This window comes from Dasypus novemcinctus, chromosome 12 (genome assembly GCF_030445035.2).
Source record: "Dasypus novemcinctus isolate mDasNov1 chromosome 12, mDasNov1.1.hap2, whole genome shotgun sequence".
Lineage (NCBI taxonomy): Eukaryota > Metazoa > Chordata > Mammalia > Cingulata > Dasypodidae > Dasypus > Dasypus novemcinctus.
The window spans coordinates 102,492,431-102,564,519 of NC_080684.1; positions in this window are offsets into that span (position 1 = coordinate 102,492,431).

The window sequence follows — 72,089 nt, forward strand, 5'->3', positions numbered from 1 at the left end:
GGCTCCTGCTGGCCTCAGCACAGGGCCAGCGCCGGGGCACAGCAGTGGGCAGGTCCGGGGAGGGTCCTGGGAGAGCCGAAGTCCAGTCGAGACAGCGCAACTGCCCCGGGTGCACTGAGAGGCCTGTTCCCTGAGCCCGGAGCTGAGAAGGCGTCCCACAAGCAGCAGGCAGCACGTTGTGGGCAGAGGGCGGGCTGGTGCCGGCTCCGAGCCTGTCGTCACCAGCACGGGGGCGAGGGCCGGGGGGCTGCTGCAGGAGGCACCCAGGAGGCTCTTCAAGCACCACTGACTCCAGGTTCCTGCAAAGCAGGAGAAGGGGCCTGCGGGAAAGGGGAGTCAAGGCACGGGGAGCAGGTGATTCGAGGAGGAGGGAGGGGCTGGGGTGAAGCGAGCTGAGGCCTGGAAGGGGCCGGCTGGGCTTGGTGACCAGGAGGTACTTGGTGACCTTGGTGGGAAGAGGTTAGAGGGGGGAGGGGCAGGAGTGGGTGGTAGTGGGTGGAGGAGTGAGAGAGGCAAGAGGGTGTAGGGACATCAGCTTTAGTCATCTCAAGGAGACTGGTTGTGGTCGGGAGAGGGTGGGGGAGAACAAGGGCAGGGCTGGAGATGGGACAGGGGCTCAGGGAGAAGGAATGGGGCTCAGGGAGAAGGGATGGGGCTCAGGACGAAGGGATGGGGCTCAGGGAGAAGGGACAAGGGCTCAGGGAGAAAGGATGGGGGCTCAGGGAGAAGGGATGGGGTCTCAGAGGGTCTGAAGATGGGATGGGCTCAGGAAAAAGGGATGGGGGCTCAAGGAGAAGGGACAGGGGTTCAGAGAGATGGGACGGGGTCTCAGGGAGGAGGAATGGGGCTCAGGGAGAAGGAATGGGGTCTCAGAGAGGGGCTGGAGATGGGACAAGCTCAGGGAGAAGGGATGGGGGCTCAGGGAGAAGGGACAAGGGCTCAGGAAGGAGACGTTTGTTTAATGGAAGACTGAGTGATGGTACTGACCAGAAGGGGTCAGAGGAGAGGGAAGGCCGAGTCTGCAAGAGAGGGCCCTGGAGGCCAGAGGCCGGGGTGGGAGAACAGGGTGGGAGGAGCAGGGGGCGGGGTTCACCTCAGGGGGGCCTGCGGGGGGAGGTGAACGTGGACTTGGTGGCAGGAAGTCGAGGTCGCTCCCAGGTGCTGGTACCTGTGTTTTCAGCTGAAAGCCAGGAAGGGGGGGGCGAGGTTCCAGGAGAACCTGGAATGGGCCTGCGCAGGCTGGCGCTGCCGATTCAGGCAGGGGAGCCTGGCCGGGGCGTCAGGCGGGAGGCCTGGGCCTAAGTGGCGCCAGGCTGGTGGAACTGTGGCCCTGACGGTGGGTTTCAGAGACGTATTTTGAGGAGGCTTAGGGAATCCCACCCTGTGGAGAAGTAGGAGCCTGTGACCACCCCCACCCGAGAGGAAAATTCCACAGCCCCCTAAGCGCATATATCTCGCTTCTGTAACAAGCTTGCTCAACTGTAAAACCTTATCTCAAGGCCTCCTCCCATAGGCAGTATCGTCAGCCCCTAGACCAACCTGACTCAGACCCTTGTAAATAACAAGAACTCCCCAAGCGCTTGATTACCTGCAAACACCTGCTTCTGCACGTGCTTGCTTGCTGAGCTATTGCCCCCCGCCCTGAACCTAAAAGCCTACGTAAGCAAACTCCCCCCGCGACTCGGGGCTGCTCTCCCCTCTGCGTAGGAGGAGGCAGTCGCCGCGTGGCTAATAAAGCTCTCAATTGGAACTTCATTCAGAGTCTGAGTCTGGTCGATATGGCTGGTCTATAACATTTGGAGGCCCCAGCGAGATAGATCGACAAGATCCCCCACTCCAGCGGGGTTGATCTCCTCAGACTCAGGGAGACAGGTACGTTCTGGGCAGGGACCGGTGGTCTAGGGGAAGGCCTCGGAGAGACGTTCCTCTGCCCCAGACGCCGCCCAGCCCTGGAAATTGTCTCCACCTAAATTCTAAATTTTCCATCTGGAGAGCGTCAGGAGTTCCTGGGCCCAGGATCAGCAAACGGGACGTCCCTCAGTAAGTCTGTTTTCTGGAAAACCTCTGCAGAGTCTGTGGAATGTGGGTAAGGGGATCTGCTGGACGCAGCAAATAGATCCCTCTGACCGGTGGGTCAGAGCGAGACGTCGCTCTTGACTTCGTTTCAGGCTTCCTGGTTTGTCTCTTCGTCCGTCTTAATTGTTTGTCTTTTTGTATTTCTGTTCTGTGTAATTTGTGAAGAATTATGAGTCAATTGTAAACTGTGTTTCTGCTAGTGTGTTGTAATTGTTTTGTATTTATCTGTTTGTTCATATTTTGATACCTCTGGATGGTGATATAAATTATTGAATAAAGATTTTTTAGGAGAGCTCTATTCAAATGGCCAAATATTAAATAAGCGCTTATATTAATACATAAGTTTGAATGTTAATGCAATTTCTACAATGACATTATAAGTCTTAAAATTCCTGTGTCTTTTCATTAAAAAATGGTTCTTGCCTAAATTAAAATGAATAGTTTATTTTTCCTCACAGAATAAAATAAGGATGTAAAAAAATGAATATTAAAGAAAGTTAAAAATTTGTGGGAATGCTAACTGAAATTTAATAAGTTTTTTAAAAAGGTGTGTTTTGCCCTAAAATAGGATGGCTAATTTTCATAAACTCATGAAACTTAAATGCATGTGGTGAATTGTGGAAGATAATGTGATTTTAAGTAAGAAAATGTGTTCTGTGAAAATAAAATTTGTCTTAAAGTGATGTGGGCTACGGGTGGGAGGCTCTTTGTCTCTTCAGAGGTAACCTTAACCTAGACTGTCTGTCCTGACTTGTGGGTGTGGGATGTGAAGAGGCTGCAGTCCTGCTCTTGGTGACCATGGCAACGACTCCAGTCCCAGGAGGCAATTTAGCAATGCAAACTCTATACATACCAGTCAGTCCAGGGAAACTCTGATGGTGGTAATGCCAAAACTTAAGAGAACTTGGACTTAGCCTCGAATAAAAAATATAATATAGCCTGTGCATAAATTCAAAATCATCTAATTCTATATCCAAGTGTGCCTAGTCTCTAGAAATCCAGTTAAGTAATATAGGCTTTAAATGTTCAGAAAAGATAAAAGACTTAATGTGTATTCAAAGTTGCATCCAGACAGAATGTGGGCAAGATGCTAATTCAAGCTCACCTAAAGTATGAGCGATATGTTAATTCAAAACCTACCTGGTACTCAGGCAAAGACTTAACTAACAAAGAAAGTAGTTTTCTTTGATTTGATTAAAAGCACCATTAACTCCCCACCCTGTATAAAAAGAACTTAAAAATCTTATTCAGGGCTCAGGTTTGGAACAGAAAGCACCCAAGTCTGGCCAGCTGTCAATAAACCATTTTTCCTTCTCAAAATCATTCCTGAGTCCTGACCTTTCTATATGCAAATAATTAAACCTCTCTCAAATTCTACAACAAAAGTAGTATAATTATGGCCTACATAGTTATAAATAATTATAAGAAGTTTAACGAAGCATTGTTTAAATTAAAGTGTTTAAATGACTAAATCCAGAAAGTCACTAATAAACAAAAACTGAATTGATAATAATAATAAAAAGTAATTTTATAACAGGAGGGTTTGTCGGCAGCCAGCCTCCCCTTGCCAACTTGTTTCTGGGAGACTGTTTCTGGTATTGCATGTTACTAAGTTTAAAGTGAAGAAAAGTTTAATGTTAATAGTAATTATATGTTATAAAAAGTTTGCCTGGTAACTTATGTATGTGAGATGTATGGAATGTGTTTTTATTGTTAAGGAAACAGGAGAAGATTTTGTCCTGAGATAAAATGATTGATTATGGGGAACAGTAGAGCATGGGATGAAGCCTGGGTGAATGCTGAAAGTACAGAAGGTTTATGAAGGGGAAATTTTTGTGATTAAGGTTGAGTGAGATTTAGTGGGTCTGTCCGTAAAGTTTTGAAAGGTTTGGTATCTGGTAGTATACTGATGCAAGGTTGGAAATTTTGTTCTTTCTCAAAATCTCTCAAGTCATTAGTCTGTTTTGGTAAATGTTTTCTGAATAATCAGTATACAAAGAAAATTTGTTTTACCAAAATAGCTTCTTGTGCTTTAACCTCATCATTTCCTCAGTGTTTGAAGAAAAACAGGTCTTATCTCTTTTAAAGGAACATAATGTTCACACCTGCTTTCTCAAAATCAAATCCTGAAAAGTAACTTTTTATTTCAAACTAATTGCAAGAGATGTGTTCTTTTACCTTAAAAGAAAAATTAAAGTAATTGTTGAGTTCATTTAATATGTTATGAGTTGAATGGAAGGTGTTTATAAAATATAAGTGTTATAAAATTAACAGGTTTTTTTCTTTAACCCTCTGTTAAAGTTGTATGAATAAAAGGTTCAAATGAATACTTAAGAGTGTATAAACTTACCAATATTTCAGCATAATATTAAACAGAAGTTCAATGTGGTTAATTATGGTTTTAATTGTTATAAAAATGTATCACAGAAACAACCTCTTATCATAAATTAAAATAACAACACTGTAGTATACAGCAGTTCAAATATTGTTAGTTTGTTGCAAAAAAGTTAATGTCCGGCTGTGTCGCTATCACTTTGTTTTAAAACTTGCTAAAACTTTCTTTAGTGTCTTCTTGGACAGGTCAAGCCAGCCTGCATTCCTCTATCTGTGAAAAACCCAACAATGGACTTTTGCAGTGCTTTTCGGGGCTATGTGCATAGCCCAACCATCTCTCCTGGCATGGTAATAATAATCTGGCTGTGTAGAAAAAATCTGTGACTAAAACCCTACTGATAATGTTACTAACCAGTAATCCTTTTTTCAAAATTAAAAGAAACATCAGAGACAGTAATATCTTATCTTAAAAGCCTGAACTACGCAAACAGTTAAAACAAGCTGCAAAGTACCTGCTGCTCTATCAAATTCTTAAGTGTTGTTTGGTTGAGTAAAATAAAACTATACTTTCTGCTGTAATTGATAAAGTACAATGTAAAAAAGCAATTATGTGCAGCATAAGAGGTCCTGCTAAAAATGAAAGATTTAACCCAATAGTGTCTTGTCACTCTGAAAACTGCCATCCCTATCCACAGGTGGATTGCAGGTACTGAAAGCAAGACAGAAATAGTAAACTGTTGTAAATCACCCTAAAATCTGTGAAGGAACATCCAGGATGCCTGCTAGTAGTAACAAGTGACTGTCTATCATGTCCCTGCCCACCCCACTAATATTCCTTTTAAAACTGTTAACGCAGATGCCTTTATAAAGATCCAGGGCCCTACCGCTAAAACCTGGAAAAAGGCAGGGTGGCTCCACTGAAAAAAACAGGTATCGTGAGTATGGAACCTTGTGGTACCTAGCCCGGCAGTTCTAGCTGCCTGCTACTCGCCAACGCCAATAACTAACGTCGAGTCCCTCCTGCTCTAGAGAAGAATGAGCCCTCAGATTACCTGTAGCAATTGCTGCCATGCATCACATTGGCTTTGCAGATTCTGGAACTGTGAGCTTGCAGCTTGTGTCTGCCTGTGGGCTTTGGGCCTGTGTGCTCTCTCCTTACGCTATTGTAGCAAGAACTCTTAACATTGCAAAAAAGGTAAATACTGGCCCCTTTAACTAATAGCACTCATAATCATGACCTGCAAAAGAGGTTGTGAAAAATATTTCTTGGAATTGCCCCTCCGTATGAATGGCTGAGAAATATAAACAAAACAGGACAGTATTTAACCCTTAAACATGTAATTTTAAAGCCTGTATTAAAAATCCATGTGTTTTCATGACTCGTAAAGTAACTATTAAAAATAACTCATTGTTTTATGAAAATGGTGCCTTGTATACATGTCTACCAAAAAGTGTGTTGCAGGATGGAGAAACAATAGTGATGGCCAGAAGAAGAAAAGGCATCTGGATACCTGTGAGAATAATGTGGATTTGGCGGTCGTCTCCTGAAAGTCAGTTATTGCCACATATAGTACAAGAATTCCTGAAATGGACTAAATGCTTTATTGGACTGCTTATTATAAGCATTTTGAGACTAATTGGAATCATTACAGCTGCTGCTACTGCTATGGTAACTTTACGTAAAAGTACAGACTCAACAATACATGGCATGATTAGCATAAAATGTTAGTAATTTATGGCATAGCCAAGATCACATTGATAAACAGTTAAATAATTGAGTTAATGAGTTAGAATCGGCTGTTTTGCATATTGAGGATCAATTGTATAGTTTAAACTTGTTGAAAGGATTGAAGTGTGATTAGAATGAAATTTTCTGTATAACTCTGCATGTAATTCATCAGATATAGTATAAGGGTTGGGAATCATTTGTTAGGCCATGAAAGTAATATCTCTCTGGAAATAGTGGAATTACAAAAAAAAAAATATTTAAAAAGTCTCAAAATCAAATTCATGTAACCAATGATAAGAATATTTTCTCAAATATGATTTCACATATTGCAGGGTTTAACCCATTCAATTAGTAGAGGTCACGGCATTTCCTGTCAGCTTTGAAAATAAGGCTGATCGTGTTTGTTCTGTTGCTCATAATTTTCACCTGTGCCCAACGGTGTTTTTGGAGAAAATTGCAAAGGGTAACAGCCATAAAAATGTAAGTAATCTGGTGCTGGCAAAAGCACTTCAGTAACTTTCCCAAGTTGAAGCGCTTGGCCGGTAGCCAATGACGGGTAAGACTCTCAAAGGAGGGCAACCTAAGACAGGCACGGTCACCTCGATTAAAACAAAAACGGGGAAATGTTAAAAACTGAGGCATAGTGGCCCGTACATTACCTCTCTGAAAAAACTGAAAGAGAATATCTTGAAACATCAAGTCTTGAGCACCACTGGTGCCAGCTGCTCCACTGGCCCCTGGGGAGGGTGGGTCACAGGGTCCTGCCAGTGTGGTTTGGGATAGACCAGCCCAGATGTGGGAGGGCCTGGGGGGGGCTGCGAGGAGAGGCACTGAGCCCGCGCCAATGAGCCTGTGCCAATGAGCCACTGCCAATGTCCCCCCAAGGCCAGGGAGGCTGGAGAGGCAAGATGGACCCAGTGAGCAGGAAGTGTGGGTGCTCCAGGCTCCCCACCTGGCTGTCGAAGGCGCTGGCCCACTGAGCCCCTAGGCTGAGCCCTTGGCAGTGTGACCCACACATGTGGATGGAACCCCCTGGTGGAGGAGCCTCTGGGGCTGGGGTGGGGAGGAAGCCAGTGGGCCCGGGTAGGGGGAGCTCCCCCCCCCACTCTCAGCTCTGCTTTGTCCCCAGGCTCTGCAAGCCCCTGTATACCCTGCAGATCTTGGTTCTCGCAGGTGAGACCATGGACCACGGGCGTGGGGGCCCACGGGAGAAGCAGGAGATGGGGGCCCACTTCACAGGTCCCCCAGTCTCCACCTGCCCAACAAGGCTCTCAGGGGTGCCCTCCAAGGCTCGCCAGGGGCTGGCCACTGCTCAGAGTCCCCTTCTTGCCTCTGCAGCCCCAGTGTTAGAGTTCAACTCTAAAACACCCGCTTTTCCAAACAAAACAAATGCACGCACCGCCTCCTGCTTTTGTGTTTTGCCTTCCTCTCTTTTGCAAAGCTCCGGACGCATGCACACTTTTGAAGGGACTGTCTGATAGTCTCTGTTGCAAGTTCAGGGAGTTGAAGGGACTGCCTCCTGGTGTACTGCACATGCTGCCATTGACAGGGCAAGATCCTGTCCCCTGGGGTGACTGAGGGGCCTCCCCGTCCCCCACAGGCGTGCTGTACGACTATCTCCAGGGAGCCGAGCTGAAAGCAGGGCCTGACCGCGAGCCTGCCAGGGAGCCCTCCCAGGTAGGGCCTCTGCAGGGGGAGGCAGCAGGGCTGCTCATGGGGCCCTTGACCCAGATGCTCAACCAGCCATGTGCACCCAGGTGCCTGTGCTGGGTGCGCTGTAGAAATCCCTGTGTCTTGGCAAAGCATCAACTGAGAGGCCCCCACTCCCCACCCCAGGTCTCCGTGGTGTTGCCCAGAGAAGCCCAAGGAACAGATGGCCCCCGAGATGTGAGGGGCTCTGGAAAGCGGTGCAGCGCTCACGCTGGAATGGGCGGCTTGACCAGGGTTCCCGCCAGGTGTCAATCAGCCTATGGCAGAAGCCCCTACCCCAGCCCTGGGTCCCAAGCACACAGATGGGTGTTGGCTGCCTCCCGAGGGCCGCAACCTTCTGTCCTGTCATTTGACCTTCACCACAACCCAGCAGCTCCCCCTCTAGCTGGAGGACACTTAGGTGGAGAGGGCAGGGACGGCACCTAGTCTGGCCAAGGCGAGCGGACAGAACTGCACACTGGTCCCCGGAGGCCTCCCCACCCTGTGCTGTGCTACAGGACGATGGGGTCCCAGGGAGGCAAGGGCACCTGTCACCCAGGGCCTCAAGAGCTGGGGGAGCCCCTAGGAACATCCACGTTGGCAGGTGCCTTGGAGCCCAAACTTTGCATCCTTTCTCTGTTGCTTGTAAATTAATCAATGGATGTCCATTCTGTCAAGTTGTATTGTTATCAAAGATGGTGTGTATAGACAGTTTGAAGAGCCGAAGTTCTAACAAGACAAAACAAAAAAGAGCCACACTTTATCCCCACCTTCCTGCTCTGTTTTCCCACCTGTCTGGGTGGGAGTCTTTCCAGCTTCCAACCTTTTTCCATATGCAGCTGTTTTTGCCTTCACATATCTAAATAGAAAGCTTCACCTGGGTTTTCTTGATTTTTTCATATATAAATCTTAACTAATGATTTTCTATAATGGAAGGTGAAGGTTTAGATCTCATAGCAACTGCTCTCTCGCTACCCCCTCTAACACACATTTCAGAGTCACAGACACAGTCACTGAGTCAGACACTGAGTCAGGACACAGTCTTTCCAATACAGTTGTGTTATATATTCTTTGGCAGTATAAACTTTTAACCCCAGCAATGGCATCCTTAATCGTGAAAAATTCTTAAGTTTCATTTTTATTTTTTGGCTGATTTTGTATCATTTTGGTGTTTAAGATCTTTTTCTTTTGCGGACTCTTGTTATTCATTTAAAAAACAAAGGTATCATCATAGAGAGTAAAACTCATCCTTTTTCCTGCACTGTTTTGTGACTTGTGACAAACATACACAGTTGTGTAACTATCACAACCAGGTTAAGATGCAGAATGGTCCCATCTCATCAGAAGATTCCCCCAAACTTGGTTGTGGCCGACCCTTTCCCCCACCCCTGGCCCCTGGCAACCGATGAGCAGGTTTCTTTTCCTATATTTGCCTTTGGGACAGTGTCATATAAATGGAAACACATGGCATGTCACACTCTGTGTCTGGTTTCTTTTAGTTCGTATCATGCATCTGAGTCCTTCATGTTGTTTCAGTAGTTTGTTCCCTTTTATTGCTGAGTAGTGTTGGGTGGATACAGCACACTTTGTTTTTCTGTTCACCACTTAGACGTTTGCATTGCTGCTAGTTTCAGTGATTACAATAATACAACCGCTGGAAATATTCACGTAGAAGTTTTTGTGTAAACAGTGGCTTTCCCTTCTCTTGGGTAAATACCTAAGAGTGACATCATTGGGTCATAAGTAAATTATATGACCAACATTGTCAGAGACTGTCAAACTGTTTTCCAAAGTGACTGTACCATTTTGCCTTCCCCCCAGCAACAAATGAGAGGTGTCTGTTGCCCCCACCCTCTGCACCGGCACTTGGCATGCCAGGTTGTTTTTAGCCCTTCTAGTAAATGCATATCCTGATTTTTATTAGATTAATATTTAGTGCTTAAATAATGAAGACTATGTAAATAGTATTCCCAACTGAGTCACGTAGTATACTATGATTACTCTTCCTTGTAAATACTTTGGTTTTGTCTCTTTTTTCTTTTAATTTCTTTAGTTTTCCATGTATTCATTGATTAATTCTCTGCATCATCTTGAAACTCCTTGCAATGCATTTAGACACTTCAGGTAATTTATCAACATCTTTTTCATGGCACAGAGCTCCTGAAGCCTCCATCTTCCTGCTTCATCTGGACGGGCTGTCCTCCTGGCTCTGCCGTGAGGCGCTCTCTTCACTTCTCCCTGTGTCAGATCCCCTGGTACCTTCTAGGTTCGTCCTTTATTTTGGAGGAGCATAATTTCCAGTTGCTTCCTGACGCATAATCTTGAGAATTTACATGTCTGAAAGGACTTTATTCATAGTCAACTAAGAGTGTGATTAGCTATAGCATTTCTGGACTGGAAATAATTTTCCCTTAGAAATTGGGAACTATTTCTCCTTGTCTTCTAGCTTTGAAGGTTGGTGTAGAGCAGTCCATTGAAAGCTGAATTCCTAAAACTGAGATTTTTTTTTCCTTGTATCTTTAGATGGTTCTTCTCTTTGTCCTCAGTGTGATGAAATTTATTGATGAGAAAACCTGGTGTCGGTTTACCTTCATTCATTGTCCTGAACTGCGGTCACCCCTTGGGCTGAAGTGTGGTTTGCTGGCCTGGCAGGGGAGCGGCCGCGGTAGGCCTAATTCCGCTGCCCCCATAATAGGGTGGTTGGTTGGGCCCACCGCCACCCCTGAAGGAAGCTCGGCATGGGCGCAGAGTGCCCTCGGGTCTCCCCTTCTCGGCAGCCATGCTTCCGCGGCCGCCCCTCCTCCCAGATGGCGCCACCCGATGCCTTGTGGGGCGGCACCCTTCTTCTTCCTTCTCCCTGCGCAGGCGCAGGGCAGAAAATTCCAGTCTGCCCTTTTCCCCTCCCCCGACAGCAGCAACAGCCAGGCGTGGGCGGAGAAATCCAGTCTGCCCTTTTCCCCTCCCCCAACAGCAGCAACAGCCAGGTGTGGGCGGAAAAATCCAGCCCGCCCTTTTCCCTTCCCCCGACAGCAGCAACAGCCAGGCATGGGCGGGAAACTCAAGTCTGCCCTCCACCCCAGCAACAGCAGCCACCAATCCCTAAACCCTGCCCCTTCCCCCAGCAACAGCGACAGCCAATCCCTAACCACCACCCCTCCCCCGTCCAGTACCGCCCACTGACCTTTCGCCGGCAACCAATCAGAACAGGGCGTGGCTTCGACCAATCAGCCTTCCCCAGCCCCTATAAAACTGTTGCCTCTCCCTCAGTAAAGTGGACTTGCGTGTTTACCTTGTCTCCGCGGTAGTTCTTCTGCCGTGCGCCCTCCAGTCCTGAGAGCCCCCGACAAGGGCCTGGCCTCCCTTGTCCCCAGTTCGTCGCCTGCTTCTCCGGGCGACCCCTTCGTCACCTGCTTCTCCGGGCGACCCCTTCATCGCCGGCTTCGCCGGGCGACCCCGTCAGCCGAACCGCGCAACCCCTTGTGAGACCGATCCCTCGTCTGCTGCCGGACCGACCCCTTGTCCCAAGCGGGACCGACCCCTCGTCCAGAGCTGGACCGACCCCTCGTCCGCAGCCAGACCCCACCTCTACCGACCGAGCAAACCGTTGCACTGAACATTTGTCAAGTCCTTCTCTTCTGGAAACTCATGTTCTTCAGTTCAGGGAAATTGTCTTGAATAAAAAAGGAATTACTTATTTGCTATCTCTAAGCCAATTCCAGCCCATTCCAGACCGTTTCTGTGCCCTCTTTCTGAAACTTGTATTTAGCGCTTTTTTTCCCAAATTCTACTCAATTTATTCATTTTTTTAAAAGATATTACATTAAAAAAATATGAAGTCCTCATTCACCCCCACCACCCCCACCCCACCACTCCCCCCACAGTAACACTCTCCCCCATCATCATGTCACATCCATTGCGTCTGGTGAGTATATCTCCAGGCATCGCTGCACCCCATGTCCCGTGTTCCACACCATAGCCCACACTTTCCCACGTTCCATCCAGTGGGCCATGGGAGGACATACAACATCCGGCAATTGTCCCTTGAGCACCATCCAGGACAACTCCAAGTCCCGAGAATGCCTCCACATCTCTTCTCTTCCTCCCATTCCCCACACCCAGCAGCCACCATGGCCACTTTTTCCACACCAATGCCACGTTTTCTCAATTATTAACCACAATAGTTCATGAATAGAATATCAGTAAGTCCACTCTGATCCTTACTGTATTCCTCTTTCCTGTGGACCTTGGCTTGGTTGTGTCCATTCCACGTCTATGTCAAGAGGTGTTTAGATTCCACATGGATATTGGATGCAATCCTCCTGCTTTGAGTTGTAGGCACTCTAGGCTCCATGGTGTGGTGGTTGACATTCTTCAACTCCATATTAGCTGAGTGGAGTAAGTCCAATAAATCAGAGTGTAGGAGCTGAAGTCTGTTGAGGCTCAGGGCCTGGCTATCTTATTGTCAGTCCAGAGATTCAAATCCCCTAGATATATCTTAAGCCCCAGCACCAACTACAATTCCAGTAAAGTAGCATGAAAGGCTTGTGAAAAGAGGTCCCATCTGAGTCCAGCTCCATCACGCAGAAACACCAGCTCCAAAGAAGGGCCATCTGACATGGCAGTGAACTCCATCTGCCATGACCTTAGAACCTGTGGGTCTCTTTAGCCCTCAAAAGGACCAATATTTGGGGCTGTATCTATTTTATCTGTCTCTGAGACTCTGCTCAGGTGTGCATAAGGGCAATCCTTCTAACAACCTCCAGACTCTTTTTTAGAAACTCATAGCCATATGAACTCATTTGTCTTTTCCATTTCCCACTTACTTTAGGTCAAACAGCATTTTTAACTCCTGTTATTATATGTAGACAGGGATATTCTGCTGGTCCACGTTGAACCTTTAATTTAAGGTCATTTTCTAGTTACGTCATCAGCTGGTACTTGGTAGTAATCCCTCGGTGCCAGGGAGGCTCATCCCCGGGTGTCATGTCCCATGCTGGGAGGAAGGCATTGCATTTACATGCTGAGTTTGGCTTCGAGACTGGCCACATTTGAGTAACACGAAGGCTGTCAGGAGGGAACTCTTAGGCACAGTGCTGCTCTAGGCCTTGTCCTTATTTCAGGTGTATAGGCTCACAAGCATAGTCATTAGTAACAGGGGCTCACTGTTGGACCATCATTCCTTCCTGGTCCTTACCATTGCACCTGGGGGACTGCTGCTGCTCCCCTAGGGAGCACGACAGAGCCCCCTTCCCTGGCCAGTAACCCAGTACCCCCCCAGCTGTTGTTTATAACTGTTTCCACTATGAGTATATCCAAACATTTCCATGCACCCTGGACACATGCCCTGTATAATTCCCTATCAACCATATATTGCCTGTCAATAACATCCCATACCAGTATTCCTCCGCTGCCATTGTTGAACCACTCTGTGATCCAAAACTTCCTGAAAAGTGAAGCCCAATATAATGTCAGGTTCCCTTACTAGTAAAATGGAATATAGCGATGAGTTTAAAGGTTAGATATAGAATACATATTGATTTGGAAAAATTCTACATCCTATCTTTTTCTTTTCTTTTTCCCTAATTACTGAGCTTCTCTTCACAAGAGCCTTAGATCACAGTAATTCATATATACAATATACAGTACTCCCACACATCCACCATAAAACCTTTTCCCTTCCACAGCAATAATCTTTTAACTTATTCATATCATATTTACTGAAACCGATGTACAGACTCCGAGACAATAGCTTTCAAACAAGGTGACATCTGTGCTTACATTGTGGCCCATACTTTAGGCTATACAGTTTTCTAAATTTTTAAGTTATCCTATGTTTTACATTATGGTTTACATTATTAGTCTGTCATCCCCTATATGCTTTTGATGTAATATTACATGTTTTATATCCATCCTTGTGTACTCTTATGAAACTCCTCTCTTGCCCCCACATTTACTTTGGTTCCAACCACTCAACATCCATTTTCCCCTCCCCTTGGGGCCCACAGCAACAGCCAATCTCCATTTCCCAAGGAGCCACATCCAGAGATACTTGCAACAGTGTTGAGGGCCTGACTTGCTCAACTGCCCTAATGCCCTGGGAGCCACCCTTTCTCTCGAGAGATACAGTTGCCTCTATTTGATGGCATTAGTCCTCCCCAGGATGTGGGTCTACCCCACTCTCACTATTTGGGTCTCTACCCAATGGTACAACCCACCCTGACAAAACGAGCATTCAGACATTCCCCAGGAGTCCGTCCCGCGTCAGACCATCCCCTCCAAGCATCCTAAACAGGTAACCCTCCTAATTATATTTTGATACGGTTTTCTCAGCATTTTACTCTCAACCAACACCTGACAATCTCCTATGTTCGTATGTTGCCCCTCCCTCCCCCCAATTTTTTGGGCAATATTACCCATCTGCACAGCCCCAGCCCCCCTCAAACCCACAAAGTCCCACCCAAAGGCAACCCCTTGCCCCCATTTTATCTCTTCTTTCTGCTCATACTTACCACCAGCTCATCATAGATTCCACCCCTGCAGACGTCAGCTCACATCCTTCCTCCACCCCCCGATTTCCTGTTAACCTACCTTCCAGTCTCTAGCTCTCTGAAGCAGCTTGCTTATTTCAATTCATTGAGGTCATGTAGTATTTGTCCTTCAGTGCCTGGGTTTCTTCACTCAACATTAGGTTCTCAAGATTCATCCATGTTATCACGTGTGCTTGTAGTGCATTTGTTGTTAAAGCCGAGTAGTATTCCATTGTATGTATATACCACATTTTATTGATCCACTCATCTGTTGATGGGCATTTGGGTTGAGTCCAACTTTTGGCGATAGTGAACAATGCTGCTATGAACATTGGTGTCCATATATCAGTTTGTGTCCTTGTTTTCAGTTCTGCTGGGTATATACCCAGCAGTGGTATTGCTGGGTCATATGGCAAATCTATGGTTAGTTTTTTGAGAAACCGCCAAACTGTCCTCCAGAATGGTTGGATCCTTCTGCATTCCCACCAGCAGTGGATGAGTGTTCCCCTTTCTTCACATCCTCTCCAGCATTTGTATTCTTCTGTTTTTTTCATAGCTGCCAATCTTATGGGAGTAAGATGGTATCTCATTGTAGTTTTGATTTGCATTTCCCTGATAGCTAGAGATTTGGAGCATTTTTTCATGTGCTTTTTAGCCATTTGTATTTCTTCTTTGGAGAAGTGTCTGTTTAAATCTTTTTCCCATTTTTAAAATGGGTTGTTTATCTTTTTATTTTCAAGATATAGGAGTTCTTTATATATGCAAGTTATAAGTTTCTTATCAGATATATGGTTGCCAAATATTTTCTCCCATTGTGTGGGTTCCCTTTTTACTTTCTTGACAAACTCCTTTGAGCTGCAGAAGGCTTTAATTTTGAGGAAGTCCCATTTATCTATTTGTTCTTTTGCTGCTTGTGCTTTTGGTGTGATATTCATGAAGCCATTTCCTATTACAAGGACTTGTAGATGTTTCCCTACACTGCTTTCCAAGGTCTTTATGGTCTTGGCTCTTATATTTAGGTCTTTGATCCATCTTGAGTTGATCTTTGTATAAGGTGTGAGATGGTAATCCTCTTTCATTCTTCTACATATGGATATCCAGTTCTCCAGGCACCATTTGTTGAATAGGCCATTCTCTCCCAGTTGAGAGGGTTTGGTGGCTTTATTGAATATTATATGGCTATATATATGAGGTTCAATATCAGAACTTACAATTCAATTCCATTGGTCTGTGTGTCTCTCCTTATGCCAATACCATGCTGTTTTCACTACTGTAGCTTTGTAGTATGTTTTGAAGTCAGGTAGTGTGATTCCTCCAATTTCATTTTTCTTTTTCAATATGTCTTTGGCTATTCGGGGCCTCTTTCCTTTCCAAACAAATTTCATAGTTAGTTTTTCTAGTTCCTTAAAGAAGGCTGTGTTGATTTTTATTGGGATTGCATTGAATGTGTAGATCAGTTTTGGTAGGATAGACATCTTAATATTATTTAGTCTTCCTATCCATGAACAGGGAATATTCTTCCATTTATTTAGGTCTTCTTTGATTTCCTTGAACAGTCTTGTATAGTTCTCGGTGTATACGTTTTTTACATCTTTAGTTAAATTTATTCCTAAATACTTGATTTTTTTATTTACTATTGTGAATGGTATTTGTTTCTTGATTTCCTCCTGATCTTGCTCATTATTGATGTACAGAAATGCTACTGATTTTTGTGCATTGATCTTATAACCTGCGACTTTACTAAACTCATTTATGAGTTTTAGAAGCTTTGTTGTAGACTTCTCAGGGTTTTCTATGTATAGGATCATGTCATCTGCAAATAATGAAATTTTGACTTCTTCCTTTCCAATTTGAATGCCTTTTATATCTGGTTCTTGCCTCAGTGCTCGAGCAAGTACTTCTAAGACAATGTTAAATAGAAGGGGAGACAGTGGGCATCCTTGTCTTGTTCCTGACTTTAGAGGAAAGGATTTTAGGATTTCTCCATTGTAAACGATGTTGGCTGTAGGTTCTTCATATATACTCTTTATCATGTTCAAAAAATTTCCTTGTATTCCGATCTTTTGGAGTGTTTTTATCAAGAAAGGGTGCTGTATTTTCTCAAATGCTTTTTCTGCATCTATAGATACAATCATGTGATTTTTTTTCCTTCAATCTGTTTATATGGTGTATTACATTGATTTATTTTCTTATGTTGAACCATCCTTGCATAGCTGGAATGAATCCCACGTAGTCTCAGTGTATAATTCATTTAATGAGTTGTTGAATATGATTAGCAAGTATTTTGTTAGGTATTTTTGCATCTAGGTTCATTAGAGAAATTGGTCTGTAATTTTCCTTTCTTGTGGTGTCTTTGTTTGGCTTTGGTACTAGGGTAATGTTGGCATCATAGAAGGAGTTAGGCAATGTTCCTTCTGTTTTGATTTTTTGGAAGAGTTTCAGCAGGATTGGTGTTAGTTCTTTCCAGAATGTTTTGTAGAATTCACCTGTGAAGCCGTCTGGCCCTGGGCTCTTCTTAGTTGGGAGGTTTTTAATGACAGATTCTATCTCTTTACTTGTGATTGGTTTGTTGAGATCATCAATTTCTTCTTTCATCAATATGGGCTGCTTATGTGTTTCTAGGAATTTGTCCATTTCCTCTGAATTGTCATTTTTGTTGGAATATAGTTTTTCAAAGTATCCTCTTATGATAGTATTTAGTTCTTTGGGGTCAGTGGTGATATCTACTTTCTCATTTCTTATTTTGTGTATTTGCATCTTCTCTCTTTTTTTCCTTTGTTAGTCTCGCTAAAGGTTTGTCAATTTTATTGATCTTCTCAAAAAACCAGCTCTTGGTCTTGTTTATCTTTTCAAGTGCTTTCTTATTTTCTATTTCATTTAGTTCTGCTCTTATCTTTGTTATTTCCTTCTTTCTTCTTCCTGTTGGATTACTTTATTGTTTTTTTTTCTAATTCCTCCAAATGTGCAGTTAGTTCTTCAATTTTTGCTCTTTCTTCTTTTTTGATGTATCAATTTATAGCTATAAATTTCCCTCTCAGTACTGCTTTTGCTGCATCCCATAAATTTTGGTATGTTGTGTTATCATTATCATTTGTTTCAAGGTAGTCATTGATTTCTTTTGAGATTTCCTCTTTGACCCACTGTTTTTCTAAGAGTGTGCTGTTTAATTTCCAAATCTTGGTGTGAAATCTGGGCCTCTGGCACTTGCAAATTTCCAGCTTTACTCCACTGTTGTCAGAGATATTATTTTGTATGATTTTGATCTTTCTGAATTCATTAAGCCTTTCTTTGTGGCCTAGTATATGGTCTATCTTGGAGAATGACCCATGTGCACATGAGAAAAATGTATATTCTGCTGTGTTTGGGTGTAATGATTTGTATATGTCTATTAGATCCAGCTCCTCTAATATACTGTTCAAATAGTTTGTTTCTTTAGTGATTCTCTTTTGAGATGTTCTGTCCAGAGTTGATAGTGGTGTATTAAAATCCCCCACTATAATTGTAGATGCATCTATTCTTTCATTTAGTTTTTCCAGCATTTGCCTCATGTATTTAGAGGTGGCCTTGTTAGGAGCATAAATATTTATGATTGTTCGATCTTCTTGACAGATTGTCCCTTTCACTAATATGTACTATCTTTCTTTGTCTCTCACAATTGTTTTGCATTTAAAGTCTATTTTGTCTGATATTAATATAGCTACCCCTGCCTTTTTTTTTTTTTTTTTTTTTTTTTTTTGGTTATTGTTTGCTTGTAAGATTGTTTTCCAACCATTCACTTTCAGCCTCCATGAGACTCTGGGTCTAAGATGTGTCTCTTGTAGACAGCATATAGATGGGTCATATTTCCTTATCCAATGTCCCAGTCTGAATCTTTTGATCCTTTGACATTCAGTGTTATTACTTCCAAGGAATATTTATGTTAGCCATATTTTGATTGGACTTGTGTTTGTCATATTTTGTTTTTTGTTTTTTTTTTCCCTTCTCTTTTTGTTTTTTTGTTGCTCTTACACTCTCCTCCAACTCTGCCTGTCCTGGTTTTTTCCTTTCTTCCTGCAGAACTCCCTTAAGAATTTCTTGAAGGGGAGGTTTCTTGTTGGCATACTCTTTCAATTTCTGTTTATCTGTGAATATTTTGAACTCTCCATCATTTTTGAATGCTAGTTTAGCTGGATAGAGTATTCTTGGTTGGAAATTTTTTTCTTTTAGTACCTTGATTATATCATACCACTGCCTTCTTGCCTCCATGGTTTCAGATGTGAAATCATCACTTAATCTTATGGAGTTTCCCTTGTATGTGATGGTTTTCTTTTCTCTTGCTGCTTTTAGAATTTTCTCTTTGTCTTGAGCATTGGATAATTTGACAAGTATATGTCTTGGGGTGGGTCTGTTGGGGTTTGTGATGCTTGGGGTGCGCTGTGCTTCTTGGATATGTACATCTGTCTCTTTCAGTAGATTTGGGAAGTTTTCAGCCATTATTTCCTGCAACACTCCTTCTCACCCCTTTCCCTTCTCTTCTCCTTCTGGGATGCCTATAATACCTATGTTTGAGCGTTTTGCATTGTCATTCAGGTCCCTAAGTCCTAGCTGGATTTTTTCTATCTTTTTATCGATCAATTCTACTATCTGTTTGATTTCCGATGTACTGTCTTCCACATCACTATTTCTCTGCTCTGTCTCTTCTAGTCTGCTGATATTTGCTGCAAGTGTATTTTTGATTTTTTGAACTGTGGTGATTTCTTGAACTGTGGTGTTCATTCCCATCATATCTGTTATCTTTTTGCATATGTCTGCAATTTCCCCTCCAAGTGTTGTCTTCATGTTGTTAACGTCTTCCTTTACTTCATTAAATTTGTCGGTGATATATGTTCTGAGATCTTTAATTACTTGTGTGAAGTTCTGCTCCCCTTCCTGGTTTTTAGTTTGTTCATTGGATTCAGCCATGTTTTCCTGATTACTGGTTTGGTTTGTAGATTTTTGTTGCTATCAGGTCATCATTTTATCTTGACGGGTATAATCAGTTCCTTAGCTTCTTTGTCTAGTCTTGGGGATTAATTAGCTGTTGTTTTTGTGTAAGTGTTATATCTTCTCTTTGTCACTTTGTTCTTCTTATTCTAATTTCTTATTGCTGGTTGAGTTCACCCTAAAGGAAAGTATTAGGTCCAGGGAAAGGCAATTGTGTAAGCAAGGAAAAAGTGTAAAGTAGTATTGGTGATAAATGTTAACAGAGCAACAATATGAGATCTGGGAGGATGGATATTAGATTCATGTATGTTGTGTAGAGTTAAAGCAGTAGGTAGAGTACCTATAATGAGGTAGTTGACTGAATATGGGAGGAATATGGTATGAATTAAAAAGCTAGTGTTTTCATGAGAGAGGGAAAGAGAAAAGAAAGGCAATGGTTTCAAGAGTGGATAAAAGACAAAAAACAGAAAAAGGGTATTAGAAATTAACAGTTAGACACTTTGGGGATCAAAGAAAGGGAGGTGGAAGAGACAGTAGATGATGGAGGATATCAAGATGTAGGGGAAAGGGGATAGTGTAGGTAGCCAAAATCAATTCACACAGAAAGGAGGCAGCGGAGGATGAGGAAACCCAGCAAATGTGAGGTGTTCCCTGCAGCACCTATTGTATAATTAAGATAAAATAAAATAAGAAGAAAATGAGGGACAAGAGAGAGAAGAAGAAAAAAGAGAAGAAAGGAAGAAAGAAAAAGGGGGTGAGTAAAGGGAGGGGAACAAGTAGGGAAAAGAAAAAAAGATATAGAACAACCACAACAGCAACAACAACAACAAAAAAAAAACCTAAATAACTGAAAAAAAAAAGACTTTCGGGGATATGCTGGGAGAAAAGACTAGGAGATAATGCAACGTTAGCAATCAGGACATTAAAAAATAAATAAAATAAAATAAAAATAAAAACAAAACAAAACAAAAAAGAAAAAATGCAAACGTCGAGGGCTAGGACATTCAAGGACCTCAGATGGACCTCAGGGTGTGATGGATTCAGGGATGGAAAGTCTGTGATATTGAAGACTCAGGAGGTGTGAGTCTCTGGGGTGTGGGCCACCAGGGTTTAGGGGACTCAGAGCTGGCAACCTCAAATCTGGTTAACAGGGAGCCTGGGAGCACCGCAGTACAACACAGCCTTGAGGGATCCCCACAGCTGGGTGCCAGCCCTATGGGAGAGGTCACATCCGCAAACTCTAACCTATGTGTCTGAACCCCGCAATTCACTTACTCACTTGGGTCTCTTCTGTGGCTGTATCACCAATTCGACTTCAGGACACCTCCCACCCTGTAAGCCCCCGGAACGGCCACCTGGGGGCACCTCTACACTGCAGTCAATTTAATGACGCAGATCAATAGCCAGACCTGGGGGTGGGGCTCCAGCCGGAGACACCGATAACAGAGTCCAAAACTGAAATTCCCACGCTTCGCAAAATATTCCTCTAATCGGCTTCCAGACGTCTCCCACCCTGCAGGCCCTGAAACAGTCTCCTGGTGATGTCTCTTTATTGTGAACAATTTAAGGCTGCTTCAGATCGGCAGCCGGCCTTGGGGGGGCAGGGCTCTAGGTGGAAGCACTATTATTTGTATCCGCAATCAAAAATTCCCCGCCTTGCAATAAAACTCCCGTTTTTCTCCCCAAATCGGTCTGCGAAGGCCTCCTGCCCTGTTAGCCCCCCAATAGCCTGCTCAGGGCTTATGAATTCCCCAGTACCGCAGAGCCTCCAGAAATCGCTGCTGCAGCGCTGGTGCCATGGCTCCGCCCACCCTAGGAGGGAGCATCCCACGCGCAGCTCCCACCTCCGTGTAATTGAGCCTCAATTTTATCTTATACACAAGTTTTCTCTGTTACCTTCCCACCAAATCGATGTCCAGACACCGCCTGCTCTGCAAAATCCTGAAACAGCCTGGTCCTGAAGAATTTCCAACGCTGCCCAGCCACCTCTTCGCAGGAGAGAATCTCAGGTGCGCTCACTCAGCCACCATCTTGCCCCGCCCTCCTGTATTTAGCTTTTAGAGCACCTGTCCTCTTCCTCTTCCTCTTCCTCTTCCTCTTCTTTCTCACTCTGTTCTACTTTCTGGAAAATAATTTTTTCAAGTTTATCTTCTAAATTTTCATTGGATTTTCATCCCTGCTGCCACATTCTTATTTTTCAAGAGTTTGTGGTCCTTGTTCGAAAATTTCTTTTTTAGAGCCTCCTATTTTTGTTTCATGAATGCAAAGTTTTATCTTCCTAAAGAGTTCAGTGTTCCTGAAGTTAGCCTTGGAGCTTTTCCTCAGTCTGGCTGTCCTCAGGTGCCTGCTCAGGCCTGGCGGAGCCTAGAGCTCCCTCCCCGTCCCTGCTCTCTCCTTGTCATGCAGCCCGAAGGGGAGACTTTGAGGCCAGTGTGGGGGCTGATGGACAAGTGCTACCCCGTGACCACTCAGGTGGGTGAGGCCTGGGTACCCCTAGCTCCCAGCAGACAGGTGGCCGGGACACCCCTGGGGAGGCAGGGAGGGTGGACTGCATCAAGAGAGCAGGGACTGGTCAGGGAAGGACACTGGTCACTCACAGCGGTGTCACCTCTCCCGCTTTAGTCTGTAGCAAAGCAAAATCAAGAGTGAGAAGCAGCAGGCCCCTGAGGTGAGGAAGGGGCAGGGCTGGGGCCGGGGCTCTCCTAACAGCTCTGCAGACCCAGGAGCTCCCCAGCTCATGGCAGGGAGCCTGGGGACGGCGGCCGGCCCTGCAGGAGCTGCCAAGGTTAGCCCAGCTGCAGCTGAGAAGGGAAGGACTTCCCAGAAGAAGTGGGAGCTGTGCAGGTGCCAGTAGCGGAGATGGGGAGGGAGGAGGCTTTTGGAGGCCCTTCTTTCCTCCTCTCTGCTTTCGTCCCTCCCAGTCCATGAGTTCCCGGGCACTGGTAGGCTCCAAAGATGGTGCCAAGGAGAAGAAAGCTGACCCTCAGCCTCGGGGGGAGGGGGAGGTGAGGCTCTTGGGGGGGGTGAGGAGGAGGAGGGGGCAGGGCCTGGGCTGGAGGGAAGGACAGTCTGGGGGCTCACCCAGGACTCCCCTGCCTGGCCCGCTCTGCACTGCTGTGGGGAGTGGAGGCCACCCCCATGCCCAGCAGGCCAGGCCGCCACCCCAGGGGCTCTGTGTGGCGTGATGGGCAGCCCGGGGACCGCGGAGCCGACCACGCTCCCCTCCCAGACTCCTCACCCAGTGGGGCCTGTCTGCCCCTGTGCCCACCTGGGGGCTGCTCCCCACCACACTGTGCCCCTCCTTGCTCCCCAGGAAAAGAAAAGGGACCAAACAGAAGTTGCTGTTGATTCTTCTGGTAACATTATTGACCCCACCCTGCATTCCTCCCTAATCCAAGTACCATTCTGGGGTCACAGAGAACCGAGCCCCTCAGGGACCTTTCTGCCTGGGGGCGGGGGGCGGGGGGCAAGGAAGCAGCCCAGCTGGCCTGGAGCCCCCACCCTGAACAAGCCTGTCCAGCTCGCCTGCTGCCTCCCCCGGTCAGGAGGCTTCGGGGCACCCGCTGAGCCGGCAGAGTCCCTGCCTTGTGTCCGTCTGGCCTGGACGTGGGGTGGCCCCTGACCCGGGGAATAGGGTCCTCCAGCAAGACCCCACAGGGCCTGTCTGTCTGTGCATTCTTTAAAAATACTGTATTTCCCTATATCATTATCTACTTAAGAGAAACACAACCAGTTCACTTCATTAATACTCTCACAAACCAGTTTTGTCTAGAAACTTGAGAAAACATAAAACACATGTCCCAGTTATTACAGGATCAAAGGTGCCATTTAGGTGTCACACATTAAAATGCTACAATATAGCCTGTGGTGGCAGAAAAGACACTTAACAGGTAAATACTACTTCATCTTGATAGTCAAAGGTCAGAAGTAATTTAATGAACTGTAAGGTACTTTAACTTACATATGGTCATTAAAACCCAGTAAGTACTTCAAGTATGGCAATACAAAGGTAGACAATTAAAGATTTAAGTACTCTAAAATTTAAGACATGAAAATAAAGGCTGTAAACTGTGTTTCCCCAACTTTGATTTTCATGGTTAGAAATCAGGACCTTACTCTAGGAAAAAAGCAGTTACTATATACAGCTGCCCTAGAGGATAAGGAAGCTTCAGGAAGTACAAAAAGTATCAAGACCCATATTGGCTTTGTCATATGCTTTTCTAGCTCATTTCAATTATTCTTGATTCTGAGTAAGTCTTTAACCCTAGCAAACTTCCTTGGGTCCTTTAGAAGCAAACGACGGTATCTTCAACATGTACTGGACCTTGTCTCCCAACTGGCATGGCCTTGTGAGTCATTTGTGATGAACTCTATGACAAGGTCTTCAGAATTATCCACTGACTCAGTATAAGGATTCCAGTCACCCCCAAATCTACACATCATCCAATGTCATTCTTTAGAAAAAAAGCCTCTTTTATCCTGTCCACCTTCTGCACCCTCAATTTCTTCATTTTCATCCTTAAATGTGGGGTCTTCATCTGCCAGCCCACGACCCAGTCAATCCATATGCTTTTTAAAATTTTATTTCAATTCAAGCCCACAACTCCTTAGGGACCCCTGCACTAGAATGAGGCTGACTCGCTGAAACACGGCAGAGCATGGTTTGGGAAAAGGATGGGAAGGGGGGGGTTGGTGGACCTCTGACTCCTGGACGGCTACCACGCTGCTCAGGGTAAAGCAGCAGCTGCGCGGCGATCAGTTACTAGAGTCAAAGCTACCACTGGAATTTAGAAAGAACAGACCCCATTCCTGAGGAGCTGGCTCACTGGATATGGAAGGACATGCAAAATAAAAAGAAACAAGCTAGCTACAACACCTTGGTTATTGTTTCATAAAAGCCAAGATAAAATAGTGCTCAGGCAGATCCCGATGATGCACCAAGCTTGAGTTTCAGTTGGTCTGAGCCACGGCCACTAGCCTCAGAGCCAATAAAGGGGAAAAGTATGGTAGGACAACAGGCAGTGCCTCTATGACCTCTGGCCACCACAAAGGATGCAAGTGGCAGCAAAAACCAAGAAACTCCTGACACCAGGGAGCACAGGGCAAATGCACTGTTCCATTTTGGGAACTGGCAGCAGTTCCTGAAGAACATCTACTAAAATGAATTGAGAGTGATCAGCTTGAGGGCAGTGTCCCCGTACTGAATGCTGCAGAATGCAAGATGTTTGGGTTGAGGCAGGACCCAGAGCTCACCACTGAACCCCTGCCTAAACGAGGTTACACCAGAAGGGAAGCTGGCCTAGTGGACTGGATAAAAGTTGCTGGGAAGTTTGCTCATGGTGCAATTCAAGCTGTGCTGGGTTGGCTTTGGTAACTGGCATATCCATCCACTTAATATTCCCCTTACCCAGGAGTGGTAAGTGCCATGATTACGGGAGCCCCTTTTGCATGGGCACCCATGGGACCTTAGTGATGTCAAATCAAGCAGTACTCTAGAAGGCTTAATGGAATTCCTTTTTTTCCTTCTAGTATTTTTGTCTTAGCTTCCTCTTATGGGACTTCAAGATGATAAGGAAATTTTAGTGATTCACAAGAGAAAAGGGAAAGACAAATAGGAGAGTCAAGGGACTCATCTAGACAGGATGGGAGTCTAAGTGGCTGTTAAGAACTGGGATGAAGTGGACACGGATGAGGCTGAAACAAAAGGTCGCCATTTAGCCACGTTGGAGGTTGACTGGACCCATGGGAACCTCTACTGGTCCCCCACACTAAAGGATCCTGAGCAAATTTTCCCTACTTACCCCAGTTTGGAGGAATTTTAAAAAGCCAGAAGGCAAAGATGATGAGAAACCTGACCTAGTCTGCCAGGGGTGAGGGTCTGGGGACCTCCTGGAGGGCCAGGGTCTTCTGACGCAGCCCCCGAGCTGGCAACCACAGCCTGTGCACATGTGGGGGCAAAGGGCAAGCCGGTGGAGAAAAGCCTTTTCTGGGATTCCTTAGTATGAAAGCCCAAAGTACTGGGAGTCAAAAACCTGTGGCGAAGTCCCAGCAGACTACAGTTAGGCTGGGAGGATAGGGGGATGCGACGGTTGATGGGATCAGGGTACAAGTCTGGAGGAAAATTAGAATGTTTAAGCAGACTTCATGTGAAGGGGCTGCAGTTCCTTTACCTGGAATCTTATTGGGATATTACTTCTGATTAGGGAACGCTGCCCCTGCTCCCACCAGCATTAACTGGAGATGCTCAATGCCTGAGCCCACGCAGGTTCACTGGAAACAGCAGGTGATAGCTGATGGACAAAAAAGACCGCCACTGTAATTAATGACATGTTAGCCACTCAAGTGCCGCTAACACATTCTCTGCACAATAGCCCTGTGGCCCATGGAAACCACAGATGGCTGTGGAACTATCAGTCGACTGTCAGGGCTTGAGTAAAGTAGTGCTTCACATGGTATCATCAGTCCTTGGCATGGTTTCACCAAGGCAAAAAGTAGAGCAGGCTGTAGACTGGTCCTCAGTGACAGATGCAATGAATGTCTCATGATGATGGAGGAGATTGTTATTATGGGTGGAGGAGTGGGGTGAGGGAGGTGGGGGGTATATGGGGACCTCATATATTTTTAATGTAACATTAAAAAAATAAAGACAAAAAAAAAAAGAAGACAGTTGCTGAGGGCAGGGAGAGGGAAGAAGAGATGAGATGTGGGGGCATTTTGGGACTTGGAGTTGTCCTAAATGATATTGCAGGGACAGACACTGGACATTATATATCCTGCCATTACCCACTGAAAGTACTGGGAGAGAGTGTAAACTACAACGTAAACTATAATCCATGCCGTGCAGCAGTGCTCCAAAATGTATTCACCAAATGCAATAAATGTGCCACAATGATGAAAGAAGTTGTTGATGTGGGAGGAGTGTGGGGGGTTGTGGGGTATATGGGAACCTCTTATATTTTTTAATGTAAAGTTTTGTGATCTATGTATCTTCAAAAAAAATCGTGTCATCACAAAATAAAATAAAATAAAATAATTAATGCAATGCTGATGCACAAGATCAGCAGTGGCTGAGTGACAAATCCAGGAGAGTCCCAAGGGCCTGCCCAGGTGATGCAACTCTTCAGAGTAACTGGGGCAGGCGCCACCTGTAACACTCCACAGGTAACTAAACAAACTGCAGCCATTGCCTACCCCTAGAACTAAGCCCCACAGCACCTGGTTGGCTTCTTTGCATTTTGAAGGATGCATATTCCATATCTGGGAATAGTGTTAGTTCCTATCCAGAAAACGTCCCTAAGGGGTGTATTTGAACAAAAAGCCATGTCTGAATGGCCAAATGCAGTGGCTCTCAATGGGCTTGGGCCCTTACGATCAATGCTCAGGTAAAATTTTGGAAGTGTCTGTGACAAGGACTTCAACTGACTGCAGCCTATGGCAAGAGTCCATGAGTGCCACCTAATGGAAACTGCTGGGATTTTGGACCAGAAAACACTGCCAGCTGCAGTAGAGCAAAATGTGCCGTTCGAGACGATTACTAGCTTGCTTTTGGACATTCATTGAAACTGCTCCTATGGCTGAAGGACATAACATCATTTTAAGAACTGAAATACCCACAATGTCCTGGATGATGTAAAAAGAAACACTCTACTAGGAAGGCAGTGCCCAGAAGAGTTCCATAATAAATGGAAATAGTTTATAGAGGAACATGCTACTGGGGGACTGAACAGAGACAGTTACCATACTCCAAGCAGATAGCTTCAGTTGCCCCAGGGCTGAGTTTGGAACCACCTGAGGAGCTGCTGCATCCTATTAGCACCTGGGAGATACAACAAACAGCTCTCTATTGACCAGCAAAGGGCTGCTTGGTTTAGAGATGGCCATTTCGAGATGGACAGACAGCATCCTGCTGAACAGCCAACATGCACGCTATTTTCCTCCCGGTGATGAAAGAACTGGACAAGAGTCCCCATGTGTGAGCTTTTACTGACACCTGGGCAAGGGCCGCTGGCCTGGCTGGGGGTCAGGGAAGTGGGTAATGGAAACCTGGACTATTAACAGGATGCCTGATTGCTGCAGAGCTCGAGGAAATTACTATGGGAATCTAAGGGTACATTAAAATAGGACATCTTGATGCCCATCAGAAGAACTGCCAGTCAGGATTAGAAGGTGACTAGAACCAGCAGGTGGACACCCTGGTATGCTCACGTGGGGTGGCCACAGGGGTTAGGAGACCTGTGGACATGGGGGAGCTACAGCAGTGCAGAGATTAACTAAATGTCGGCACATCCCTCTTGCTCCCTCCAAGACAGAAAACACCAACAGGAACTGTGCTTCTGCCAGCAGGAAAGCCAGAGTGTAGCTGGCTGGAGGAAAAGCCTGGCGCACAGCTGAAAGTGTTCCACATCAGATGCTGCTGGGAGCCCTAGGAAGCTCGAAAGGGGTCCTGACAGGACAATCACTTCCTCTGAATGGGGTTTTACAAACTGGCTGGTTGATGCAAAGGCTGAAAGTGCTGTAAGATGACTAGAGGAGAAGACACTTGTCATAAGTTGAACAGTGTCCCCCAAAAGGTATTGCTGAGTCCTGAACCCCAGTGCCTGTGAATATGACCTTATATGGAGGTAGAATCAAGTTAAGATGAGGTCATACTGGACCAGAGAGCCCTGAATCCAATGACCCGTGTCCTGAGGAAAATTTGGACACAGACTGGGAAAGAGAACAGCATGTGGTGATGGAGGTCAAAACAAGAATGATGTGTCTATAAGCCAAGAAACACCCAGGATGACCTCCAACCTCCAGAGGCCAGGAGAGAAACATGGGGCAGAGTCTTTCCTTGAGACTGAAAGGAACTCAGCCCTGCCGGTACCTTGAGACATCTTCTCTCCAGAGCTGGGAGAGATTAGAAACTTGTCTTTAGCCACATAGGAGTGGTGACTTGTTATGCAGCCCTGGAAAAGGAATACAATGCTATACTCTTTTGACCACTGAGCAGCATCTCTTCAGACTGAGAATACACTTTACAGCCTGTAGCACTCAACAGTGGTGAAGCGCTAGCGCATCCAATGGACAGATCGTGTTCCATCTCTTCAGGGTAGAGGCAGTTTGAAAGAGGAATGCAATGGACAAGAGAAATATCTGTTGTCTAAAACAGGAGTGATCAAGGCACGAAGGGCTAGCCTGGACTCTCTCCTGAGTCTGTGCTCACACTCAACATGAGCAGGCCGAGGGGAGGTCCCCACTCGACAGGTGCCTCTGCTGTTCTGGAGGATCCCAGAAGGAGGCTCATAATTCTCCCCCCATCACCTCCTCTTTCTTTCTTCCTACCTGACGTCACGGTCGTGAGAGATATACTGAGGACTGAACTGTCAAACAAACTAATTCTGGAAATTCCAAGCCTCTGAAAAGCAAGCTCCCAGAAGGAAGTGTCCCATTGGAGGACTTAACTAAACATGAAACTTGTAAATCAGGATTGAAGATGCAGTTATATCAGAGAGACTTATGGAAAGTCTTCCTGTCTGATGGCATCTGATGGCTTGAACCCCTGCTTCTTGCATGCTAAACCAACAAGGTTTTTGAGAGAGTTGTATGAACAAAACCACTGTCAGCTTGGAGTAAAAGGAACATGGAAAGGAGAGATTGGAGGAGAAACAGCTTTAAGAGGAAAACCATGGAAGCTGAGATCTGGAATTAAGACATCATTTTGGGCCAAGAGAGGAACCCCACCCATGTGCACAAAGAAGTGAGTTTGCACTAGCAGTTGAAGAGGGTGGATGTTCCCACCCAATGTTTGGGGAGAGTTTTATCACCCCAGGGTACAGAGAGGGTAGAGCACATTCCCCAAAGATTATGGTAGTTAAGGCCAGCACCCCACAGGTCTGAGAGTGATGGACCTGTCCCCCATGGATTAGGGAAGGCCAGGTGGTCAACTCATTGCTCTGAGTGGGTTGAACCTATTTGTCAAAGGTTAGGGGGAATGTTGTCTTCATGTCACTGTACTATGGGGGTTAAGACTCTAACCCAAAGATTAGGTGAGGCGTGTCAATCATCCCAACACTCTTGGAGGGTGAGGTCTGGAGCTTGGTCAACACCCAGATGCTTATGAGGGTGGAACCAAGAAAATGGCCAGCAGGCAAACCTGTGGAAAGGGTGGGTTCCCATAAGGCACCAAGGAGAAGAAACCATCATCTTAAGAATGACTCTCAGACTGAAAAGGAATGGAGGATGCCCTGCAGGTTTACTGAACGGCAGAGGACCCATGACTCCTGTTTCCCTCCCAATTTTTCCTTATTGTAATGAAAACGTTTACCCTTTGTCTGTCCATTTGTGTATTGGAAACAGATAAATTGTTTTGTAAGTTTCGGAGGTCTATAGCAGATGGGACTTTGCCCCAAGACAAACTGTATTTCTTTAAATTGATTGTGATATGATTTAGTACTTGCATTGTTACTCATTTAAGGTTTTCTTAAATATTGTAATATCTTTGTGGAATTCAGAGTGTGGAGAGTAGCAGTTTGACATAGTTATGAATTCTAAAAATAGATATTGGATTACATTTGTAAACTGATCTGAACCTGGCCATGATTAAGTTATGAGTAGGACATTGAGTCCCCTTTGGTGGGTGCGGACTCACAGATAAAAGGCATGGCAAAGGACAGAGTTGTGAGTGTCTGATGTTGGAGTGTAATGCTGAAGCCTTAAGCTGGAGTCCTGGGAAAATGGAAATAGAAGCAAACCCCAGGAAGAGAGGAACCCTGAGCACAGGAAGAAGCAAGCCCTGGGAAGAGAGGAATCCTGAACCCAGAGAGAAGCAAGACCTTGGAAGAAAGGAACCCAGGAAGCCTGAACCCTCATAGACATCAGCAGCCATCTTGCTCCAACATGTGAAAATAGACTTTGGTGAGGGAAGTAACTTATGCTTATGGCCTGGTATCTGTAAACTTCTACCCCAAATAAATACCCTTCATAACAGCCAACAGATTGCTGGTATTTTGCACCAGCACCCCTTTTGGCTGACTAATACAGGGAGTGAGATAGGCATCCTTTTTCATTCTTTTGGTTATAGATATCCAGTTCTCCCAGCACCATTTGTTGAAGAGACTGTTTTGTCCCATTAACATGGATTGGTAAGTTTGTCAAAAACCAGTTAGCCACAGAGGTGAGGGTTTATTTCTGGAATCTAAATTCTATTCCACTGATTGATATGCCTATATTTACACCAATCCCATGCTGTTCTGACCACTGTAGCTTTGTAATATGTTTCAAGTTCAGGCAGTGAAATTCCTCTCATGTTGCTCTTCTTTTTTAGAATCCTTTTTGCTATTTGGGTGCACTTTCCCTTCATATTAATTTGGTAACTGTCTTTTCTAAGTCTGTAAAGTAGGTTGTTGGAATTTTTTAAAAATTATTTATTTATTTCTCCCTCCTTCATTGTTTGCACTTATGTCTGCTTATCTTCTTCTTAGGAGTCACCAGGAACCAAACCCAGGGTCTCCCATGTTAGAGGAAGGTGCCTAATCAATTGAGTCACCTCTGCTCCCTGTTTGTTGAGTCTCTCCTTGTGTTTCCTCACTGTGTCTCTTGGTTGTGTCACCTCACTGCATCAGCTCACCGCACCAGCCTGTTGCATCAGCTCACTGTCTTGCTCATCTTCTTTAGGAGGCACCAGGGACTGGATCCAGGACCTCCCATATGGTAGGTGGGAGCCCAGCTCTTGAGCAACATCTGCTTCCCAGGCTGTTGGAATTTTGATTGGTATTGCATTGAATCTATAAATCAGTTTGAGTTGGATTGATATTTTCATATTTAGTCTGCCAGTCTATGAACATGGAATGTGTTTCCATTGGTTTAGGTCTTCATTCATTTCTTTTAGCATTGGTTTGTAATTTTCTGCATGTATGTCCTGTACTTCTTTGATTAAATTGACTCCTAGGTATTTGAGTCTTTTTTTTTGGTTGCTATTTTAAACCAGAATTTCCCCTGAATTCTGCCTCAGTTTGTTCAATACTAGTATACAAAAACATTACTGATTTTTGCATGTTGATCTTGCATCCTGCCACTTTGCTGAACTCAAGAAGCTTTATCATAGATTTTCAGAATTTTCTAAATATAGGATCATGTCATCTGCAAATAATGAGAGTTTTACTTCCCCTTTTCCTATTTAGATGCCTCTAATTTTTTTTCTTGTCTAATTGCTCTAGCTAGTACTTCTAGCACAATGTTGAATAACAATGGTGACAGTAGGCATCCTTGTCTTGTTCCTGATTTTAGAGGGGAAGCTTTCAAACTTTCCCATTGAGTACGATGTTGGCCCTGGGTTTTTCATATATGCCTTTTATCATTTTGAGGAATTTTCCTTCTATTCCTATCTTCTGGAGTGTTTTTATCAAGAAAGGATGCTGGATGTTGTCGAATGCCTTTTCTGCATTGATTTGAGATGATCATGTGTTTTTTCCTTCAATTTGTTAATGTGGTGTATTACATCAATTGATTTTCTTATATTGAACCAGCCTTGCATACCAGGACTAACTCTCACTTGGTTGTGATATAAGTTTTTTGATATGCTGTTGGATTCAATTTGCAAATATTTTGGTAAGAATTTTTGCATCTAAGTTCATAGAGAGACTGATCTGTATTTTTTTTTTTCATGTAGTGTCTTTATCTGGCTTTGGTATTGGTGATGTTGGCTTCATAAAATGTGTTAGGTAATTTTCCCTTCTCTTTAATTTTTCGGAGCATTTAAACAGGATTGGTGTAAATTCTTCTCAAAATGTTTGGTAGAATTTACCTGCGAAGCCATCTGGTCCTGGATTTTTCTTTGTTGGTAGATTTTTGATGCCAGATTCAATTTCTATAAACGATTGGTTTAAGTTTCTAGGAACTTGTCCATTTCATCTAGGTTGTTTAGTTTGTTGTTATGATATTTTTTTCATGTGGAGTCTGTGTTAATTTCCCCTCTTTCATTTTTTTAAAGCACTTTTTAAATTAAAGTTAAGAGATCATAAAGAACATTACATTAAAAAACATAAGAGGTTCCCATATAACCCACTCCCTATCACACACCCCCATCATTTTTGTAAATTGTATTTTTTGAAGATATGTACATCTCAAAAAATGTTACATTAAAAAACATAAGAGGTCCCTGTATACCCCCCATCTCCCCATCCCATTCTTCCCACACTAACAACCTCCCCCATCATTGTGGCACACTCATCGCACTTGGTGAACATATTTTGGAGTACTCTGCACCACATGGATAATAGTTTACCCTGTAGTTCACACTCCCCCCCAGTACATTCAGTGGGTTATGGCAGGATATATAAAGTCCAGCATCTGACCCTGCAATATCATTTAGGACAATTCAAAGTCCCAAAAATGACCCCACATCACATTTCTTCTTCCCTCTTCCTGCCTTCAGCAATTACTGTGGCCATTTTCTCCACCTCAATGCTACAATTTCTTCTATTACTAGTCACAATAGTTTTATAGTAGAATATCAGTAAGTCCACTCTAATCCATATTTTATTCCTCCCTTCTGTGGACCCTGGGATGGTGATGTCCACTCCACCTCTAGATCAAGAGGGGGCTTAGATTCCAAATGGTTGATGAATGCAATTCTTCTGCTTGTGGTTGTAGGCACTCTTTTTTTCTTTTTAAGATTTATTTATTTATTTTTAATCTATTTCTCTCCCCTTCCCCGCCCCCCCCCCCATTTGTCTGCTTTCTGTGTCCATTCACTGTGTTTTCCTCTGTGACCGCTTCTATCCTTATCAGCGGCACTGGAATCTGTGTTTCTTTTTGTTGTATCATCTTGTTGTGTCAGCTCTCTGTGTGTGGCACCATTCTTGGGCAGGCTGCACTTTCTTTCACACTGGGCAGCTCTCCTTACGGGGCAAACTCCTTGTGCATGGGGCTCCCCTACATGGGGGACACCCCTGTGTGGCATGGCACTCCTTGTACGCATCAGCACTGCACATGGGCCAGCTCCACATGGGTCAAGGAGGCCCAGGGTTTGAACTGCAGACCTCCCATATGGTAGGTGGACACCCTATCCATTGGGCCAAGTCTGCTTCCCTGTAGGTACTCTTAATTCCCTGGTCTGGTGGTTGACCATCTTCACCTCCCTGTTAGCTGACCTGGGTAAGTCCAACAAACCAGAGAGTAGGAGTTGCAACTCTGCTGAGGCTCAGGGCTGAGTTGGCATATGGGCAGTCCAGAAATTCAAGTTCCCTGAGTATACACCATCCCTAGAACCAACCACAGGTTCAGTAAAAGTGACAAGAGGAGGCATGTGTAGAAAGGTCACATATGAGTCTAGCTCTATCACACTCAGGAGCACACATTCCAAAGTAGGGCCCTCTGACATGGCACAGAACTCTAAACCCATCTGCCATGACCATATGCCCTGTGGGTCTCCATAGCCTTCAGGAGAACCAGCACCTAGGGTTGTATATACTTCGGCTTTCTCTGGGGTTCTGCTGAGGTGTGTGTAAGCACAACCCCTCTGATGACCTCCCAACTCTTTTTTGAAGACTCTTAGCCACATAAATTCATTTGTCTTTGCCATTTCCCCCTTTTATTCAAGGTCAAAAAGCAGTTTTTAACACATGATCCTACATGTAGGCTGAGATATTCTGCTAGTCCGAGTTGACCTTTTTATTCAAGGTCTCTTTCTAATTGCATCAGCAGCTAATGATTGGTGGTAATCCCTTGGGACCAGGGAGGCTCATCCCCAGGAGTCACATCCCAGGCTGGGGGGGAAGGTAATGCATTTACATGCTGTGTTTGGCTTCGAGGCTGGCCACATTTGAGCAACATGGAGGCTCTCAGGAGGTAACTCTTAGGCACCCTGCAGCTCTAGGCCTAGTGCATTATTTCAGGCACACGGGCTCATAAGTGTAGTCATCAGTATCAAGGGCTCATTATTGGACCATCCTTCCTTGTTGGTCTTTGCCATTGCACTTGGGGGATTATTGCTGTTCCATTGGGAATGTGGCAGAGCTCCCCTGGGTGGGAACTCCCTCAGTTAGCATTTGTAACTGTAACTACTATGAAAATACCCAACATATATCAGAACATTTTTATATCCCCTATATACATGCCCTGGAGAGCTCCCTCCCACCCATGTGCCCCCATCAATTACACCACACACCAGTGTTCCTCCCCTGCCACAGTTGAACCTCACTGTGGTCCAAAACTTCTTCAACAATGGAGCCTAATATAATGCCAAATTTAATTAATAGGAAATTGAAATATAGTGATGGGTTTAAAGTTTAGAAATAGAATACATACTAATTTAGAAATACTAAAATAAAGTATAAATAAGTTGGTGTATTTAAAAAATTAAGAATATTATAAAGCTTTGTTTTTAACGTTTTGCCTTTTCTCTCACTGTAATAGGTGTTGCCCTATGTATAGTGGTTGTTATAGAAATCAAGATGTTCAATTATTTGCGTATAGAAAGGCCAGGACTCAGAAATAATTTTTGGGAAGGAAAAATGATTTATTTATGACCAGCTGGACTCAGAGTTTCTCATTCCCAAATCCAAAAGCCGAACAAGATTTTTGAGTTTCTTTTAGAGAGGAAAGACCAAATGGTTCTTTTGTTTGAGTGCTTAATAGGCTTGAATTAGCATATATCTTCCACATCCTAGGTAAGCTTTTAGCATGGACTTCATACATTCTAGAAGCTTTTAGCACATTTGGTTTGCATTTTACCCGAACATTTAAAGTTTATAGTTTGCATTGATAAACTGTTTCCCGGGACTGGAGTCGTTGCCATAGTCACCAAGGGCAGGCCTGCAGCCTCTCACTGTCCCACACCCACAAGTCAGGACACAAGACTGCTTAGGTTATCTATGAAGAGATGAACAGCCTCCCACCCATAGCCCACATCATGGTAAGGCACTTTCTTTCATTTCTTCCTCAGTGTCTACATCTTTTCTTTCTTTTTCTTTCTAATTTTTAATTTTGTCTTTTAAGAAGTTTAAGATCACAGTAATTCACAGTACAATATAGGGGACTCCCATATATCCAACATCAAACCCTTTTTCCCTTTCCCCAGCAATGATCTTTTTACATGTTCATGTTACATTTGCTGCAACTGATGTACAGATTTTGAAACATAGCTATCAAACATGGTTCCATTTTGGTTTACATTATGGTTTATATGTTAGACTGCACATATTTTTAAATTTTTAGTGTCCTTAAGTTTTACATTTTAGCTTATAGACTTTTGTGCATTTTGGTGTAAGTTAACATGTCCTATATCCATCATTACATGATCTTGTGTAGCACTTCCATTGCCTCCCAGTTGCCCTGCTTCCATCTATTCTATACCTCTGTCCCTCTCCTCTCAGGGCCCACAGTGACAATCAATCTTCTCAACTTGAGGGACCAGATTTATAGATACTTGCAACAATGCTGAGGGCTTGACATACTAGACTGCTCTAATGATTGGGGGCCCCCAGTTCTTTCAAGAGACACAATTCCCTCTGTTTGAGAACATCAGGTCTCCCCAGGATGTGGGTACAGCTTCACACTCATTGTATGGGTCTCCACCCAATGATATAACACATTATGACAAAATGAGCACTCACACACTCCCTAGAAGCCTGCCCCTGTACCAGATGCCCCACCTTAAGCACCTTAAACACATAATCCTTCCTTATTATATCTTCTAAAGATAAAATACTTTCAACCATATACATGACATTATAGTTTCAACCATATACCTGACAGTCTCCCATATTGAACTATTCCCCCCATCCCCCCCCCCAATTTCTTGGGCCATCTGACCCATCCTCCCAACCCTAGCCCCTCTCAAGCCCACAAAGCCCCACCCAAAGTTATCCCTATACCCCCATCTTATCCTCTCCCTGTACAAATACTTACCTCCCAGCTTATCATAGACTTCACCCATATAGGTGTCAGCTAACAACTTTCCTCTCCCCCTCAAATTCCTTTCAGTCTCTAGCTCTCTGAGACAGCTTGCTTGTTTCATATCAGAGAGGTCATGTAGTATTTTTCTTTCAATGCCTGGCTTGCTTCACTCAATATAGGTCCTCAAGATTCATCCATGTTATCACGTGTGTTTGTACTGTATTCCTTCTTACAGCTGAGTAGTATTCCATTGTAGATATATACCACATTTTATTTATCCCTTCATTTGTTGATGGGCATTTGGGTTGATTCCAACTTTTGGCAATAGTGAATAATGCTGCTATGAACATTGGTGTGCACATATCGGTTTGTGTCCTTATTATCAGTTCTTCTGGGTATATACCCAGCAGTGGAATTGCTGGGTCATATGGCCAATCTATTGCTAACTTTTTGAGAAACCGCCAAACTGTCCTCCAGAATAGCTGGATCCTTCTGCATTCCCACCAGCAGTGGATGAGCATTCACATTCCTCCACATCCTCTCCAGCACTTGCAGTCTTCTACAAGTAGTTTTTTTTTGATAGCTGCCAGTCTTATGGGAGTAAGATGGTATCTTATTGTAGTTTTGATTTGCCTTTCCCTAATAGCTAGTGATGTTGAGCATTTTTTCATGTGCTTTTTAGCCATTTGTATTTCCTCTTTGGAGAAGCATCTGTTCAAATCTTTCCCCCATTTTTTAAATGGGCTGTTTTGCTTTTTATTTTCAAGATATAGGAGTTCTTTATATATGCAGGATATATGTCTCCTATCAGATATATGGTTACCAAATATTTTCTCCCATTGGGTAGGCTCTATTTTCACTTTCTTGACAAACTCCTTTGAGGTGCAGAAGGCTTTAATTTTGAGGAAGTCCCATTTATTTATTTGTTCTTTTTGCTGCTCGTGCTTTGGGTGTGAAGTTCATGAAGCCATTTCCTATTACAAGGTCCTGTACATGCTTCCCTACATTGTTTTCCAAGGTCTTTATGGTCTTGGCGCTTGTATTTACATCCTTGATCCACCTTGAGTTGATTTTTGTATAAGGTGTGAGATGGTAATCCTCTTTTCTTCTTTTGCATATGGATATCCAATTCTCTAGGCACCATTTTTTGAAGAGGCCATCCTCTCCCAGTTAAGTGGGCTTGGTGGCCTTGTCGAATATCAGATGAGTGTATATATGAGGATCTATATTGGAACTCTCAATTCTGTTCCATTGGTCAGTGCATCTATCCTTGTGCTAGTACCATGCTGTTTTCACTACTGTAAGCTTTGTAGTATGTTTTGAAGTCAGGCAGTGTGATTTCTCCAATTTCATTTTTCTTTTCCATTATGTCTATGGCTATTTGGGGCCTCTTTCCTTTCCAAATAAATTTCATATTTAGTTTCTCTAGTTCATTAAAATATGCTGTGATTTTCATTGGGATTGCATTGACTCTGTAGATCAGTTTTGGTGGGATAGACATCTTAATGATATTTAGTCTTCCTATCTATGAACAGGGAATATTCTTCCATGTATTTACGTCTTCTTTTTCCTTGAACAGTCTTGTGTAGTTTTCTGTGTATAAGTCTTTTACATCTTTAGTTAAATTTATTCCTAGGTATTTGATTTTTTAATTTACTACTGAAAATCATATTTGTTTCTTGATTTTCTCCTCAGATTGCTCATTATTGGTGTACAGAAATGCTACTGATTTTTGCACATTGATCTTATAACCTGTGACTTTACTGAACTCATTTATAAGTTCTAGAAGCTTTGTTGTAGACTTCTCAGGGTTTTCTTTGTACAGGATCATGTCATCTGCAAATAGTAAAATTTTGACTTCTTCCTTTCCTATTTGGATCTCTTTTATATCTGATTCTTGCCTCAGTGCTCGAGCAAGTACTTCTAATACAATGTTAAATATTCCTTGTCTTGTTCCTGATCTTAGAGGGAAAGATTTTAGGATTTCACCATTGTAAATGATGTTAGCTGTGGGTTTTTTATATATACCCTTTATCATGTTCAGAGAGTTTTCCTTCTATTCCTATCTTTTGCAGTGTTTTTGTCAAGAAAGGGTGCTGTATTTTCTCAAATGCTTTTTCTGCATCTATAGATATGATCATGTGATTTTTTTCCTTCAATCTGTTCATGTGGTATATTACATTAATTGATTTTCTTATGTTGAAACATCCTTGAATACCAGGAATAGAACCCACTTGGTCATGGTGTATAATTCATTTATTGTTTTGTTGAATATGATTAGCAAGTATTTTCTTGAGGATTTTTGCATCCAAGTTCATTAGAGAGATTGGTCTGTAATTTTCCTTTCCTGTGGTGTCTTTGTCTGGCTTTGTATTAGGGTAATGTTGGCAACATAAAATGAGTTAGGCAATGTTCCTTCTATTTCGATTTTTTGGAAGAGTTTAAGCAAGATTGATGTTAGTTCTTTCTGGAATGTTTGGTAGAATTCACCTGTGAAGTCATCTGACCCAGGGTTCTTCTTAGGAGGTTTTTAATGACTGATTTCTATCTCTTTACTTGTGATTGGTTTGTTGAGATCATTGATTTCTTCTTTTGCCAACGTAGGCTGCTTATGTGTTTCGAGGAAATTGTCCATTTCCTCTAAATTGTCGTTCTTGTTGAAATATAGTTTTTCAAAGTATCCTCTTATGATAGTCTTTATTTCTGTGGGGTCAGTGATGATATCCCCTTTCTCATTTATTTTGCGTATTTGCATCTTCTTTCTTTTTTTCATTGTTAGTCTCAGTAAGGGTTTGTCAATTTTATTGATCTTCTCAAAGAACCAGCTCTTTGTTCTATTTTTTCTAGCACTTTTTTTTAATTTCATTTAGCTCTGCTCTGATCTTTGTTATTTCTTTCTTTCTTCTTCCTTTGGGCTTAGTTTGTTGTTGTTTTTTACTAAATTCCTCCAATTGTGCAGTTAGTTCTTCAATTTTAGCTATATCTTCTTTTTTGATGTATGAATTTATGGCTATGAATTTCCTTCTCAGTACAGCTTTTGCTGCATCCCATAAGTTTTGATATGTTGTGTTATCATTTTCAGTAGTTTCAAGGTAGTTATTGATTTCTGTTGAGATTTATTCCTTGACCCACTCTTTTTCTAAGATGTATTATTTAATTTCCATATCTTGGTGCCAAATCTGGGTCTCTGGCCCTTGCAGATTTCCAGTTTTATTCCACTGTGGTTAGATAAATTATTTTTTATGATTTCAATCTTTCTGAATTCATTGAGACTTTATAGATTAGCACATGGTCTATCTTGGAGAATGATCCATGTGCACTTGAGAAGAATGTATATCCTGCTGTATTTGGGTGTAATGTTCTGTATATGTCTATTAGGTCCAGATCTTCTAATATAGTGTTCCAAGTCTATTTCTTTATTGATTCCCTTTTTTCTTTTTGAGATTTTTTTTCCCCCCACCATCCCCACCCCACCACTACCCCACCCCCCCCCAGCAACCCTCACTCCCATCATCATGACACATCCATTGCATTTGGTAAGTACATCTCTGGGCATCTCTGCACCTCATGGTCATTGGTCCACATCATAGCCCATACTCTCCCACGTTCCATCCAGTGGGCCCTGGGAGGATTTACAATGACTGGTGATTGTCCCTGAAGCACCATCCAGGGCAACTCCAAGTCCCAAAAATGCCTCCACATCTCATCTCTTCCTCCCATTCCCCATACCCATCAGCCACCATGGCCACTTTTCCCACACCAATGCCACCTTTTCTCTGTGTACCTTGGATTGGTTGTGTCCATTGCACCTCTATGTCAAGAGGAGGCTCAGATTCCACAGGGATACTGGATGCAATCCTCCTGCTTTCAGTTGTAGGCACTCTAGTCCCCATGGTGTGGTGGTTGTCCTTCTTCAACTCCATCTTAGCTGAGTGGGGTAAGTCCAATAAATCAGAGTGTAGGAGCTGAAGTCTGTTGAGGCTCAGGGCCTGGGTATCCTATTGTCAGTCCAGAGATTCAAATCCCCTAAATATATCTTAAACCCCAACACCAACTACAATTCCAGTAAAGTATCATGAAAGTCTTGTGAAAAGAGATCCCATCTGAGTCCAGTTCCATCACACAGAAACACCAGCTCCAAAGAAGGGCCATCTGACATGGCAGTGAACCCCATCTGCCATGACCATAGAACCCGTGGGTCTCTTTAGCCCTCAAAGGAACCAAACCTGGGGTTGTATCTACTTTATCTGTCTCTTAGACTCTGCTCAGTTGTGCATAAGGGCAATCCTTCTAACAACCTCCAGACTCTTTTTTAGAGACTTGTAGCCATATAAACTCATTTCTCCTTTCCATTTCCCCCTTACATTAGGTCAAACAGCATTTTAAAGTCATGTTATTATATGTAGACAGGGATATTCTGCTGATCTGCATTGAACCTTTAATTCAAGGTCATTTTCTAGTTGCATCATCAGTTGGTACTTGGTAGTGATCCCTCGGTGCCAGGGAGGCTCATCCCTGGGTGTCATGTCCCACACTGGGGGGAAGGCATTGCATTTACATGCTGAGTTTGGCTTCGAGACTGGCCACATTTGAGTAACATGAAGGCTCTCAGGAGGAAATTCCTAGGCACAGTGCTGCTCTAGGCCTTGTTCTTATTTCAGGTGTATAGGCTCACAAGCGTAGTCATTAGTATCATGGTCTCACTGTTGGACACTCATTCCTTCCTGGTCCTTACCATTGCACCTGGGGGACTGCCGCTGCTCCCCTAGGGACCACAACAGAGCACCCCCGGCCAGGAACCCAGTACCCCCCCCCCAGCTGTAGTTTTTAATTGTTGCCACTATGAGTATATCCAAACATTACCATGCACCCTGGACATATGCCCTGTGTAGCTCCCTGTCAGCCATATATCACCTGTCAATAGTATCCTATACCAGTATTCCTCCGCTGCCACTGTTGAACCACTCTGTGATCCAAAACTTCCTGAAAAGTGAAGCCCAATATAATGTCAGGATCCCTTACTAGTAAAATGGAATATAGCGATGGGTTTAAAGGTTAGATATATAAATGGGACTTCCTCAAAATTAAAGCCTTCTGCAGCTCAAAGGAGTTTGTCAAGAAAGTAAAAAGGGAACCCACACAATGGGAGAAAATATTTGGCAACCATATATCTGATAAGAAACTTATAACTTGCATATATAAAGAACTCCTATATCTTGAAAATAAAAAGATAAACAACCCATTTTAAAAATGGGAAAAAGATTTAAACAGACACTTCTCCAAAGAAGAAATACAAATGGCTAAAAAGCACATGAAAAAATGCTCCAAATCTCTAGCTATCAGGGAAATGCAAATCAAAACTACAATGAGATACCATCTTACTCCCATAAGATTGGCAGCTATGAAAAAAACAGAAGAATACAAATGCTGGAGAGGATGTGAAGAAAGGGGAACACTCATCCACTGATGGTGGGAATGCAGAAAGATCCAACCATTCTGGAGGACAGTTTGGCGGTTTCTCAAAAAACTAACCATAGATTTGCCATATGACCCAGCAATACCACTGCTGGGTATATACCCAGCAGAACTGAAAACAAGGACACAAACTGATATATGGACACCAATGTTCATAGCAGCATTGTTCACTATCGCCAAAAGTTGGAATCAGCCCAAATGCCCATCAACAGACTAGTGGATCAATAAAATGTGGTATATACATACAATGGAATACTATTCGGCTGTAAGAACAAATACACTACAAACACACGTGATAACATGGATGAATCTTGAGAACCTTATGTTGAGTGAAGCAACCCAGGCATTGAAGGACAAATACTACATGACCTCAATGATATGAAATAAGCAAGCTGCCTCAGAGAACTAGGGACTGAACGATAGGCTTACAGGAAATCGGGGGTGGAGGAAGGATGTGAGCTGACATCTGCAGGGGTGGAATTTATGATGAGCTGGTGGTAAGTATGAACACAAAGAAGAGTTAAAATGGGGCAAGGGGTTGCCTTTGGGTGGGGCTTTGCGGGTTTGAGGGGGGCTGGGGATGAGCGGATGGGTAATATTGTCCAAAAATTGGGGGGAGGGAGGGGCAACATACGAACATAGGAGAATGTCAGGTGTTGGTTGAGAGTAAAATGCTGAGAAAATCACATCAAAATATAATTAGGAGGGCTACCTGTTTAGGATGCTCGGAGGGGATGGTCTGACATGGGCCGGACTCCTGGGGAGTGTCTGAATGCTCATTTTGCCAGGGCGGGTTGTACCATTGGGTAGAGACCCAAGTAGTGAGAGTGGGGGTGGACCCACATCCTGGGGAGGACTAATGCCATCAAATAGAGGGAAATGTATCTCTCGAGAGAAAGGGTGGCTCCCAGGACATTGGGGCAGTTGAGCAAGTTAGGCCCTGAACACTATTGCAAGTATCTCTGGATGTGGCTCCTCGGGAAATGGAGGTTGTCTGTCACTGTGGGCCCCAAGGGGAGGGGAAAATGGATGTTAAATGTGTGGAACCAAGGTAAATGTGGGGTAAGAGAAGAGTTTCGCGAGAGTACACAAGGATGGATATAAAACATGTAATATTACATCATAAACATATAGGGGATGACAGACTAATAATGTAAACCATAATGTAAAACATAGGATAACTAAAAATTTAGAAAACTGTATATCCTAAAGTATGGACCACAATGTAAGCACAGATGTCACCTTGTTTGAAAGCTATTGTCTCAGAGTCTGTACATCAGTTTAAGTAAATATGATATGAATAAGTTATAAGAATATCACTGTGGAAGGGAAAAGGTTTTATGGTAGATGTGTGGGAGTACTGTATATTGTATATATGAATTACTGTGGTCTAGGGCTCTTGTGAAGAGAAGTTCAATAATTAGGAAAAAAGAAAAGAAAAAAGATAGGATGTAGAATTTTTCCAAATCAACACGTATTCTTTATTGATTCTCTTTTGAGATGTTTTGTCCAATGGTGATAATGGTGTGCTAAATTCTCCCACTGTAATTGTAGAGATGTCTATTCCTTCCCTTAGTTTCTCCAGTGTTTGCCTCATGCATTTGGAGGTGCCCTTGTTAGGGGCATAAATGTTTATCATTGTTCTTTCTTCTTGAAAGATTATCCCTTTCACTAATATGCTAATATGTAGTGTCCATCTTTGTCTCTCACAATAGTTTTGCATTTAAAGTCTATTTTGTCCAATATTAATATAGCTCCTCCTGCCCTTTTTTGTTTATTGTTTGCCTATAAGATTGTTTTCCAGCCATTCACTTTCAATCTCCTTGAATCCCTGGGTCTAAGACGTGTTTCTTGTAGACAGCTTATAAATGGGTCATATTTTCATAGCCAATCTTCCAATCTGTGTCTCTTAACAGGTGAGTTTAATCCATTGACATTCAGTGTTATTACTTTCAAGGAATTATGTATATTAGCCATATTGTCTTTGGATTTGTGTTTATCATACACTGTTTGATTTTTTTTCTCCTTTTGTCATTTTAGTTGTTCTTACACTCCTTCAACTCTGTCTCTCCTGTTTTTTCTTTCCTCCTGCAGACCCCCCCTTAAGAATTTCTTTTTTAAAAATTAATTAATTTATTTATTTATTTTATTACATTCAGAAAATATGAGGTCCCCATATACCCCCCACTCCCCTCACCCCACTCCTCCCCCCATAGCAACAATCTCCTCCATCATCATGAGACATTCATTGCATTTGGTGAATATATCTCTGAGCACCGCTGCACCTCATGGTCAATGGTCCACATCATAGCCCACAATCTCCCATGTTCCATCCAGTGGGCCATGGGAGGACATACAATGTCTGGTAATTGTCCCTGCAGCACCACCCATGACAACTCCAAGTCCTGAAAATGCCTCCACATCTCATCTCTTCCTCCCATTCCCCACACCCAGCAGACACCATGGCCACTTCCTCCACACCAATGCCACAGTTTCTTCGATTACTAATCACAATAGTTTGTGAATAGAATATCAATAAGTCCACTGTAATCCATATTCTATTCCTCCGTCCTGTGGACCTTGGATTGGTTGTGTCCACTCCACATCTATGTCAAGAGGGGGCTTAGATTCCACATGGATGCTGGATGCAATCCTCCTGCTTTCAGTTGTAGCCACTCTTGGCTCCCTGGTGTGGTGGTTGAGTTTCTTCAACTCCATGTTGGCTGAGTGGGGAAAGTCCAATAAACCAGAGTGTAGGAGCTGAAGTCTGTTGAGGCTCAGAGCCTGGCTATCATGTGGTCAGTCCAGAGATTCAGATCTTCTGGGTATATATATTAAACCCCAGCACCAACTACAGTTCTGGTAAATGTAACAGGAGAGGCTTGTGAAAAAAGATCACATCTGAGTCCAGCTCCATCACACAGAAACACAAACTCCAAAGAAGGGCCAACTGACATGGCATTGAACTCCATCTGCCATGACCATAGAACCTGTGGGTCTCTGTAGCCCTCAGAAGAACCAATACCTTGGGTTGTATCTACTTTATCTGTCTCGGGGCCTCTGCTGAGATGTGCATAAGGGCGACCTCTCTGATAACCTCCCAGCTCTTTTTTGGAGACTCATAGCCATATAAACTCATTTGTCCTTTCCATTTCCCCCTTGATTCAGGTCAAAAAGCATTTTTAACTCCTGGTATTATAAGTAGACTGAGATATTCTGCTGGTCCAAGTTGACCCTTGTATTCAAGGTCATTTTCTAGTTACATCATTAGCTGGTACTTGGTAGTAATCCCTCAGCACCAGGGAGGCTCATCCCCAGGAGTCATGTCCCACACTGGGGGGAAGGCAACGCATTTACATGCTGAGTTTGGCTTTGAGACTGGCCACATTTGAGCAACACGGAGGCTCTCAGGAGGTAACTCTTAGGCACCCTACAGCTCTAGGCCTTGTTTTTATTTCAGGTGCACAGGCTCACAAGCATATTCATTAGTATGAAGGGCTCATTGTTGGACCTTCATCCTTTTTTGGTCTTTGCCGTTGCACTTGGGGGATTGTTGCTGTTCCTTTAGGGACTGTGATAGAGCTCCCCTGGCTAGGAACTCAGCACTCCCTCAGTTGTTGTTTTTAATTTTATCCACTATGAAAATATCTAAACATTTTTATGTACCCTGGATATATGCCCTATAGAACTCTCTGCCAACCATGTGTCCCCTGTCAATAACATCCCACACCAGTATTCCTCCACTGCTATTGTTGAAACTCTCTGTGATCCAAAACTTCCTGAAAAGTGAAGCCCAATATATTGCCAGGTTCCCTTATTAGTAAAATGGAATATAGCAATGAGTTTAAAGGTTAGATATAGAAATACATATTAACTTGGGAACATTAAGATAAAAATAAATTGGGGTATCAAAAAAATTAAAAAATGCAAAAGCTTTGTTTTTGATGTTTTGCCTTCCATCACTGCAATAAGTGTTGCCCTGTAAGCAAATTGGCAAGGCAACTGCTTCCATCTTTTCCTCAGTGTCTACATCCTATCTTTTTCTTTTCTTTTTTCTAATTAAGCTTATCTTCACAAGAGTTTTAGATCACAGTAATTCATATATACAATATACAGTACTCCCACATATCCAACATAAAACCTTTTCCTTTCCATAGCAATAATCTTTTTACATATTCATACTATATTTACTGAAACTGATGTACAGATATTGAGGCAATAGCTTTCAAACAAGGTAACATTTGTGCTTACATTGTGGTTTATATTTTAAAACTATATGATTTCTAATTTTTTAGTTATCTTATGTTTTACATTATGATTTACATTTTAGCTTATCAGCCCCTATATATTTTTTGTGTAATTTTACATGTCTTATATCCATCCTTGCATACTCTTGTGAAACACTTCAACTGCCCACTCAGTTACATTGGTTCCACCTATTCAACACCTCTTCCCCCCCCACCCAGGGCCCACAGTGACAGTCAATCTTCATTGCTCGAAGGGCCATGTTCAGAGATACTTGCAACAGTGTTGAGGGCTTGATATGCTCAACTGCCCTAATGCCCTGGGAGCCACCATTTCTCTTGAGAGATACAGTTTCCTCTATTTGATGGCACCAGTCCTCCCCAGGATGTGGGTATACCATCAGTCTCATTGTATGGGTCTCTATCCAATGATATAACCCACTATGGCAAAATGAGCATTCACATATTCCCTATTCTCTTTGTCACTTTGTTCTTCTTACTATAATTTCTTGTTGCTGGCTAATTTCACTTTGAAGGAAAATATTAGGGCCAGGGAAAGGAAAATGTGTAAGAAAAGAAAATGTGTAAAGTAGTATTGGTAATAAATGTTAACAGAGCAACAACGTGAGATCTGGGAGAATGGATATTAGACTCATGTAAGTTGTGTAAAGTTATAGCAGTAAGTAGAGTACCTATAATGAGATAGTCAACTGAATATGGGGAGGAATATAGTATGAATTAAAAAGCCAGTGTTTTCATGAGAGAGGGAAAGAGAAAAAATATCAAGAGTGGATAAAAGAGAGAAAACAGAACAAAGGTATTAGAAATTAAAGTTAGACAATTTGGGGGCCAAAGAAAGGGAGGTGGAATGTAAGAGAGACAGTAGGTGATGGAGGATAGCAAGATGTGGGGGAAAGGAGATAGTGTAGGTGGTCAAAATCAATTCACACAGAAACAAGGAAATGGAGGATGAGGAAACACAGCAAATGTGAAGAGCTCCTGCAGCACCTATTATATAAATAAAATAAGAAGAAAAAGAGAGAAAAGGAAAAAAAGAAAAGAAAAAAAGGGGGTGGGCAAAGAAAAGGGAGGGAAACAAGCAAGAAAAGGAAAAGAAGAAAAAAAATCCCTAAATAAACAAAAAAGGACCTTGGGGGAGAAAATGGGAGAAAAGATCGGGAGATAATGCAATATTAGCAACCAAGACAAGAAAAAAAGAAAAAGAGAGAGAGAGAGAAAAAACACAAACACCGAGGGCTAGGATAATCAAGGACCTCAGATGGACCTCAGGGCATGGTGGATTCAGGGATGGGAAGTCTGTGATATTGCAGACTCGAGAGGTGTGAGTCTCTGGAGTGTGGGCCACCAGGGTTTAGGGGACACAGACCTGGGAACCACACATCCAGTCAACAGGGAGCCTGGGAGCACCGCAGTGCAACACAGCCTTCAGGGATCCCCGCAGCTGGGCACCAGCCCTAGGGGGAGGGGTCATGCCCGCAAACTCTGACCTCTGTGTCAGAAACCCAAAATTCCACCTCTCATAAGAATCTCCTCTGTCACTGTTTCACCAAATCGACTTCCAGACACCTCCCACCCTGCAAGCCCCCAAAACAGCCCACCCAGGGTTTGGAAACCCCCAACACAACAAAGATCCCAGGGATCGCTGTGGCCTGGCCACCAGCCCTAGGGTGAGGGGCTCCAGCCAGAACCTCTGACCTCTGAGTCAGAAACCCAAAATTCCACCTCTTGCAAGAATCTCCTCCGTCACTGTCTCACCAAATTGACTTCCAGACACCTCCCACCCTGCAAGCCCCCAAAGCAGCCTGCTCAAGGGTTGGGAACTCCCCAGCACAGCAAAGCCTCCAGGAATTGCCGCTGCCGGGCTGCCAGCCCCAGGGGGAAGGGTGCCGTGCACAGCCCCTATCTCCGTGAAAGAGACCCAAAATTCTACCTCTTACAAGAATCTCCTCTGTCACCGTCCCACTGAATTGATGTCCAGACATCTCCTGCCCTGCAAACACCTGAAACAGCCTGGTCCAGCAGGGCTCCAACCCTACTCAGCTGCTTCTTTGCAAGAGAGATTATAAAGTGCACTCAGATGCCATCTTGCCCTGCCTCTCCCCCTTTAGTATTTCTTGAAGGGCAGGTTTCTTGTTGGCATACTCTCTTAGTTTCTGTTCATCTGTGAATATTTTGAACTCTCCATCATTTTTGAATCATAGCTTTGCTGGATAGAGTATTCTTGGTTGGAAATTCTTTTCTTTTAGTATCTTGACTATGTCATACCACTGCCTTCTTGCCTCCATGGTTTCAGATGAGAAATCAGCACTTAATCTTATGGAACCTCCCTTGTATGTGATGGTTGTCTTTCTTCTTGCTGCTTTCAGTATTTTCTCTTTGTCTTGCACATTGAATAATTTGACAAGTATATATCTTAGGATAGGCCTGTTGGGATTTATGCTGTTTGGGGTGTGTTGTGCTTCCTGGACATGTGCATGCATCTCCCTCAATAGTTTTGGGAAGTTTTCAGCCATTATTTCCTCCAACACTCCTTCTGTCCCCTCTTTCCTTCTCTTCTCCTTTTGGGATGCCTATAATAGTATGTTTGTGCATTTTGCATTGTCATTAAGGTCCCTAAGACCATGCTGGATTTTTTTCTATCTTTTTATTGATCAATTCTACTATGATTTCAGATGTACTGTCTTCTACATCACTAATTCTTTCCTGTGCCTCTTCAAATCTGTTTTTTGATGAGAGCATATTTTTGATTTCTTGGATTGTGCTGTTGATCCCCATCATATCTGTTATCTTTTTTTTGTTTATGATTACAATTTCTTCTGTATGCTCTCCAAGTGTTTTCTTTTTTTTTTTTTTTAAGATTTATTTATTTATTTATTTATTTCTCTCCCCTCCTCTCCCACCCCAGGTGTCTGTTCTCTGTGTCTATTTGCTGCATCTTCTTTGTCCTCTTCTGTTGAAATCCACGACACAGGAATCTGTGTTTCTTTTGGTTGCATCATCTGGTTGTGTCAGCTCTCCATGTGTGTGGCACCATTCCTGGGCAGGCTGCACTTTCTTTCATGCTGGGCAGCTCTCCTTATGGGGAGCACTCCTTACACATGGGGTTCCCCTACGCGGGGGACACCCCTGAGTGGCACAGCACTCCTTGCGTGCATCAGCACTATGCATGGGCTAGCGCCACACGGGTCAAGGAGGCCCCGGGCTTGAACTGCAGACCTCCCATGTGGTTGACGGATGCCCTAACCACTGGGCCAAGTCCCCTGCCCAAGTGTTTTCTTAATATGCTTAATCTCTTCCTTCACTTCATTAAATTGGTCCATGATACATATTTTGAGAGCTTTAATTAGTTGTTCGGTGTTCCAGTCCTCTTCCTAGTTTTTAATTTGGTCATTGGATTGGGCCATGTTTTCCTGGTTATTGCTATGGTCTGTAGTTTTTTGTTGCTCTCTAGTCATCATTTTATCTTGTTGGATTTATGCAGTTGATTAGCTTCTTCATCTTGGGGTTTAATTAGTTGTTATTTTTGTGTGTGTGTTAAGTCTTCTCTTTGTCACTTTGTTCTTCTTATTCTATTTCCTTGTTGTTGGCTAAGTTCCCTCGAGCAAGCACTAATTTTGTTGCAGTCTCTCTAGATTGATGGCCAGACACCTCCTTCTTTGTAGGATCCTGAAACAGCCTGCTGCTGCAGGATTCTGTCACTACTCTGCCAGCCCTGGGGTCCATGTGCATCTTTGGTGGAGAGCTGTGCAGACACTTTTCATTCAGCTGACAGGAACTTGGTGAGCCCTGCATCCAGCACACACGTGCACTCCTGGGATGGCGAGGGGACTGCAAGGTGGGGTCCCTGCTCCTAGCAGCCTCTCACAGTAAACAGCAGAGTCTCCTCGCTGCCCTGAGGGCAGGCATGAACCCAGCCCCTCTTTAATTTTTAATTGTACTTATTTGTATCTTTTCTTTTTCTCCTTGTTAGTCAATTTAGGGTTTTGTCAATTTTATTCATCTTCTCAAAGAACCAGCTTCTGGTTGTTGATTTTCTCTATTGTTTTTTCATTCTCAATTTCATTTATTTCTGCTCTAATCTTTATTATTTTTTTCTCTCTGTGGCTTGGGATCAGTTTGCTGCTGTTCTTTTTCTAGTTTCTCCAGTTGTTCAGTTAGATCTTTGATTTTAATCTTCTTCTTTTTTAATATAGGCTTTTTTTGTTGTTTGTTTTTTTGTGGTACCAGAGATTGAAACCAGGACCTCATACATGGGAAGCAGGCACTCAACCACTTGAGCTACATCTATTCCCCTAATACAGATGTTTAAGGCTATAAATTTCCTTCTCAAGACTCTCTTCACTGTATCCCATAAGTTTTGCTACATTGTATTCTCATTTACACTTGTCTCGTTATATTTACTGATTTCACTTGCAATTTCTTCTTTGACCCACAGATTATTTAGGCCTGTGTTGTTCAGCCTCCACACATTTGTGAAGTTACCTCTTTCCTGTCTATATTGATTTCCAGTTTCATTCTATTATGATCTGAGAAGGTGCTTTGTATACTCTCAGTCTTTTAATATTTATTGAGACCTGTCTTGTGACCTAAGATAGTCTATCTTGGAGAAAGATCCATGGGCACTTGAGAAGAATGGATAACCTGTTGAATTTGGGTGCAGTGTTCTGTATATATCTGTTAGATCTAATTTGTTTATCATATTGTTCAAGTTCTCTGTTTCCTTGTTGATCTTCTGTCTGTTTGTTTTATCTAATGATGTGAGTGCAGTGTTGAGGTCTCCAACGATTATTGTAGAGATTTTATTTCTCCCTTCAGTTTTGCCAGAGTTTGTCTCATTTATTTTGGGGCACTCTTATTAGGTGCATAGATATTTATGACTGTTATAACTTCCTGGTGGATTGTCCATTTTATTAACATATAATGGCCTTCTGTATCTCATAACTTTTTTTGAATTTAAAGTTTGTTTTGTCTGACATTAGTATAGCTGCCCCTGCTCTTTTTTTGGTTACTATTTGTGTGGAGTATCTTTTTCCAATCTTTCACTTTCAGCCAGTTTGTATCCCTGGGTCTAAGGTGCATTTCTTGTAAGCAGCATATGGATGGATTATGTTTTTTTAATCCACTCTGTCAGCCTATATCTTTTGGTCAGAGAGTTTAATGCATTCACATTCAAAGATATTACTGTTAATGTATTATTTACTTCCACCATTTTATTCTTATATGTGGAGGTTTGCTTCTCCCTGCTCTTCTCAGAATTTTCTCTTTATCTTTGATGTTTGACATGCTGAGTAGTGTGTGTCTTGGAGTAGGCATATTCATATTTACTCTGATTGTGGTATGCTGTGCTTCTTGGACATGCAAGTTCATTTCTTTCTTGAGAGTTGGGAAATTTTCAGCTATTATTTCCTCAAATAGTCTTTCTCTGCCTTTCCCTTCTCTTCTGCTTCTGGAATTACCATAATGCATGTGTTCTTGAATTTTGCATTGTCATTCAGCTCCCGGAGCCCCTGCTCAATTTTTTCCATTCTTTTCTTTCTTCAATTTGAGCTGTTCTGTCTTCAGTGCTAATTCTTTCTTCTATCATTTTGAGTCTGCTGTTGTATGCCTCTAATGTGTTTTTTTAAATTAATTAATTGAAGTACATCACTCATACATAAACATACATAAACAATAAGTGTATAATAATAGTTGTGAACTTACAAAACAAACATATATAACATCATGCAGGACTCTCATAACTCACCCTACCACCAATAACTTGCATTGTTGTTAAACCTTTTAAATTAATGATTAAAGAGCATTGTCAAAATATTACTACTAACCAAAGTATTTCCCCCAACAAGCTCTATTATTATCTTTGTATCATTTATAAATGAACATACATAAACAATTAAGTGTGTAATAAAAGTTGTGAACTTACAAAACAAACATGCATAACATCATACAGGGGCCCCATACATCAACCCTCTCCAACACCCTGCATTGTCATGAGACATTTGTTAGAAATTATGAAAGAATATTGTCAAAATCTTACTACTAATCATAGTCCTTATCATACATTTGGTGTGTTTTTCCTCCAGCCCACCCTATTATTATTTTTTAAATATATTTTTTATGACAGAAGTTGTAAATTTATAAAACAATCATGTATATATGCAGAATTCCCAAACAATACCCCTCCATCAACACATCACATGTGCTGGAACATTTGCTACAGATAAATAATATCATCTGATTGTTACCATGTCCATAGTATACATTTGGCTCACATTTTCCATACTGTCTCTTTACCAACACAGTACATCTTTTGCATAGATGCAAAAATATTATATTATTACTACTAACCACAGTCCATAGGTCTCTCCAACTATATTTTTCCCATGATTCCCCATTCCCAACACTCTGCCGTAGTGATATACATTTGTTCTCGCTCACAAAGGACACCCTTGCATCTGTACCATCAACCACAATTCTCATCCATCTCCTGGTTTACTGTGTTACTCAGTTCCTAGATTATTCTCTAGCATGCTGTCAATTGGCATTTACATACCTAGACTACCATTTTCAGACACATCCCCACTTATAAACTAGCTGTTACTCACTGTGTGTTACCATCCACTCTATCCATTTCCACACTTTTACAGTAAAGCTAATTAAAACTTCTGCATACATTAAACATCAGTAGACTACTCAGTCCTCCTCCTATCTCCTTTAAGAATCCACCACCTAACACCAGGTCTTGAAGATATTTTCCTATAATTTCTTTTAGAACTTTTATGGTTCTTGCTTTTATTTCTAGGTTTTTGATCCATTTGAGTTAATTTTTGGATAAGGTGTGAGATAGGGGTCCTCTTTCTTCTTTCAGCTATGGATATCCAATTCTTTCAGCACCATTTGTCGAATGGATTGTTCTGCCCGAGCTGTGTGAGTTTGATGGCTAGGCAAAAATCACTTGACCGTACATGTGAGGGTCTGTTTCTGAACCATCAATTTGGTTCCATCGGTCTATTGCATCTGTCTTTAGGCCAAAATCATGCTGTTTTTACCACTATAGCTAGGTAATAAGATTTAAAGTCTGGAGATGAGGATTTGCTTTTCCTTTTTATGATGTTTCTGTCTATTTAGAATCCCTCACTCTTCCAAATAAATTTGATAATCGTGTTTTCAATTTTTTCTTTAATGCTGGTGGAATTTTTATCTGAATTGCATTGAATCTAAATATCAATTTGAGTAAAATTTACATTTTAATGATATTTAGTCTTCCAATTCATGAGCATGGAATGTTCTTCCAGTTATTTAGGCCTTTTAAAATTTCTTTTAACACCGAGTTGCAGTTTTCTGAATATAAGTGCTTTACTTTGTTGGTTAAGTTTATTCCTGAGTTTTTTCTGTCATATTTTATTTTCATCACTCTAATGTGTTTTTTATCTCACCTATCATGTCATTCCCATGAGCTCTGTACTTTTCTATTCAGGTTTTCAAACTCTTCTTTCTGGGGAAGTGGATTTGGCTCAACTGATAGAGCATCCATCTACCAGATGGGCGGTCCAGACTTCAAACCCAGGGCCTCCTGACCCATGGGATGAGCTGGCCCAAGGACACTGCTCATGCGTGCAAAGGAGTGCCATGCCACGCAAGGGTGTCCCCCACATAGGGGAGACCCACGTGCAAGGAGTCTGCCCCATAAGGAGAGCCACCCAGCACAGAAAAAGTGCAGCCTGCTCAGGAGTGGTGCCGCATACCTGGAGAGATGACGCAACAAAAAGAGACACAGATACCCAGTGCCGCTGACAAGGATACAAGCGGTTACAGAAGAACACACAGTGAATGGACACAGAGAGCAGAAAACTGGGGGGCAAAAGGGGAGAGAAATAAAAAAAATAAATCTTAAAAAAAATTCTTCTCTGTGGTCATGCAATGTCTTTTTTTTTAAAAGATTTATTTTTTATTCATTTCTCTCCCCTTACCCTCCCCCCCAGTTGTCTACTCTGTGTCCATTTGCTGTGTGTTCTTCTGTGACCATTTCTATCCTTATCAGCAGCACCGGGAATCTGTGTTTCTTTTTGTTGCGTCATCTTTCTTTCTTTCTTTTCTTAATGATTTATTTATTTATTTATTTCCCCATCCCCCCACACCCTGGTTGTCTGTTCTCTGTGTCTATTTTGCTGTGTCTTTGTCCGCTTCTGTTGTTGTCAGCGGCATGGGAATCTGTGTTTCTTTTTGTTGCATCATCTTGTTGTATCAGCTCTCCGTGTGTGCAATGCCATTCTTGGGCAGGCTGCACTTTCTTTCGCACTGGGCGGCTCTCCTTACGGGGCGCACTCCTTGCACATGGAGCTCCCCTATGCGGGGGACACTCCTGCGTGGCACGGCACTCCTTGCGCGCATCAGCACTGCGCGGGTGCCAGCTTGACACGGGTCAAGGAGGCCCGCGGTTTGAGCCGCATACCTCCCATGTGGTAGGCGGACGCCTTATTGATTGGGCCAAGTCTGCTTCCCATGCAATGTCTTCTTGATGTCATTCATCTCTTTAGCCATATTGTATTTCAGCTTATTCATTTGATTTTGGAAACTTGTGTGTATTTCATTCACTAGTTGTCTCAAACCCTGTGTCTCTTCTGGGGCTTTGATATATTCCTTTCTGTGGGCCATGTCCTCCATATTCTTAGTATAACTTGTAATTTTTTGCTGATGTCTAGGCATCTGATTAGGATGGTGAGTTTACTCAGATGCTCACTTTCTCTCTCTTTTGTAGGGATTTAGTGGTGGGAGTCTGTGTGTTACTGCTGTTTTTTGTTTTTTGGTTTTTTTTGATTCTTGGTTCAGCCTGGGTCTTTAGGATTGTCCCTGTTAGTTGCTCAAAACTCGGCTCTGGACCCAGTAACGGGTTGCAGACCCACTTCCTAGGGCCTTGTGGCGGAGACTACAAAGACAAGAAAAAGCCTCTTATTTATTTATAATTTCTTCACATGTAGTTCCTCGGTCTGCCAGCAGGTGTCACACTTTGTCAGCCCTCTCTCTTCAATGTCTGGTTGGCTGTGTTTGCAGCAACACAGACTGGATCAATGTGACACAGGTTCCTGCCAGGCGGCTAAGAACCTCGTTAATTCAAATTCTCAGAGACAGTTCTCCAGCCTTAGCTGGCAGCCCTCTCCCTTTTTCCGGGTAGGAAATAATTCCACTCGCCTCTGTGTCCTCAACAATCCATCCCTGTTAGTAGAGAGAGATGGAGCGACTCGGATATCTTTAGTCCCAGATCTCTTTATCCTCGAGGTGGCTCCCAAGGCAAACAATGGGGTGGCCCCAGCCAGCCTGGAAGTGCTCGTGGGACACAGCGGACCAGACTGGAGGGTCAAAAGGGAGTCAGCCTTAGGCTGTGTCCCTCAGTCTCACCTTTCTTGGGACGGTGGGTCCCTTTGTCTGTAGACGCTGGCCCAAGTCCTGAGAATTCAAAAGTGTCTGTAGGGTGCGGGAGGGTGCTGGAGGTAGCAGCTGCCCCTTTAACTCATAATTTTGTGGTTGTGATTCTTTTCCTTTGTCCCTCTCTCTTCTGCATGGTGAGAAGTTGTGAGTTGATGAAACAATCATGCATAATGTGCAGAATCCCCTACATCACTCCTCCACCTTACATTGTTGTGGAACATTTGTTACAGATTATGAAGGAACATCCATGGACTTTTCCACTAACTGAGGTCCAGAGTTTATGTTTACTATATTTTTTCCACACATCCCCTATTATTAACACTGCATAGTAGTATTGTACATTTGTTATCTTCATGAGAGAACACTCTTGTATTTATATTGTTAAACACAGTCCATCTTCTACCGCATGGTTCACTGTTTTATGTCGTCCCTTGCCTTGTACAATCTTCCAAAGTATACACTCATGGCTTTCACTTTCATCAGAGTTGTTTAGTTATTGCCTCAGTAAATTTTTGAACGTTTTCCTTAGTCCAAAAGAAAAAATCACATACCTTTGTATTACTGACCCTTAACGTTGTTATACTACCTTCTTTGACATTGGTGCAAGGCTATTATAATATTGCTGTTAGCGATAGTGCAAGTGTTATATTAATTGTATTTTCCCAATGTATCACCATAATATTATCATCCTGTAAATGATGTACATTTGTTTTAGTCATAGAAGAACATTCTTGTATTTCTAATATTAAGCACAATCCTCATCCACCTCCAGGTTCACTTTATCATTTTAAATGATGTGGATTCTAATTCTCTTTTGAAATTCTCTCTTCATCATTTTGAATATCCTTTTTGGTGTACCCTTTAAAATACTAATCATAATTATTATAAAGTCCTTATCTGCCAACTCCAATATTTAGATTATAATGGAGTTTTCTTCCATTGACCATTTTATCTCTTAATTATTTGTCACTTTTTTCCCGCTGCTTCATATGTTTAGGAACATTTTTATTGTAAGCTGGACATCATAGGTAATATATTGTAGATTATGTTAACTTTCTAAAAAGTATCGACTTTTCTTTTGGCATGCTTTGAGGATTGAACTTAGACTTCACTGCAACTCTCTCTGTTTTGTTCCTCCTTGTAGGGTGTAGTTCTTATCGAGGTCATGGTTCTTACATCTAAAGTAATGCTCTTCTGGAGTCTCAACAAAAGCCTGGGGTTTTCACCAAGATCTTTTCAATTTCCACTGTCTCCCCAGCACTGTGCAACTCTGAAATTTCCCTTCAGCTCTCAGCTCTCAGAAGCTGTTGTCTGCTAGTCCATTTTATTTGCTCACGAACAACCTAGTATTTTACCCAAGGGCTTGAGGAGCTTCTTTATGCAGACATTATGGGTTCCTTTCCTCTGGCTCCCTTCACTTCATTCCCTGCGCCTCACATCCCAGCTGTACCGGCAGCCCTAGACTCTGATCGCTGCCTCTCTGTCCAGTAAGAACACTGCTCTGTCTGGCTTCCACTTCTCCAGGACACAGTGCAGAAAATGTCCTCCAGGAGAAATGCTGCGAGAACGTGGGGTTCACCTCTCAAGAATAACTGGCTGCATTGTTTGCACTCCATGCCTGTAAGTAGTTGTTGTTGTGCATATTTTGTCCCATTTTATGTCTTTAGAGTGGGCGGATAGGTCAAATACCACCTACTCCCTCATAGTGCAGCTTCAAGTCCTTAGAGGGCCTCAGTACAATGGGAAGCCAACATTTCAACAACCATATTTTTATTTTTTATATTTGTTTCTTTTCCCTGCTATCCAAACCACATTTCGTGAGTGCCATACAGTCTCATCTTTAAAGAATATTAAGCATATATACTTTATTTTTTTATTTATTTTTATTTTTTTTAAGATTTCTTTATTTTATTTCTCTTCCCTTCTCCCCCACCCTGGTTGTCTGTTCTGTGTCCATTCACTGCGTCTTCTTCTTTGTCTACTTCTGTTGTTGTCAGTGGCACAGCAATCTGTGTTTCTTTTTTTCTTTTGTTGCATCATCTTTTTTTAAAAAAAAAAGATTTTATTTATTTATTTCTCTCCCCTCCCCCTCACCCTGGTTGTTGGTTCTCTGTGTCTAATTAGCTCCGTCTTCTTTGTCTACTTCTGTTGTTGTCAGCAGCACAGGAATCTGTGTTTCTATTTTTTGTTGCATCATCTTGTTGTGTCAGCTCCCCGTGGGTGCAATGCCATTCTTAGGCAGGCTGCACATTCTTTCGCACTGGGCGGCTCTCCTTATGGGGCGCATTCTTTTCGCATGGGGCTCCCCTACACTGGGAAACCCCTGTGTGGCACGGCACTCCTTGCACGCATCAGCACTGTGCATGGGCCAGCTCCACGCGGGTCAAGGAGGCCTGGGGTTTGAACTGCGGACCTCCCGTGTGGTAGACGGACGCCCTAACCACTGGGCCAAGTCTGCTTACGAAGCATATATACTTTAAAGTCTCCTTTGATTTACTCTATTAACTCTTCCTTAGACATTAGTTTTTTAAAAATTTTTCTGTTTATTTCTCTCCCCTTATCCCCCGTTGTCTGTTCTCTGTATCTATTTGCTGTGTGTTCTTTTGCATCTGCTTGTATTATCAGGCAGCACTGGGAAAGTCCATCTCTTTTTTGTTGCGTCATCTTGCTGCATCAGCTCTCCATGTGTGCGGCGCCACTCCTGGGCAGGCTGCGCTTTTTTCACATGGTGCTGCTCTCCTTGCAGGGCGCACTCCTTGTGCATGGGGTTCCCCTACACAGGGGACACCCCTGAGTGGCACGACACTCCTTGCACACGGCAGCATTGCATTTGGGCCAGCTTACCACATAGGTCAGGAGGCCCTGGGTATAGAACCCTGGACCCTCCACATGGAAGGCGGAAGCTCTATCAGTTGAGCCATGTCTGCTTCCCAGTCACTAGTTTTTTCACTTGTGCAGTTTGGTGCCTCTCTTTCCTCATTTGTTTTCTTCAGATGTTTGGCAATTTTTTGATAAGTGTTCAGGATTTTGAGATGCTCTGACACTTGTCTTGAATGTTTTTATGTAGTCTGGAGTCCCACCATGTGGGGTCATGTTAAGACATTGCTCAGCAGGGTGTACTAGTGGTTAGATTTTGGGCCTCTGGCTGTTACCAGCTGTGGCTGCTTGAAATTATTTTATGAATCCCCAAAAGGGAAAGCTTTGTTTGTGGGCTAGTCCACTCCTGTGGGTGTGAGACCTTTTTTCAGTTGAGCTGCTTCACTGAGGCATGATTCAGGTTGAGGCTCCACCGTCTTGCTGGATCCAATAAAAAACAGAAACATACTGGAAAAGAGGGCTCTGCCATTTTGGATCCTGCCGTGTGACAGAAAGGACAGGCTCAGGCAGCTGAGGCCCTGGGGAGAGAGGAGTCATTTGCCTGATAGCTTGCAGCTGAAATCAGGAGAAGAGCTCCAGAAGAAAGCTCAGCAGCTGAGCCTGAGAGAAGAGGCCCAGGAAGAGACACACCCGTGCCTGGCTGCCCTCAGCTGGGCTCGGGGAGACGGTACACCCGGGAGGGGAAGGTACAGACCAGGCAGAGAGCAGCCGCCATCTTGCTGCAACACATGGCAGCTGACTTGGGTGATAAAGCACCTCTCATGTGCCTTGAGCTGGACTGTTCACAGCCTTGGGACTTTAAGCTTTTACCCCAAATATATACCCTTTATAAAAGCCAAGACATTTCTCGTACCCTGCATTGGCACCCCTTTGGCAAACAAAAACATCAGCCATCCATTGTGTCTCTGGCCAGCTATTCCTACATTCGTTGGAGTTTGATGATTCTGGTTTTTCTCTCTGCTTGCCACTGGTGGGCAAAGGGAGGGGGAATTTACTTTTTTACTTCATATGAAAACAATTATCCTGGTAGGACTTTCCTCTACTCCCCAGATCCACTATTTTTTTTGTTTAAGATTTATTTTTTTTGTTTCTTTCTCTCCCCTTTCCCCCTGTTGTCTGCTCTCTCTGGCCATTCTCTGTGTGTTCTTCTGGGTCCACTTCTGTTGTTGTCAGCAGCATGGGAATCTGTGTTTCTTTTTGTTGCATCATCTTGCTGCATCACTTCTCCGTGTGTGCGGTGCCACTCCTGGGCAGGCTGAACTTTCTTTTGTGCTGGGCGACTCTCCTTATGGGGTGCACTCCCTGCACATGGGGCTCCCTTACACGGGGGACACACGTGCATGGCACAGCACTCCTTGCGCGTATCAGCACTGCATGTGGGTAGCTCCACATGGGCCAAGGAGGCCCTGGGTTTGCCCTCCCATGTGGTAGGCAGATGCTCTATCCATTGAGCCAAGACTGCTTCCCCCCAGATCCACTATTTGGACACACAGAGACCCTCAGAGACCCTTCCACCTTTCACGGCAGTGCTCTCCTTCCTGCATTTTGTGCTATGGTTTCCTATGCCAGCCTCATTTTTGTCTTCCTGCCTTCCATTTTTTAAGGGATTCTTTATAGCTTCTGGTTCATTGAGACCACCACTTGTTTTCCAGCACTATTATGGATTTATTTCAAGATCTACTTTCTGTTATCTCTGTGGTGTGGGGTGGGAGAGGGAAGCAGTATGATGGCTGGACCAGTGGTTCTGAGAATCTCTGTTATTCTCACACTGAAAGCTGGGTTGGTCAGCATAAAATACTTGAGTCACAATCATTTCCCTCAAACTCTGTAGAACATTAACCCATTTTCCTTCAGAATTTAGTATTTTTTGGGATAATTCTGATGCCATCTTGATTCTTTATGCTTTTTTTGGTAAACTGTTTTTCATCCTTTTTTGAATTCTTAAAATTAAAAAAAAATCTCACCAGTTTATGTATATGTATGACACCCTGTGTTGCTGTTTTCCCAGGCTTGCTCCTTTCCTCGGGGCCTCGCCCGGCGGGGCTAGCAGGTTTGCTCTCTCAATGTACTGTTGCTGCCTACTTCCTGCTCAGCCACTTATGCCACCTGCTCGACCCCGCTAGAGCGGGGGAGACAGAGGGCGCATGGAGAAGGTCGGTAGGAGCCGGACTGGAGAGAGCGCACCGCTGTGCCGAGGTTACTGCGGCATAGGAGGGCCCAGAGGAGCCGAGCGGGTAAGGACGCGCAGAGACTTTCACACACAGAGACCACTCTGGAGACCCAGGCTCTTGGAACAGGTCTGGTTTATTGAGGAAGTGCTACAGCTTATATGGGCAGAGAGAGGGGGTTGGTGCGGCGTGGCGAATCTTTATAGGCTGCGGCCCGGTGGCGATGTTGATAGGCTGTTGGATTCTTGTTACGGGGGAAGAGGAAGACTTCAGTTTGGCGCACGCGGGAAAGGCAGCACGGGCCGACGCCATTTGGCATTATCGGCCATTTTAGGAAGAGCTGTTGCTGCATGCCTACAACTCTGTGGCAATTTGAAATTATTTTATGAATCCTAAAAAATGAAAGATTATGTTTGTAAAACAATCTATTCCTCTGGGTGTGGTATCCTTTGATTGCATTAAACTCAGCTGAGGGGCCTGTGATTAGATTACTTGACAAGATCACTGTAAAGCTTCTGATTGGACTACGTCATTGAGGAGTGACTCAGGTTGAGTTTCCACTCCCTTGCTGGACTCACGCAAACAGAGTCAAGAAAAGAAAGTCGGCATATTTGACTCTGCAATGTGAGAGAGAGGACTGCAGGAAAACAGAAGCCCGGAGAGGCTCCAAGAGCTCAGACTCAGGAAGAGTCAGGCCCTATGCCTGGTTGCTCAAGGCTGAGCTCTACGAGACAGATTCTGTAGGGGAAGGCAGAGACCTCCACAGAGATCGGTGGCCATCTTGCTTCATGATGTGGCAACATGCTGGGATCAACAGTGGCTGACTTTGGTGAGAAGCATCTCAGATGGTGGTTCTGTTTGGACTTTTCTCAGTCTTGGAACTGTAAGCTTTTACCCCAAATAAATCCCATATATATAAGCCAACACATTTCTTCTACTTGCATCAGCACCCCTTTGGCAAACTAAAACAGACCCTTTGGTAAATTTTGATTCATTAAATTAATTTTAAAGCATGTGATCTCAAGAGTCAGGGCTTTCTCTAGTCTAAGGAACATGCTTCTTTTATTTCTTTGATTATTGCTTCTCCTTCAGCTCTCTTCTTCTAGGTAATATTATTATATGTCTAGTCAATCTTCTAGGTTTGTCTTCCATATTTCGCATCTTTTCTGTCATCATTTCCATCCCTGTGTTCTTGGCCTCTCTGTCTGCATAAATTTCTTGATCTTCCTCTTTAATTCACTAGTTCAATTTTTTTGGTAGTAATTAAACTATTTATAGTCTACATTTTGTTTTAAAATTTAGCTATTGTCCTACATCAGATTATAGTTTTTATTACAGTCTGCTCCAGTTTCTTTTTTATTTCTCACTGTTTACAAGTTCATTTCTGGGAAAATGAATGTGGCTCAAGCAGCTGGGCTCCTGTTTACCATATAAGAGGTCCAGAGTTTGATGCCCGGACAGAAAGGGGGAGAACCTTCTTTTTCTTGCATCTGTAGTGGAAACCTTAGCAGCAAACATTATGCTCCCATTTTGTAGATACCAAGACCACTTGAATATTATTGAGAATACTAAATAAAACATTTCTTGGTATATCCTATTTTTTGGTAATCATTGCTATGAATCATCACACTCTATTCTCCCTTTGGGACTGCCAGTTATCTTCACAGGCAAGATCTTTATTTGTTTCTTATCCCTACAAGGAATATCTATATTGATTTTATATTAAGAACTAAGATGGTTTCCTTTAGAGATTATGTGAGTGCTTATTAGTTGTTTTAGGTCTAGAGAAAGAGAAAAGGGTATAGTTTATGTAAATATACTTCTAAAACCAGCTTCACTGATGTATAATTTGCATATAATGAACTGCATGTGTTTTTATATATTCTACATCTGTTAAACCATCACCATGGTTAAGAGAATGAACATAATCCATCATATCAAAAAACTCCCTCTTGCCCCTTTGTAATCCTCCCTTCCCAACTTCCTCTGCCCTGTTCCCTGAATCCCCAGGCAATTATTGATCTGCTTATGTCACTAAAAGTTAGTTTGCATTCTCTGGATTTTAAAAAGTAAACAGAATCATACAGCATGAACTCTTGTTTGACTTCTACACTCATCATAATTTGGGATTCATCCATGTTGTTGTATATATCAATAGTTCATTTCTTTTATTGCTTAGTAGTATTGCATTATGTGGATATTCCACAATTTTATTCACTCACTTATTGATGAACATTTGGGTTGTTTCCATTTTTTGGCTCTTACAAATAAAGCTGCTATGAACATTATGTACAAGTCTTTGTAGTAATATATGCTTTCATTTCTCTCCTGTGAGTGGAATGTAATCTAGGTAATAAGTGTATGTTTCACTTTTAAAAGAAATTTCCAAATTCCAAAAAGATGTTGTATCATTTTACTTTCCTACCAGAAGTGGATGAGTCCCAGTTGTGCTACTTCTCACCAACACTTGGTATGGTCCATCTTTTTATTGTGATACTTTCCAATAGGAGTATTGTGATATCTCATTGAGATTTTTATTTGAATTTCTCCGTGACCAATGAAGTTGAGCTCTTTTCATGTGCCTTTTTGGCCATCTGCTTTTTTTCTTGGTTGAAGCACCTGTTCAAATCTTTTGCCCATTTAAAAAACTGGATCATTTGTTTTCTTATTATTGAATTTTGAGTGTTCTTTATATATTATTGACAAAAGGTCTTTGTAAGATATATTCTTTATAAATATCTTCCATGCTGTGATTTGTTTTTTCATTCTCTTAACAGCGCCTTTACAAAAGCAGTTTTCCATTTTAATGAAGTTCAGTTTATCAATTTTTCAATCACATATTATGCTTTGATTATTATATTTAAGAAATCTATGCCTAATTCAAGGTCACAAAGATTTTCCCCTGCCTTCTTCGATAAATTTTACAAATAGGTTTAATATTTACATCTGTGATTCATTTTTAATTAATTTCTGTACATGCTGTGATACATGAATTAAAGTCCACTTTTTTCCATATGAATATCCAAATGTTTTAGGACCACTTACTGAAAGACTAAATTGCGTTTTTTCTTATCTGAAATTAACTGGCAATAGATGTCTCTATAGCTGGATTCTAGTTGTCTATCTTTACACTAATCTTGTTTTTTCTTAACTATTGCAGCTATACAATAAAACTTCAAATCAGGTGTTATAAGTTCTCCAATTTTGTTCTCTTGTATAAAAAAATTGTTTTGGCTATTCTAGTTCTTTTCACTTACATATGAATTTCAGACACAACATATCAATTTCTACAAAAAAACTTATTGGAATTTTGATTAGGATTACACTGAATCAATACATCAATTTGGGAGGAATTGACATGCTGACAATATTGAGTCTTCTGATCCATGGATAGTATGTCTTTTCTTTTCTTTTTGTTTTCTTTAATTTCTTTCAGCAGTGTTTTGTAGATTTCAGTGTCCAGATCATGTACCCTTCTTTTGTCAAAAATTTTCCTCCTTCATATGTTGATGCTGTTATAAAAAGGTATTGTTTCTTAATTTAAATTTCCAATTGTCCTTTGCTAATATATAGAAATAAATTGATTTTATAGTCACCTTGTGTCCATCAATCTTGCTAAACTCTAATAGCTTTTTGTTGAGCTGGTATACCAAGTGTCCTGAACAGTATCAGTGTCTTGATCTCTAATCCCCTTCCCCATATCCCCCCTCTTAATCCTTTTAGGAGCAGTTACGTCCTGCAGAATTCTACCTTTTGGTTTCTAATTAGAATAAACATTTTTTTAAAGGAGGCACCGGGGATTGAACCCGGGACCTCATACATGGGAAACAGGAGCGCAACCACTGAGATACACCTGCTCCCCTCAATAGGATTTTATCATTTTGTCTGAAAATACAGTTTTACTTCTTCTTTCCCAATCTGGTTGTCTTTTATTTCTTTTTCTTTACTTATTGCATAAGCACAATATGATTAGAGCTGCTGGTACAATGCTGTAGTGAAGTCAGGAGAGCAGACAGCCTTCCTTTGTTCTTCTACTTAGGTGAAAAGCATTCAATATTTCACCATTAATTATGATTTAGCTGTATGTTTTTCATAGATTCCCTTCTTTAGATTTAGGATGTACCCTTCTACTACTTTGCAGAGAGGTTTTATCAGGAATGGATGTTGAATTTTGTCAAATGTTTTTCCCTTCCATCTATTAAGATGATGATGTTTTTCTTTTTTAATCTGTTAATATGTTTAATTACATTGATTGGTTTTTTATCTAATACTTATTTTTATTAAACTTATATATGAAGATAAACGCCAGCTGTTCTAAGAGGCTCATAACGAACAACCGTCCCTGACTAACTACTGCAACAATTGCTGCCTTCTAAGAAATAACCAGTTTCGAGCCTTCTTAACATGAAAGAAAATGTATATCTATGGTCACTAAATAACATGCCAATATCAAAATGGTGATATTATGGATATTTCATTTGATTATCTTTTGATGTCATACTTTGGAATATGAGGATTTAGGGCAATACCCTTTCAGTTTCTGATTCCCTCACAAATTGGTTATTTCCTTTTTCAAAAAATTCTTCCAGCTTAAAGCTGTCAATTCTACCAAAAGCAATTTATAGATTCAACACAATCACAATAAAAATTCTAACAACTTTCTTTACAGAAATAGAAAAGCCAACCATCATATCTATATGGGAGGGTAAGGGACCTAAAAGAGCCAAAGTCATCTTGGAAAAGAGGAACCAGGTTAAAGGACTCACCCTTCCCAATCTTAAAAGTTATTACAAAGTCATACAAATAAAAAAGCATGGTGAAAGTGGATGTGGCTCAAGCGACTGAGGCTGCTACTTACCACATGGGAGGTTCAGTTCCTGGTGCCTTCTATAGAAGACATGTAAGACAGTGAGCTGATGTGACAGACAGGTGTGGTGAATTGATGCAACAAGATGACACAACTATAGACACTAGGAGGAAAACATAATGAAAGACACAACAAAGCAGGGTGACAGAGATGGCTCAAGTGATTAGGTACCTCCCTCCCACAGCTCAGGTTCCAGGTTCAGTTCCTGTTGCCTCCTAAAAAGAAGACCAGCACACAACAAACACACAGCAAATCCAAACAATGAGGAGGTAGGAAGAAATAAATTTTTTAAAAAAGCATAGTGTTGGCACTAGGACAGACAATATAGACTATTAGAATTAAACTGAGAGCTCAGAAATCAAGGCCTGCATTAATGGCCAACTGATTTTTTAATGTTTAAATATTTTCAATCTTTTGTTTTTTTAAGATTTATTTTCATTTATTTCTCCCAAATCCCCTCAGCATTTGCATTCACTGTCTGCACATCTTCTGATTTTTTAAGGGGGAGCCACCAGGAACAAATCCCGAGGCCTCTCAAGTGGGAGGGAGGTGCCTAATCACTTAAGCCATCTCCGCTCCCTGTTTATTGTATCACTCTTTTGTTTCCTCGCTGTTTCTTTTGGTTATGTCATCTAGTTGTGTCAGTTTGCTGTGTCAGCTCACTGCCCCAGCCTGTCGTGTTAGCTCTATGTTTTGCTTGTCTTCTTTAGGAGACATCAATCCCATGTGATAGGTGAGAGCCCAGGTGCTTGAGCCACATCCACTTGCCATCAACTGAGTTTTGAAAGGGTGCCAAGTCCACTCAACTGGGAAAAAAAGTCTCTTCAAAAACTGGTGCTGGGAATGTGATGTCTACATGCCAAAGATTGAAGGTGCACCCCTACCTCACACCATATACAACATGCACTTCAGAATGGATCAAAGATCAAAATATAAGAACTAGAAATATAAAACTTCTAGATGAAAACATAGGGAGGGAAGCAGGATGTGGCTCAAGCAGTTGGGCACCCACTGACCACTTGGAAGGTACTGGGTTCGATTCCTGGTGCCTCCTAAAGAAAAGGAGTAAGACAGCAAGCTCATGCAGTGGGCTGGTCGGCAAGCCAACACAACAAATATCAAAATGAGATGATGCAACAAAGAGACACAATGAGGAAACACAATGAGAAACACAAGCAGGAGCAGAGGTAGCTCAAACAATTAGGTGACTTCCTCCCACATGTTCAGTTTCTGGTGCCTCCTAAAAAAAAAGACGAGGACACAATGAAAAGACAGTGATTGCAAACAACAAGGGTGGAGGAGGGAGAAATATATAAAATAAATCTGGAAAAAAGAGAAAATACAGGGACACATCTTCAGGATGTGGGTTATGCAATGGCTACTTAGACTTTACACCCAAAGCACAACCAACAAAGGAAAAAAAAATAAAAAAAATAGATAAGTGGGACCTCATCAAAATTTAAAACTTTTGTGCATCAGAGGACTTTATCATGAAAGGAAAATAACACTCTACACAATGGGTGAAAATATTCAGAAACCACATATCCAATAAAAGTTTAATATCCACAATATATAAAGAAATCCTACAAGTGAAAAGTAAGAAGACAAACAAATGCATTTTTAAATGGTCAAAAGGCTTGAAAGGAAATTTCTCCAAAGAGGATATACAGTTGGTCCAAAGACATGTGAAAATACTCTGAACATCATTTGTCATGAGGGAAATGCAAATCTAAACCACAATAGGATGCCATTTCACATCCACTAGAATGGCTATTAGGAAAAACACAAAGAGGATGTAGAAAATAGCACCATTAATTCAGTGCTGGTGGGAACGCAGAATGGTGCACCTGCTGTGAAAGACAGCTTGGCAGTTCCTCAGAAAGCTTGGTATGGAATTACATATGATCCAGCAATTCCTCGCTGGGTATATAACCAAAAGAACTGAAAGATGGGACTCAAGATATTTGCACACTGATGTTCAGAGTGGTGTTATTAATGATTGCAACCAAGTGTCCCTCATCTGATGAATGGATAAACTAAATGTGGTATATACATACAATGGATCACTATTCAGCCCTAAAAAGGAATGAAGTTCTGATGCAAGTCAACATGGATGCAGCCTGAAGACACTGTGTTGAGTGAAATAAATCAGACATGTACCTTGCCATGTGACAGAGTAGCCAAGAATTACCCGCAGCCTGTCTTCTCAAAGAAGGATGAAGCTTTTAAAGACTGATGCTGTATTTTTTTTATTTTTAAGACTCTGTGTTTCATTTTGTAAAGTTAATATCAATATGTCTTCAAGTTTATTAACTTTCCTCCTATAATGTCTAATCTATTTTTCACCTCAGACATTGTAGTTTTCATCTTCAGAAGTTTGATTTGCGTCTTTTTAGATCTTCTATGTCTGTATTTAACATGACCAGGCATTCCTCTAGCTTCTTGAACATATGCAATATAATTATTAATAAGAACTGTTTTAACCTCCTTGTATATTAATTCTATCGTCTATCTGTATCACTTCCAGATCAGTTAGATTGACTGGTTTTCTCCTCATTAGGAGTTGTATTTTTTCTTTTTGAAAATTGTGGTTGAATATACATAACATAATAATCACTGTAACCATTTTAAGTGTACAATTCTATGATATTAAGTACAGTGTCAATTCCGTGTAACTTTCCCAGTATCTATTTTCAGAACATTTTCATCATCTCAAACAGAAACTCATACCCATTAAACAGTAACTCTCCATTCCCCTTTTCCTCCAGCCCTGGTAAGCATTATTCTGCTTTCTGTCTCTATGAATTTGATTTTTGTAAGTATTTTAAATAAAAGAAGTAATATAATATGTGTCCTTTCACGTCTGGCTAGTTTTACTCAACAAGATGTCATCAAGTTTCATCCATATTGTAGCATGCTCTCAGTACTCTTTACTTTTTACAGTTGAATAATATTCCATTGCATGTATACACCACATTTCATCTGTTAATGGACACAGTTGATTCTGCCTTTTGGCTATTGTGAAAAATATTGCTATTTTACATTGGTATACAAACATTTGTTTGAGTCTTGTTTTGAATTATTTTGAATATATACATAAAAGTGGAATTGCTTGGTCGTATGGTAATCTGTTTATCTTTCTGAGGAAATGCCAAACTGTTTTCCACAGCAGCTGCACCATTTTAGATTTTACAATGCACAAGGGGTCCTATTTCTCTGCATCCTTACCAAAACACTGGTTATTTTCAATGTAAAAATTAATAACTAACCTAATGGGTGTGAAGTGGTATCATTGTGGTTCTGTTTGCATTTCTCTAATGACTAATGATGTTGAACATCGTTTCATGTGCTTATTGACTATTTATATATCTTCTTTGTGGAAATGTCTATATAAATCCTTTGCCCATTTTTAAATTGTGTTGTTTGTCTTTTTGTTGTGGAGTTGTAGGGGTTCTTTATATATTTTGCCTGTTAAACACTTTTCAGATATATGGTTTCCAAATACTTTCTCCAGTTGTGTAGGTTCTTTTCACTTTCTTGCTAATGACCTTTGATATACAAAAGCCTCAAATTTTGATGAATTCCAACTGACCTTTTTTTTCTTGTGTTGCACATGCTTTGGGTGTAAAATCTAAGAATCCATTACTACAAAGTCTTAAAGATGTTTCCCTATATTTTCTTTGAAGAGTTTTGTCTTGTTAGCTCTTATATTGAGGTAGCTGATCCATTTTTTTTTAAGATTTATTTTATTTCTCTCCCCTTCTCCCCCACCCCGCCCCAGTTGTCTGTTCTCTGTGTTCATTTGATGCATGTTCTTTTTGTCCACTTCTGTTGTTGTCAGCAGCACGGGAATCTGCGTTTCCTTTTGTTGCAACATCTTGCTGTGTCAGCTCTCTGTGTGGGCAGTGCCATTCTTGGACATGCTACACTTTCTTCTGCACTGGGAGGCTCTCCTTATGGGGCGCACTCCTTGTGCATAGGGCTCCCCTACATTGGGGACACCCCTGCATGGCATGGAACTCCTTGCGTGCATCCGCACTGCATGTAGGCCAGCTCCACACAGGTCAAGTAGACCCAGCATTTGAACGATGGACCTCCCATTTGGTAGACGGATGCCCTAACCACTGGGGCAAGTCCACTTTCTGGCTGATCCATTTTTGAATCAATTTTTGGATATGGTGAGATATGGAGTTCTAAATTCATTCTTTTGCATATGGATTTCCACTTGTTCCAGGAACATTTGTTGGAGAGATTATTCTTTCCTTCATTGAATGGATTTGGTGCTCTTGTCAAAAATCAACTGACCATGCTTTGGGGATAATAGTGGTTTAGAAAGACAGAGGACTCACTTCTCTCCCAGAAAAATTGCTAGAGGACAGGTAGAAACAGCCAGAAGAGAGAGGCACACAGGAGGAATAAATGTCAGTGGGAAGACCAGGAGTAGATGCTGAGCTGCAGCCTCTGATGCCCTACCCAACCGCCACAAGCAGATAATTTTGACTATTCTGGCTGGGCTGGTAACTACAGACAGGGTGTGGGGTGGGGTGCAAGGATCCACCTCCCCAGGGAACAGGAGAGAGGGACACAGTCTAATGCTGACTCAGCTTTTGGCCAACAAGTTTGGTCTACTGTGTCCCATGAGCACATCCAGGCCAGAAAGGGCCATGCCACTGTTTGCCCTTGGGGCTGGCATAGGCCTAAAGAGACCTGCCCCTCCTGACCAGGCGTGGTTTTTGAGGATGTAGACAGGAGGGGAATTCTTTCCTACCCAGGGAGAGGGAAGGGGCTGCCCGCAAAGGTTGGAGAACAGCTTCTGAGAGAGTTTGAAATCCGAGGCTCTTAGCCTCCAGGCAGGATCCTCTCTAACAGTGATCCAGGTGGTGTTGCAGCAAACACACTCTACCAGGCTTTGAACTGAGAGGGCTGCCAGAGAGCACCATCTGCTGGTGGGCCAAGAACATGCATCTGAGGAAATTAAAAGTAAATATGTGAGAGGCTTTTACCTGGCCTTTATGGCCATCCTCCCCCACGCCCTTGGAAGCAGGTCTGCAACCCATCACTGGGTCCGTGGCCCAGATGTGAGCAACTGACAAGGATAATCCTAAAGCCCTAGAACAGGTTGAACCAAGAATCAAAGTATGGCAGTAACAATGACTCCCACTACTAAATACCTATGGAAAGAGAGAGAAATGGAGCATCAGAGTAAACTTGCCATTATAATCAGATGTCTAGACATCAGGAAAAATTACGAGCCATACTAAGAAAATGGAAGTAATAGCGCAAGTGAAAATTTATCAAGGCCCCAGATGAGACAGAATTTGAGACAACTAATCAATGAGATTCATACAAATTTCTAAAATCAAATCAATGAGTTGAAAGACATTATGGCAGGGAAGCAGACTTAGCTCAATGGATAGAGCATCTGCCTATCACATGGGACATCCAGGGTTCTAACCCAGGACCTCCTTGACTCATGTGGAGCTGGCCCACGTGAAGTGCTGATGCGCACAAGGAGTGCCGTGCCTTGCAGGGGTGTCCTCCACGTAGGGGAGCCTCATGTGCAAGGAGTCCGCCCTGAAAGGAGAGCCACCCAGTGTAAAAGAAAGTAGAGCCTGCCCAGGAATGGCACCGCACACAGAGAGAGCTGACACAGCAAGATGACGCAACAAAAAGAAACACAGCTTCCCATGCCGCTGACAACTACAGATGCGGACATAGAAGAAGACACAGCAAATAGACAGAGAGCACAGACAACTGGGGCAGGAGGGGTAAGGGCAGAGAAATAAATAAAAATAAATAAATCTCTAAAAAAACACATTAGAGACATACAACAGCAGACTGTTAATAATAGAAGGAAGAAAAAGTGATATTGAAGATAGAACGGCTGAAACTGAAGAGAGAGAACAGAAAGAAAAATGAATGGAAAAATTCGAGCAGGACCTCAGGGAATTGAACTAAAACATGAATTGCAACAGTATACAAGTCATGGAATTTCCAGAAGGAGAAGAGAAGAAAAAAGGGCAGAAACATTATTTTGGGAATAATGCTGAAAATTTCCCAACTCTCTTGAAAGAAATGAATTTACATGCCTAAGAAGTACAGTGTACTTCAAGCAGAATAAATCCACTTAGACCTACTCCAAGACACACACTACTCAGAGTGTCAAATGTCATGATAAAGAGAAAAGTCTTGAGAGTAGCAAGGGAGAAGCAAACCATCAGATACAAGGGACCCCCAGTAAGACTTAGTGCAAGAACAATGCAAGAATTGCTTGGGCACTACAGTCAGGTCAGTGCATTCCTCCAACCTCCAGGCCTCAGCTCTGGAGGTGGTGGCTTCCTCTGAAGCCTCACTGTAGAACAGCCTTCTGCAATACCTGGAGGGTAATAAGCATCAGCCCCGGCTCCTGGAACCTGGTATCCTGGGTGGGATTCTGAGTCTGGCAAAGAGTGAAGAGAAGATGATTGACAAGTCCATGGACAGCTGCACCTTCCAAGCAGTGCTGGCCTGCGGGAGTAACAGGGAAAATCAGACTGGAAGAACAGTGTCATTAGTGGTTGCATCACTGGAGGAGCCAGTGGTTTCAGAGTGGCTTGCAGGCTGGCGTCGCTGGCTGTGGAGCCACTGCTGCTCTCTGCTGCAATCGATTATTACCTACCGTGAGAATAATTCCCTGTGGGGAAGTCTGACCCCAGCTCAGGATCAGAACTGTTCTGTGGAGATGTTTCTGCACCTGTCCAGGGCACCTGCTTGACAGACTGAAGACGTTTGTTTTCCCTCTTTCCGTTGGTGGTGTGAGGGAGCTGCCTGGCTGGCATC